Consider the following 69,615-nt stretch of genomic DNA (forward strand, 5'->3'; position numbering starts at 1 on the left):
GTCTGCAATCCAATTGTCATTCACCAAAACTCTATCCAAGTTTTTGCAAATCAACTCTTCATCCCTTTTGTTTGCACCACGTAAAGCATGGACCATGAAATTGCATATCACTCAATGAACAATATCTCACCAGATCTTGAAAGTCTCTCATACCAGTTGGTATAGTCGGGTTTACCTCATAGAGTGAGTGTTCCTCTCCTTCTAGAATTTCGTTGAAATCTCCATATAACATCCATGGTTTGTTTCGAAATAGAGGGGAATGTTTCGTCACCTATAGACTTGATTATTATCCATTCTGATGATTTAGAATCCATCTTATAGACGGTGTAAACGCATCTAGCCTCTGGAGATGAATCCACTTTACCACCTACAATGATCAAAACTTCTCCAGACCCAGAAAACCGCTTTGTCTATTCTAATATAATATGGCTTCCATAAGAGTCATTGATCCTCTTAAACTTCATGCACCGTTCATCCATTGTTTCGAGAGACGGAAGAGGAATACTCTCTCGAGTAAAAAGATTCAAAAGATGAAAATCAGTTCTATGGTCTAACATAAGGAACCAACTACCGGAACTCGCTAAACAACGACTCTTAGGCCTTAGCCATATCTAACCCGTAGGCCGTATCTCTGATTATGTAGGTTTTGTTTTCGTGAAGATCGAATAACTTACATGAAACATTGTTGTTGTTTTCCACATGTTTGTTTGGAAAGAGGATGATCCATGGAGTTGTTGGATTTGTTACTCCGGTTACTGATTTCGAAGCAATATACCATGTTGAAGAAACGCATCTCGCTCGATGAAAATCAACAAAGCTCAAGCGTTCTAAGATCAATCTAACTAGGTCCACGACAATTATTGGCTGCTTTGGATTGTCATAGCATGTCTTTTCCTCGGAATCATTCATCTCCTTCTTTGGCAAACTTTTGTCACAAGATAAGTTAAGAGGTCATTGGGCCATTATGTAAAACAAGCCCATGTAGAAATGGATTTCGTAGTGTTAGAAACACTAATTTAAGTTAGTAGGGTAATAATGGTAGTAGTATAAATATGTAATGAATCGATGTATGAGAGAATATTAATGAGAAAATGGTTATGGCTAAACCTAGAAAATCCAACAAATTATTATTTAGATTTTTTTTTCAACAACTTTATTAGATTGGTTCAAATAAGCCAATTATAAGGAAAATTGTTTACATACGTGATAGAATGCGGTTGGTTACGAACAGTTCGTGCCAATTTATCCGCTTTAAAATTTGCAATTCGAGAAACTAAAGATAAGGAAAAAAATTCAAACTCTTTCTTGTCACTCTGAATCTCTTCTAAATATGTTGCGAACGTTGGCTACTCTTGCGTGGAAGACACCATCTTCACCAAGTCGGAGCAGTCTGTGAGGAAAACTACTTCTCTCTTATCTTGGCCGATCATACATCTCATCGTCCAAATTAAGGCTTCGATCTCTGTAGCAACGAATTATAGAATTTTATCTATTCATATTTAGTTAAAAATATTATTTCCTTTAATAAATTTTTTTATTTATTATTATTAATAGATTTTTCTAAAAGGCATAAAGCTGTAGTCGGGTATAAAATTCACAGTTACAAAATAAAAAGTAAATTAGAGTTTTAGGAACATTAAACGGGATCTTATCCTAACAGCGAATAGTTGCAGAAATTCTGACGAAGGTCATCAGATTAAGCTCATTGAATGGAGTATTCAGTTCTACACTCCGATTTATTACCGTAAAATGGCTAATCGTACGTAATAAATCGGCCTACTGTGGAAGAGATTGAACCACGAGAACCTCATTCACTCCGAACACCTGAATACTCTATCCAATAGTTGATTTATTAAAATTTTGCATGAAAAATGTAAAACGACATTTATTCTAAACCAAAATTTAGATTATAAACGGCAATTAAATTTAAACACAGGAGTATTTGCCATTTGGTATAATATTTATAAATTTATCCTTTAATAAATAAAAATAAAGTATTTGAAGACATAAAAAAACTAAAAAAAAATCATAAACATCATGTGTTAATTATAAATCATAACATGAATAAGAGAAATAAAATACCCTGGAACTGAAAAAAGAAATTCACGCCGGTAAAAAGAAAAAAGAAAAAAAAAAAACCTTCGCCGTCGTTTGCTACTCTTCGTCGCTCTATCTCAAAACTCGATCAAATATCTTCGATTCTCCTCTTTCACCATTACTGATTCCAAGGTACGAGTCGATCCCGTTCTATTGTAGAATCTTTAAACCTTTTCAGGATTTAATCGGAATTAGTCAGGATCTATATCGTTGCTTCGAAGTTGATTCCGGTGATTTAGAACCCTAATTTTTGGTCATGAATCTGCAAATCAATTGATTTTCCGATGATAGTTCTGTTTGCCTATGAATAAGTTTGATTTGAACGGAAAAAAAAAAAAAGAGAGCTTGATTTGACTGTTTCTAGAGTTACCTGCATTGATTTTGCAGATTGATGTGAATGTGTGTCATCTTTATCTTTTTTTCTTATGTTTTTTCACAGTTGATAAGGACTTTGAAGCTTTTGTTTTGATGGAAAGCAAAGGAAGAATCCACCCATCTCATCATCATATGAGGCGTCCTCTTCCAGGTCCCGGTGGTGGTATTGCACATCCCGAGACTTTTGGTAGTCACGCTGCTATACCGCCTTCAGCTGCTCAAGGTGCATATCCTTCTTTCAACATGTTGCCTCCACCTGAAGTTATGGAGCAAAAATTTGCGGCACAACACGGGGAATTGCAGAGACTTGCTATAGAGAATCAGAGACTTGGTGCAACTCATGGTAGTTTAAGACAAGAGCTAGCAGCAGCGCAGCATGAATTGCAGATGTTGCACTCGCAAATTGGGTCGATGAAGTCTGAGAGAGAGCAACGGATGATGGGTCTTGCTGAGAAAGTTGCGAAAATGGAGACTGAGCTTCAGAAGTCTGAGGCTGTGAAGTTGGAGATGCAACAAGCACGTGCTGAGGCACGTAGCTTGGTTGTGGCGAGGGAGGAGCTTATGTCTAAAGTTCATCAGTTGACTCAGGAACTTCAGAAAGCTCGTTCAGATGTGCAGCAAATACCTGCCCTTATGTCAGAACTTGAGAATTTAAGACAGGAGTACCAGCAGTGCAGGTATTTATTTCTGAGTTAATATGGTTGTAGAACTTGAAAAGTGACGCTTAGGATTATAGGAATGGAAGTTTCTGATATCACAGGCTCCCGACACTCTTCTTATAGTTATTGAGTTTATCAGCTTTGGTATCATCCTCTTATGAAGGTTGGGATGAATTTTATTTCATCTGATTCTACAGGGCAACATATGACTATGAGAAGAAATTTTATAACGACCATCTCGAGTCACTTCAGGCAATGGAGAAGAACTACATGACTATGGCTAGGGAAGTTGAAAAACTTCAAGCACAGTTGATGAACAGTGCGAATTCAGACAGAAGAGCCGGTATTAAGCTATTTATCTAGTTTCTGTTCTATTTAGCGCCTTTCGTCCACAAACTTTTTCAGTAATTAAAGAGTTGTATCTGTCAATCAAATGAAGGTGTCCCTTATGGTAGCAACATGAATGCTGAAATTGACGCTTCTGGGCATCAGAGTGGAAATGGTTACTATGAAGATGCTTTTGGTCCCCAGGTTCGTGAGTTTTTCTTTGCAAGCCTTTTCCTATCTCGCCTAATATAGCCACAAATGTGCACTCACTTTCTGAAACCCACATTGGTTCTCCTTATTTATTATTAACGATCGTGAAAGGATCTATACATTTTGGCACAGTATAAATAGAAACGATGAGCTATAAACTTTACTCACTTTCGACTTTCTTAGAATAAGATCTAAATGTGTTTGAGCTATATACGTTTTGTTACTTTTGCAGGGATATATTCCTCAATCAGTTGCTGGTAATGCAGCTGGACCAAATTCAATTGTTGGCGCAGCTCAATACCCTTATCCAGGAGTAACTCAGCCAGGATACTTCCCTCCAAGACCCGGTTACAACTTCCCAAGAGGCCCTCCTGGTTCATATGACCCAACAATAAGGTTACCCACAGGACCTTACGGCGCTCCATTCCCACCTGGACCATCCAACAATACTCCTTACGGGTCAGCTGCAACAGCCAGTGCACGCGGAAACCCTAGTTGTAGATGAGGCTACCAGCTAAGAGTACATATTCCTTCAACTGTGGAAGTGTTACCTGTTTGGTCCCATAATCTTATGGGTTAAGAGAAGTTGGTACAGTGGTGAACGTTGAGTACTAATGTTTATCTGATTTTGTTGGGAGATCAACTTAGATTTGTTATGAGAAGGTTTTCAACAAATTTTGTGATACGAGAGATGTAAAATCGGGAAAGAAAAAACAAAGGGGAAAAATTTATTGTTTGCCCTTCACCATTTTGTCTCTATGTTTCACTCGGTTAAAAATTGTACTATAAATAAATCGAAAGTTGAATTTACCTTCGTAGTAGTTTTTTTTTTTTTTTTTTTTTTGTCGTCTGAATTTTATTAGAAAACCATAGAAGGATACATGATGAAATACATATGTCGGCGGAAAAACGAGATATCACCAGAGACAGAAACCCAAAAGAGGGAAGCAAAAGCCCTAAGTTACAGGAAAACTAATGAAAACGATGAAATAACAATCCACAAAAAGCGAAGTGACAAGCCATGTCTATAAACAAATTCTCTAACAAAATAGACTTATCAAAAGACTTCCCATTATCTCCCAGATGAACAAAGCCAACCACAGCGGATGAAACGAGTCCGTTAGCAGCTAACGAAACCTCCTATAGCGAATCTAAAGTACCTCACAAATAACTTAATCCTAGACTTCATATCCAGTAAGAAAGAAGCAAATCACAGACAAAACGATTCACAAATCTTCTGGAAACGACGTTGTCGAGAACCACGACAATTTGACGCCTCGATAGAAATCTTTGATCTGACCAGACCTCGATCAGGTCTTGAGAGTAGAGACAAGGAGCGAGACAGAACTCCAAACCGATGATGACATACTCACCTTTGTAGTAGTTTCTAATTTTATTTTACTTTTGAAGAGCCATTTAATTTTGCCAGAAAACTTCATAATTTACTATAAAGTATAAACACGTGGTCAGAAAACTATAAATAATTAAAAAAAATTCATATTTTCTTTTAACAAATTTTTTAATAATGTAAAATTGCGTGAGATCGATTAACATGCTATTTAAAAATCACATGATTATTTTTTTTAACAAAATAAGCGTAATAAATTAATCATATTTTGTTATTGTTTTGAATAACAAATCACATCAAAATATTTAAACTAAGATAAATCAATTAAAAATACATACATATTTTTAACTGGTATACAAAATTTTACTAATAATATCACGGATATACATTTCTAAACATAGCGATCATTGTTTGTAAGCAGTTTGGTGAATCACCTCTTTTGTTAAGAATTAGTCTTCGAACTCGTTTCATTTATTCGATAATGAACATGAAAACCTCAGTTGTAAATATATGGTAAACAATATTCTCGCCAATTGTGCAACTCCGAGAGAGTCAATGTTGGTATGGTAATGTTCATTCATCGACTACCATTTTTCTTATCCATCAGAGTCACAATCATATATGGTTTGAAGTGGTAAATTCTCAGTTATAGACTACCACAACATCATAACTCCAACAACTAAAATATATTTCTTCTGCATGGCTTAATAGAATTATAGTTGTAAAAAGTAATCATTGCAAACACATATATCTAAACATAAATATATACTTCGAAGAAACATATTTATACATCTAACAGAAAATTTAATATATTTTAAATTAGAGTTTCCTACATTTCAGCAACTCCGCCAGAAGTTATACAATAGAAAAGTTATTTCGCGGATTTATTGTGATTGAAAGACTTGGCATTTTTATTGTGTTCAAGAAGTGTGCTAAAAATCAATATAACAAATCCGTTCTAATTTTGTAACGTATGTTTTTATAAATTTCTTTGATATATAAACAAACCGTTATACATGTATTTTATTTTATTTTGACGGAAAATTATACATAAATCTAACTGTGGTTTTATGAGATATAAATGTTATATAAAAGTATATTTAATATATATATATATCTTTTAAACTTGAATTGTCATGCAAATCAATAGGAAAAAATGAAACATTTCTTTTAGGGAGATTGACAAAAATAGCACTAAAATAAGTTTTTTTCAAAAAATAGCATTACATTTGAAAAGTTCCACAAATAGCACTATAAACTTTAATTAAATATTAAATATGAATAACTAGTTCAATTTAAATATATAAATAAATAAAATTGGAAATTTTCTGCCAAAATTTATTTTTCCCGCCAAAAATTTCCGCAACTTAAAAATATTTTCCCGCCAAATTTTTTTTAAACATTTTTCCGCAAAAACAAATCCGGTCTAATTTTTCCCGCCAAAAAAATCCACGGAATTCAGGAAAGATATCAAGAAATTCAGGAAGGATTCCTTGAATTTCTAGATATGATTCCTAAAAGGATTGCACGAAATTTAAGAAGGATTCAACGTAATTCATGAAAGATTCCACGTAATTTAGGAATGATTTTATGAATTCATGAATTTCATGAAGGATTCCACGTAATTCAGGAAGGGTTTCACGATTCGTGAAAGCCTTCCTAAATTACATGAAATTATTCTTAAATTTCGTGGAATCTTTCCTGAATTTCTTGGATTCTTTTTTGGCGGGAAAAGTCTGTTGGAATTTTTTTTGGCGGCAAAATTTTGAAGTTTTTTTTTTCAGGAGCGGAAAATATTTTGGCTGGAGACTTTGGCAAAAAAAATTTTTGCGGGAAAATTTTGACGGGACTTTGTTTTGGCGGGAAAATATTAACGATGAATTTGTAATTTTTTATATCTATTTATAATTATTTATTAATTTAAAAAATCAAAATAAAGTGTTATTTTTGTCCAATAAACTTTTGAGTGCTATTTTTGTCCCTAAAACTTGATTTGATATATAAAGGTAGATAATTTTTGAGAAATTGGCAAATATAACCAACAAAAAAACTTTATTTAAGAAAGTAACCAAAAAAAATCCCTTGTGATATAATGTGTGTAATATGTATTAAAGACACAATTACCCCCAAAGCATCTTTATCTTTTCTTTCTTCATTTCTCCACCTCCTCTCTGTTCTTTCTCAGTTTCTTCCTCTCTCCTGGCCTCCTCCATTTTCTCTCCCTCTCACAAGTGCCATGGGGACTCCCATTTGATTGCTTAAGAGCCTAAACCAGAATCTCTCTGATTCGAATCGACAAGATATTGGTAACTGTAAAAACGTGAATTGGGTTTTGGGAAGTGAGGAACAGACAAGTGAATGACCGATATTGTTTCAATGATCTTTTTAACATTTTAGTTTGAAAACTTTAGTCAAGATATCGCCGTTGTTGGGGTCTATCGTTTGATCTGCAAATGAATTTCTCATTAGTTGATTACAAATAGTATAGATTTTTATGTACATAGTATACTATTTTTCCTTAACTGAAATTTACTATTCGACATCTTGATTCTCCATTATTTGATGTTAACTGGAAGCTTGTGATTCTGGAATTGAGTGTTTCTTCTCATCTCCTTACGCTGCAAATTAGCATTGAAGATAAGTAGATAATGATGAACCTATTGGAGTTGAAGTCGCCGCCACCACCGCGACAAGCACCATCAACGCCACATCGTTGCCGCCATACCAACACAATCACCACCACTATCATTAACACCACCACCACTACAACTCACTCCTTACGCGTACGTCCACAAACTGAAACGAAATCATTCGATCCAAATGCAACCACGAGTGTGTTACTCTCCTCTCATTACACGTGCATCTTCATCACTTACAAAATGAAAAGGAGTTTTTCGACTTTTTATCCTCCACTTGTGTTACTTCCTTCATTTGCCTCATTATAGTGCTATATATTTAATAACTTTATCTAGAATGGTTATTCACCTAATTCACCCATAATTTTTTTTTGGACAGAATACGATTTTGTTTTTTAAACACCGGCCGAGTACAAATTTTTCCGTCCAAAAATATTGTTTCAATACATTTGATATTTTTAAATTCCCGCCAGACTCCCATCTAATTTTCGCTTCTCCTTTAACCTTTTGCTTCCATTGTTACTGACCTGAGAAAGAACGGGAACAGAGATTGAAGCAATCAAAGTGAAAATCGCAGCTAATTCGTACCAATTAGACCAGGTAATTCTGCCCGAATTAAGAAATTGCAATTTCTAGGGTTTCGCTGTTCGATTTCTGTAAAAGGTTTTTGATTTCTCAATTCAATTACTGAAATTTGGTCTAATTAGCTCGATTCTAGTTTAGGGTTTAGCGATTATGATTTATGACCCATTTGATACGAAAGATGTAAGCTTTTCCCAATATTTTGATCCTCTCGGCGATATTGGGGTTTTAATCGCACAGTGTGATTTAGAAGAAATTGTTGCATCCCCAAATTACGTTTTCATGTGGCTATGATATTTGTAGGTATGGAAAATGTGGTTGCAACTGTGAGTGGTTATCATGGGTCTGATAGGTTCAAGCTCATCAAGCTTATTTCTCATTCTGGAGCAAGTTATGTTGGGGCAATGTCAAGATCTATTACACATTTGGTTTGTGTAGATTGTTCTGTTTTGTTTATGCGATTCACTATTGTGGAGAAATGAAGTCATACCCTTTTGATTTATTGGTTATGTGTGTAGGTGTGTTGGAAATTCGAGGGTAAAAAGTATGATCTTGCGAAGAAGTTTGGTACAGTAGTAGTGAATCATCAATGGGTTGAAGAATGTGTTAGGGAAGGGAGGCGAGTTTCTGAGACGCCTTATATGTTTGAGAGGTTTGCTTACTGTTGCCGGTCTTTGTTTTTGAAATGTGTAGGATAGCTTCTCGGTTTTCTAAATGATGATTGATAACGCCTTAAGAGTAATTTTTCAGTGGGGAAGAGGTTGGACCGTTGATGGTTGAACTTCCCGCGGTTTCTGGGGAAGCTAAGGTTACTAAGAAAGTGAATAAGGCTGCTGAAACTTTTGAGAAATACTTTAGTAAAGGTGAAGAAAACCGGAGTGGCTCCACTTCTGAGCTTGCCACTTGGATGGACTCTGTCTTGTTGAAGGAGGTAATTCTTGTTCTCTTATTACCTATTTGCTTAGATACAATCTGAATCTGGAAAGCCTACAGCTTTATAATTCTGTTTCATCTATTAGTTTAGTTTTTATGGAGTTAAAGAAATAGTACAAACATTTTGTGTTGTTTAGTCATATATTGCCTGAAGATCAGAATCGTCTTATCATTCTGCATAGTTTCTGTATGATTTAAAGACTGATGTGGTAATAGCATATCCTCATCAGGTTTAGTTTATATATCGTGATGTAGCTACCAAGATTAGCTATAGGTGATCACTGTGGACATTTGAGTCAGCACGAATAAAAAAAAGCTTTCGTGCATCAATGCTCTGTGTATGGTATAGTAAGTTATGTTTTTTTTTTCTGTCTCTGAACTCCGTTGTTGCTCTTCAGAAAAATGTAGAAGCAAACAGACACTCAGTGCGATTAAGAACAAAGAGGCCGAGTAATATTTTTGAAGACAAGGAAAACACTGGCGTGGCAAAATCCTCGCGGAAGGGAAAGAGGCAGTTAGTAAAGCAACGCTCTTGCAGAAACCTTATTGACCTAGAATCTGATGAGGAATCTGATAATAACCGTCATGAAAACTCTGATGAGAACCGAAATGAGACTCAGGATCCTAGAGAGCCTGCTGATGAAAATGAGAGGGGTTGTGTTTTCGAACAAGGAGAAACATCAGCTCTTCGACATCCTGGAGACTCTGCAACACAAAACTGGGATGTAGATGAAATAGAAGAGTCTGAGAATTGGAGTCATTCAGCTGTTTTTAAACGTCCAAGATCAATTAGTCCAGAGATAAAACCGCAAGATGATGGGTCAAACTACAACAAACCCGAATCAACAAGAGACGAGACAGAAGCAACTCAGAAGGCTACTGCACAGGTTTCTTGTATCATATGCTGGACCGAGTTCAGTTCCAGTAGAGGCATTCTCCCTTGCGGCCACAGGTTTTGTTATTCGTGCATCCAAAAATGGGCAGACCGTTTGGTGAGTCTATCTTCGCCTTTCAAACAACACTCCTAAAATCCGGATACTGTAATGATGCAACTACCATATTATATCTGCAGGTTTCCGAAAGAAAGAAAACAACATGTCCATTGTGCAAGTCCAATTTCATCACCATCACAAAGATAGAAGACGCTGATTCTTCCGATCAAAAGATATATTCACAAACCGTCCCTGACTTATCTTCAACAAATAACACCCTTGTAGTACTCCCTGAAGAAGAACAAAGACAAACTTTTAATCCACTAGTAAGCCGAGAGTATTGAGTTGCTACGCGATCTTGTTCTTGATAGCAACAACATTCTTATTGTGTTTTGTTTTTTCCCTGCAGACTCGAGCTTCAGGTTGCAGCAGATGCTACTTGACTGAGCCAGAGGAGCTTCTCATAAGATGTCACCTCTGCAATTTCCGGCGAATCCACTCGTATTGTTTAGACCCTTATCTACTTCCTTGGACCTGCAACCATTGCAATGATCTTCAGATGATGTACCAGCGTCGTCACTACTAAATGTTTGATATTTGAAATGATGGACATTAACAATATCTCCCATTGTTATATTTGAAATGATGGACATTAATAATATCCCCCATTGTTTATGGTTTTTAAACTCGTTATGAAATTATCCTCTTTCTGTTAAATAGAAATAATCTGAAGAAAAAAAAGATGTTCTTCAAAAAAAAAAAAAAAAGAGGAGATGTTCACAAAAACAATTTAGAAGCATTTCCACATCAATCCAAGTTCTGCATATTATTTGCTTTTACCATAGACTGAATAAACTTGAACCAAATTCTATAACTCAACTCAACTAATAAAACATGATCAATATCAGATACCTTGAACCAGGGCCGGCCCTGCCTATCAAAAAAAAATTGATCAAAAGATTTACAAAATTTGGGGACCTAAAAATTATTTTGTTATAAGAAAAATAAAAATAAAAAATAGGGACCTTAAACCCAAGTTTCATCCTGCTCGGTCCATAGCCGACCCTGCTTAGAACCGACCGAATACCCACATATATACATGTATAAAAACCGTCAGGTATATTGGCATTTGGCAATAATCGAAACCGAACCAGATATTTCGGGTCGATTCTAGTTTAGGTAATTCGGTTCTCGTTTTTATGTTCAGACCTAAAAAAACAAACTAAAACAATGAGTCAAGTGTAACCAAACCAAACCAAATCAAAATTTATTGATAATTGGTTTAAATGAAATGAACTTTGAACTAATATATATTTAATAAATTTCTATTTTTTTTGGTTAAAAATTAATATAATATTTAATTATACAGATGGAACCATATCAAATTAAAACTAAAAAAGTTGGGTGTCAAAATCCAACGGAATCGAACTGGCTAACCAAAAGTCCCTTTTAAACAATAAAGACCAGAAAAAGCAAAAAATTTAGAAAATTAAAATTAAAAGAAAGCTCTCTTTCAGTAAGATGCCGTTGATTTTCACATCCCGCCATGACCCCACCACCAAATATTATTCATTATTTATTTTAGTGAAAAAAACAGAAGAAAAAAAAAAAAAACCCTCAAGTCGTCGTCTCTCTCATTTTCTTCTTCTCCTCTAATAACCAGATCGCCTCCTCCAAATCTTCTTCTTCCTCCTCGCAGATCCACCGTCTTCATACCTTTTCTTCATCCCGGAGAACCTAAATCGGTATACAGATCTTCTATTTCGCTTCATTGATCGTTTTCTTTCCTTCAATTTCTAATCATCTCTGTTAATATCTATTGCTTGATTCATATCTTTTGCTGCAAAATTCGATATGATTCCTGATTCTCTAGCTTTGATTCTGGTGATTTGTTCGATGTTTTCACTTATAGTAACGGTTATTTTCGCATATGCCAAGAGATATTTGTGGTGGTTTTGCGATGTAATGTTGGATCTATATTTTGTGTAATGTAGTTGGATCAAAATGTTATTGAATTATCTCAGGAATTTTGTTAGATTCGTCACTATAACGATTTGATGTTTAATCTCTTTACTATGTATCTACCAGTGTAGCTCTTGAATTATGGACTATCTTCCTGTGGAAGTTATTGGAAACATACTATCACGTCTCGGAGGAGCTCGGGATGTTGTGATAGCTTCTGCAACATGTAGGAAATGGCGAGAAGCTTGTCGCAAACATCTTCAGACACTTTCTTTCAATTCCGCTGATTGGCCGTTTTATCGAGATCTTACAACGAATCGTTTAGAGATCCTTATAACTCAAACCATTTTCCAAATCACGGGACTGCAAGGTCTTTCTATTATGATGGATGATGCGAATAAGTTTTCGGCTGCCACGGTTATTGCTTGGCTTATGTATACGAGGGATACTTTGCGCCGGTTGTCTTATAATGTTCGTACTACTCCTAATGTTAACATTCTTGAAATCTGTGGGAGGCAGAAGCTTGAAGCTTTGGTTTTGGCTCATAATTCTATTACTGGAGTTGAACCAAGTTTTCAGAGATTCCCTTGTTTGAAATCGCTTTCGTTGAGTTATGTTAGCATTTCAGCTTTGGATTTGAATCTTTTGCTTAGTGCTTGTCCGATGATTGAGAGTTTGGAACTTGTGAGTTTGGAGATTGCAATGTCGGATGCGCAAGTGACGATTGAACTGAGCAGCCCGACGCTGAAGAGTGTTTATTTCGATGGGATTAGTTTGGATAAATTCATCTTGGAGGCTGATAGTATCGAGTTCTTGCACATGAAAGACTGTGTTCTCGAGCTCTTTGAGCTTATAGGAAACGGAACTTTGAAGCATTTTAAGCTCGACGATGTCAGTGTTATACATCTTGATATCATGGAGACATCTGAAAGCCTTGAAGTAGTTGATGTCAATCACTTCACAATGGTATGGCCAAAGTTCTACCAGATGATCTCAAGATCTCAGAAACTAAAGAAACTCCGTCTATGGGATGTGGTATTTGATGATGACGATGAAATCATCGATGTTGAGTCCATTGCTGCTGGTTTCTCTCACCTGACCCATCTTTCATTAAGCTACGATCTTAAAGATGGAGCTGCTCATTACAGTTTGCAAGGGACCACTCAGTTGGAGAACGTGACTGTATTGGAGCTCGGATGGACCGTGATCAACGATGTTTTCTCAATCTGGGTCGAGGAGTTGCTGAGAAGATGTCCGAATCTGAAGAAGTTGATCATTTATGGGGTTGTCTCAGAAACCAAAACACAAGGAGATTGTCAAATTCTGGCGACATTCACATGGTCCATTGTTCAACTCATGAGGAAATACATTCATGTTGAGGTACAATTCGAATACGAGTAAATGATTCGTCTTCTCGATGTTGTTGAAAACAAGTTTAAAGATTGTGTAAAGATTTGAATTTTGGATTAGTGAAGTTGTTCTGAGCTTAATGTGAATATATCTTCATTGTCAATTCCTTGCTTGTCTCCTTCACTCTTGTAGATTTGGTGCATGATGAAAAAGAAAAACTAAAAATTCTTATACACAAACCGGAATTAAACCGGACTTGGTTTTTGATTAACAGTTTCACCAAGTTTCGCAATGGGAATGCAAATCACAAAATTAATATCTAATTGCATTTTTCCATTAAATGTTTTTTTTGGGATCTTTTTTCCATATTTTGTTTTGAAGTACATTTTAGATAGAACGTTTTGTTTTCTAAACTATTTACAAAGAATGTCATTGATTTCATGTATCCAAACATTGGTACACTTAATTTTTTACTATCCATATAACCAAACACATTTAAAAGATTTTAATATTAACTATAAAATAAGAAATATCCATATATTGTATAGTATTTCAAAATGAATAATATAGATATTTAAAATATTTTTTTAAGATTTAAAATTATGATTCTCCTATTATTTTTACTAGAGTTAGAGATTTGAAATTGGCACCTGGATCAATGAAGTTCAGTACAAAATGATTGATTGTCTGCAAGTTTTGGGCAGCCATGGTGAATTGGTAATGTTAGATCTCTCAAAGGAGAAGAGAAGATAAAAAAAAAAAACCCAAATTCACAGAGAAGCTACGTAGACGATGAAGAACGATGAAGAAGCTTCTCTGTGAATTTGGGTTTTGTTTACGTTCTCTTTAACTACCATATACCTTATGGTGCACTTTTTGTTCAGCGTAGGCCCAAACCACAACATTTATTATCCAATTTTGTAGTGTTAAACATAGTTTATGTTGAAAGACTCGTTTCTAGCCGCTTAAGGTTCTTTACTTCTTACTTTCCTTAATTGTTTTCTTACAACAACACAACCCTTATATAGTACTTGCACTTAACCTAATTAGAGTCTTATTAATAACCAAAACTCACACTTAGTTGGGCCTTGTTCACTTCTGGCCCACTGGTTTTTTTCTCTCTTTTCCTTCACGATTCTTCTTCTTCGTTCTTCTACACGAGCCTCTTCTTCTTCCTTAGACACACATCTCTCTGCACTTCATCTTCTTCTCACCTTTCTCTTCTGATTTCACTTGTACACGATTAAGCAAAGAATCAACTTCGAACAGTTTAGAACATGTGAAATCAATGGATTTTTAAAAAATCTTTCTAAATATAGTTTGATTGAACTTAAATTACTTAAAATCACTCAAAACAACTCAAAATTTCTTGTTATTCAATCAATAACTTATTATAAATCATATAAAATTGGGGAATATTCAAAATTCGCAATTCGTATAGAATATAAAAGGATTTTGTGAGACTTCATATACATTTTTAGCTAAAAAGATTAACAAATAACTCACACCTATTAAACACGGAATTTGGAAAGATTTTAAAGAAAAAAACTATCCTTCTTAAAATAAAAAATGTTATAAAATCACCTAAAAATCTTTGAAATTCACTAAAACCACATCCAATCTAAAATATTTTAACCTACTTATTTTTATTTTTCTTCATCTAAACATTAGAATTTTCTTTGATGAAAATATTTTACTTTTTGGTGAGTAAAAATTTCTCATTTCAACAAAAAAAAAAACAAATCTTTTAGTAATAATTTATATATGGAAGGTTTCTTCGGCTAGTTTGTAAAGCAGAAATATTTACAGCGTTTCATCTTTTCTTCTTTCTGATTATTTATAAATGTTCCAAAACGACAAATACATGATGAGACGTACATAAACGTTGTTTGAGCTTTCACTTAGGGCATCAATCTATATATATATATAATGAGAGAGTTTTCTTTACATCTAACATATCCACATCAGCATCCACATCACCGTCCACCTAAGCGTTTAACTAAATAGAATTTATAAAATATAATTTATTTAAAATGTTCATTCAATACATGCTTAATTATGTTTATTGCTTAATTATATTTATTGATAAGAAATAAGTTAAGAGTAGAATTTATGGAGGATTTAATGCAATAGAAAACCTTTTTTTTTAGTTTTGCTAATTTTTTATTTAAATAATGTAAAATGACACATGTTATTTGCTTGTGTGATGATGTGGCACTCATATGAAGAGAATTGACCAACTTTTATATATATGATTTTGTTTTGTTATTCAAAAGTAAAAATAATCATCACTCCAAAAATTCTATCAGACTAAATTGCATGATAAATATATTTTAGTTCAAAATAATTAGATGGTACCAAGCTAAAATAAGAAATATGACTCAATTATGCTAATTAGACCGAGGACGACCGACTCAATTGACACATCTATCTCTCCCTCTCACAAAACTTGTGGATTATATGACCAACATATCATGTGAACAATATTTAGCTAGATCATATCATTGAGTGTTCATTTTCATGTGCCTAGAATTTTCTTATTTCTTCTTAAGTCCTATTATATATATAAATTTGTTGTCTTCTCACCAATTGTAGAGCTTGCATTGGTTCTGTTGGATGCATCTAAGGTGGAGTAAATGGTAAGATTTTGTCCTCACACTGTGTTTGTTTTTGTCATAAATAAAGGTTAATTGTCCTCACACTGTTGGATCTTAGTGTTGTGTAGTATTATTCTCCATTTTCTTGTCCTTTTATACAGTCGGGGACCTATCTCCATGCCTTCTTCCATTCCTAGAGCTTCTTATATACTATTAAATACATAGTTATATATATATATATATATATATATATATATATATATAATTTGGGAACTGCTACTGAAAATAAGGGTACGAATTGATAGTTTGAATTATATGAATCTGAAATCTGTTTTTGTAATGAAATGCAACTATTTGGTAATATATTCAACTAAACACATATAGAAAGTGGTAACTACTATTGAAATTAAGATTGTACAACAGTACAAGGATTGACGGTTTAACACACATCCTATTTGAATCCCATTCAAGAAAATGGTATCGACGTTATCATCACTCTATATATATATTTCGTATTTTTAATTGTAACGTTAATAATTAAATAGAGAGAGGATTTGGTATGTAAAATTTGGTTTGTAGTAATGTATAGGCATGGGCATGCACGTCTCTTCACCTACTTAAGAAACCTCTATTATGTCTCAACCTCTTTTTTAGGTTATGTAGAGTCAATTACATAACGACACCATTGTCAAATCGTTTAAGATTACATCAACCTTTTTCATAAAACGAAAAAGAACTTCGTAATTGTTAACTTTATTTCTCTTCAATTACAGCCACACGTCATACACTAAACCACACCTCATTATTTATTTTATATATAATAGATTTCTATGAACTTAATCTTCTATCTTTATTCCATTTGTAGAGTAATAGATTCAAAAAGTGTACCCAAAAAAAAAAGATTCAAGAAGTGTATCCTCCGTTTTCGTGTTTTTTCAATGCTGAACTTTTGTTGATGTTTTTATCGATCTATCACATGTATTAATATGTATTATTAAAACTGATATTGGATGGAGAAAGATTTATAGATCAACGACCCTTAATAATATATTTCTAAACACTTGCGTTTTGTATGTCAATTAATTAATATATTTTGACTATTCTTTTTTTTTTTCGTCGAATATATTTTTACTATTCTTTTGAAGTTAATTTTGTTAGCAAAATGTACTGACAATGGAAAACAAGACTTCGATAAATCTGTTTTTTTCTTCCTTTTTTTTTTGTCGGTAATAAATCTGTTTCTAGATTGTGATATATTACCAAATAAATAGAGGAATTGTGACATCAAAATTTCACAGTGTTGGTTGAACAACACATCATAAATATGTTTGATCTAATCGTTTAAATTAAATAAGGGTTTTTTTTCCTCCAACTCCAAGTCTTCGTGAGTTCTAAGACACGATGCTACGTTGGGAAAATATTTTTGTCTATTAAAAGATATAGAGAATGTTAATGAACCAAATAATAAAAGAGCAAGTGAATTTTATTATTCTGAAAGCATTTTAAAGATGTGTCCTTTTTTCTGTTTATGGTTCTGAAAGGTCAATGACCCCACTAAGTTGTTTCTCTACAAAATTCTGATTTGAAGTCTCATAGTTATCTCCCAAATAAAATGAGAAACGCAACTTGGCTGAAAAGTTTATTTCAACAATAAAGGAATTTCTTTCCAAAATAACTGGTTGTTTGGTAATCTCATACCGATGCGGTGTGGGATGTACCGTTTTTATTGTAATCAATCATAAAAAGATATCAAAACATTTTAAAAAATACTTTTAGTTTTCTTTTGTACCGTTTTTTCTACACGCTACTTCGTACCACTTTTAACTATTTGTGTACTATATATTAACTATTCATTTTACCCGTTAAAATATTTTTACCCCTTTGTATTATCTTTTTTGGGGTAAAAATAGGGTAAAATATCAGTGTGAGATTAGGGTATAGATTTAGCGGGTACCTTTTTTTTAGGGTATATGGTAACCTTGTAAATGTAAGAATTTTCTATGAAACTTTAATTCCAAACTCTTGAATGCCGTGATTTAAAAAAAAATTAGTAAAACCGTTACATAGTTTTCTTTTGGATGCAATTAAAAGCAAAATTTTAACTATTAATATTGCTGTATATATATTCACCTAATTATCCTTTAGCCAAGATAAGACTCATCACATCACACATATAACCTTTGATACATACATACACGTACAATGATTTTGACGGATATGTATAAACAGATGCGTACACGCAAATCCGTATGTGTGAATATGTATTGGATGTTAAAAGATGAAATCAGAAAGCATAAGTTCTTGAAGTGGGAGAGTCAGCAATTTGAAGGGTTTCTTTAATAATTTTATGTGCCTTTCTGCTTCTCAACTCAAATCTCATACTCTCACTCTTTTCTATCTTCTCATACGACGATGATGATGATGATGAAGATGAAGATGATGATGATGATAATGATGATCTCTTCCGCATCCTTAGACCAGTCTTTATCTTCGACTTCAAGCCTTCCACAATCTTACCTAATCTCATCCTCACCACCATCTAATATATGTAGAAGAAGTGAAGAACTGAAGAAAAAAAAAAAAACGAATTAGATCCCAGTTGGAGATTAACATTATAACTTAATACAAGAATATTGTATCTACACTTAAGAGATAAATCCCAACAAAAAGTTTACTTGTAATTAATCTGCAAGATAAAAAGATTGAACTAGATATATATACATGTAAAGGAGAAAAATCAAAGAGACAGAGAGAGAGTATAAGAAATATTGAACCTCAAAAGTGTGGCTTGTAGATATGAGAGAAGATGAAAATGGAGAATATAGAATGTAGGAGAATAATAGATATGTGAAGATCATATTTATATTGTGTGTGTGGTGGAGGCTGATGTCAAAGGTTGTGACTTGTGACTATGTGAGTCTCGTGACCTTATTTTTCAAACTTTTAGCTCATATTATTATTTTTAAGAAAATGAGCTAGTACGTACTATTGTTTAGTTAGTCAAAGATTCAGATTTTCAGGCATCACCAAATCATGTTTCTTGGGGAATTTTGATTTCTTTTACTTATTTGTTTCAGACATTATGTATCTTCTCAGTAAAGTTCTGTTGAGTACTCACCTGAATATTAAAAATGAATTCCAAATAGAGAAATCTGAATAAGATGGAAAATCTTGTGTGGTACTTATCAAAAGGATTATTACATGTAGTTTGTTTTGCTTTCTCCACTTGAAAACTATATTATTTTTTCTTCATTACTTGATAGCTAGAGCTAGATGTTATCAAGAACATGTGTTCAGGTTGTGTGAAAATATACAAATTGAACTTGTACATTTGTACATCACATACGGTTTATTGGGTTCGAATAGAGCCAAAATGATGTAGCAAGATATTTGGAAATATTCTAAATATCATTTATTATTATACTTTATTTAGTTAACTAATTTTATTCTATGTTTTAGGGTTTTGAGCTTTTATTATAAATAGCCGTCTTAGGCTTCTTGTATTACTTGGTTGTTTTTGATTAATAAAATTAAAGAGCTTTTGATAAACACTGAGAAGAGTATTCTCAAACGAAGTCTTTGAAGTCTTTGTTTATCGTGAATCCATTGATCTCCGATAACAATAGAATTCCGAGCTACGATTGTCCTGCTTGAGATCCATTGATACTCAAGATTACTTTCGTAATCTATCCCTAGAAGCTTCCGCTACGTCAGTTGGTATCAGAGCCGAATCGGTTCTTTGTTTATCATGTCGCTTGGGTGTCTCTATCACACGGATGAATATCCGTTTACTTTTACAGAAGACTTGTATGAAGAGTACAAGGAAATTATTGGTGATCCAATTTTCGACGTATACAATGATGAAGATCTAATTCACGAAGATAAAGATCTAACTCATGATGTATACGATGCATATATTGAAGAACTCATCTACGTTCAAAGGATGAAGGTGATGAGACGTGTTGTTAATCAAATTATCTTCACATCCATGAAAGATCCCCATTTAATTCATCAAGCCGATGACATGGACGTGGAGAAGCATACAAGGGTTTGGGCTTCTTTTGTTAAAGCAGTCCCAATAAAAATACCTCCTCATGACGTGAGGGAGCCTATGATTCGAGACCATCAACGACTCAACATAGCACTCATGGCATATTTCGGTTGGAAAATTAATGATTTTGGCGAGAGGCAAAATTATATATTCACGTTTGAAGGATTTTATCAATGGAGAAAAAGAAAGAAAAGATGGAAGCAACAAAGGGTGTTAAGATTCGAGGACGAATCTTTCTCTACCCCGAGTGACCTGATGTAGCAAGATATTTGGAAATATTCTAAATATCATTTATTATTATACTTTATTTAGTTAACTAATTTTATTCTATGTTTTAGGGTTTTGAGCTTTTATTATAAATAGCCGTCTTAGGCTTCTTGTATTACTTGGTTGTTTTTGATTAATAAAATTAAAGAGCTTTTGATAAGCACTGAGAAGAGTATTCACAAACGAAATATTTGAAGTCTTTGTTTATCGTGAATCCATTGATCTCCGATAACAATAGAATTCCGAGCTACGATTGTCCTGCTTGAGATCCATTGATACTCAAGATTACTTTCGTAATCTATCCCTAGAAGCTTCCGCTACGTCACAAAATATGTGTACTTAATATCTAGTTAATCTTAATGGTTGTAAACATTTGAAAAATCTTAATAACCCTTATAATAAATATGAAAAGACAACTTAGAACACCTAACTTTTTCTTCTTTTAGGAGACATGGAAGATTAGCTAATTTCATCTCTGAATAATTATATTTTTTCATATTTAGTATTAAAATAGTACTTTAAATCGTTACAAAGACTATTATTAAAATCTTTATAATCACTACTGCAATATAAATTATAAAAGTAATGTTCCAATTAAATTCATCCAAATCATATTTTTAGTTAGTTTGTTTAGTTTCTTAAATTTTCTTTATTTAAATATTAGTAAATCTAAGAGAAATTAGCAAGGAAAACTTTTCAAAGATTTTATTCAACACAAGTTAAAAGTTTTAAGAAAAATGATTTTAATTTAATAAAAAATATCTGTCATGATCCCGACCAATGACTAGTAGTTTTGTGAGGACATAAAAGGAGAACAGTGTGGACAGGAAATGAAAAAGAAAAAGAATATAGAAGCTGAAAATTGTGTGTAATCTTGAAAATATCGTTTACGACCCGACTTATGGACTAATGATTTTATATTGTTTAAAGTATTTAACTTGAATAACTAGTTTTTTTTTTCCGCCAAACACCACTTGAATAACTAGTTAGAACTTAGAAGCATGAAACATGTGTAGTTGTGTACATCATTATGCAAACAGCTATCTCATGCATTTTTTTTTTTCTTTTGGTTACAGATATCTTTAAAAAAAAATCGAATATCAATGAAGTTGGTTAGTTTTCTATACATCAATTCAACGGGAAAATTCGCAATTGAAACAATACCAGTCCATTTTAACCCAAAATTTTTTATAATTAGTCTGTCGCTGAGAGATTTTTAATTTGGTAGAGGCTTTGAATTTAAAGAAGCAGAGAGTCATAAGCTGAATGCTTTGAAGGTAAGTCCTCGGACATAAACCAAGCACATGGAGGAAAAAAAATCAACATTCAAGTTCTTAATGAAATTATTAGGTTAATTAAAGTCTAAAAAAATTTAGAATTGTATATATAATTTGTTGTTTAAGACATGTTTCATTCTTGTTATAATATGCATAATAAGTTTCAATCCAGAGAAAAGCAAATGATCTATCAAAATTTCTCGTAAAACTGTTTTTCAGTCCTAAGACTCCTATTGGCTATTGATGCTATCATTGTTTAAGCTTTTCGTCTTTTAAATAAATACGGTTGGTCAAAATTAATATACGAACTTAACTTATTAATCATCGTAGGGTCTACTAATCGACTAGTAAATGGATTGGCTAAACCTTTGACTTCTATGCATTCCATTAATTGGTTAGATTTTCCATGTTAGTATATGATTTACGAAACTTCAATATGTACTTCCAAGTTTCAAAACAAGTTTACATTGGTCAAATAATTCGTGTTTGATTTGGGCCTTATAATTGTTACAATGGTTCTTAATATTCATTTGTAGGTCCATTATAATTAAGAGACTATAGCAACAGGAGTTAATGGTAGTACGATTTCATTTTCATTCTTTTACGAGTTTTACCTCTTCGTATTTAGATTATATCTTTTAAATTGGATATAATTATAATATTTTCTCCAATATCTATCTTACTCCGCTTCAAAATCTCATATATTCAGAGATTTATATTTGATTCTTGAGATATAACCCGATTACATAAATGTGTTGTTTCGAGATGACTAGTAGTACCATCTAAATAATGGATTAGGTACTTTGTTAAGCACCCGCTTCAACCAAAAGTGGTGATTCAGCCCTACATCGGAGGCAATATTATTTTTATCTTTATTTTTTATTACCTAGATCTTCGATGGAAACGATCTTCTCGATCGTGCTCATCACCCGGAGAGTTCCATCCCACTAAAAGGAAAAACTAAATCCATTTTCCTTTTTCTCAAAAAATCTCAACTCTCCAAGACTCCAACCAGTCACGTTGTATGACTTGAACGTAGAAAAACCTTTGAAGGACAAAAAATTATTGTCTTTGCGAAACCATCTTGACCATGTTTTTGTCTTGAAAAACGGCATCAAAATGGAAAGACCCGAACAAGAGCACCAAGTGGAGAGTCTAGAGATGAAGAGAGTATGACGTCCATCAGAGGATGTGTACACGTAAAAGAAGGTCAAATTCCACAATACCTAAACATTGACCGAGTCTCTTCGACTTGGTCTTTGCTTTTTCCTTATAATTTTTGCATTCGTACGTTAATAATGGAAGAATTAGTCTCCTAATTCCCAGTTTCTTGTTTTATAGGTTTAACATTTGTTTTCTCCAAAAAAAAAAATACTCACTGCCGTCACTGGCCTAAGATCTTGCAGCGATCTGAGGTCAAACATATGGCGGCCACAAGCGCCCCCATCACCATGAAGGAGGTTCTAGCGGTTAGTTCTGCTTTTTCAGACACCATTTGAAAGTTACACTCTAATATTTGCGAATATATATGTAGATTCTTTTTGTTCTCTCGTTCATCTATACTGGGGTTGTTTGTTTATCAGCAGCCATTACCAAAAAAAAAAAAAAAGATACACAAAACTGTGGATTCCAAAACTGATACAGAATAAATGAAAGTATCCTTAGTTTTTTCTGCTAGAGAGAGATATGAATGCCAAAGACTTCGGAGTAGTTGGGTTTCAACGAATGAGAGAATGCTTTTTCATTTTTGAGTGTTTGACTTTCTGTAAATTTTCTTGTTAGTTGTTTTTATCGATTAAAAATTCAATTCAATATATTTATTTTTAGCAGAATTTCGGTTATATGTCAGGTAAAAAGTATATCAATAATATTTAATTATTCATGTTTTGAAAATCGATTACTTTAACATACACACAAAACAGATAATTTGTATTTTAAGTTTTTAGTATATTATAGTCTTACTTTGTATGAAACTCATAAAACAAATTAGTTTACGCACATTCTAGTATTATAAATTTATAACATACAAATAAGAATTTTTGTAGTTTTTCTTAATATTTGATTTCTTAGTTGTTGTTGTTGAAATGATATATTATAGTTGATGCATGTAGGCATATTTTCGAAAAAGAAAAGCCATTCATCAATGATACATTTTACATTTTTTGTCAAGCATTTTGAGGAGTTATTTGCTCAAACCAAGTACAAGGAGGCTGCTGAGCTTGCTGCTGACTCTCCTCGAGGCATTCTCCGGACACCTGATACAATTGCCAAATTTCGGGTCAATATTTATTTCATAAATTATCCATTAGTTCCGTTTTAACATGTTTTTCTATGACTAACTATAGATGATTCTGTAAACTACAATATATATAATTTTGTAGAATGTTCATGTACAAGCTGGACAAAATCATCCATTGTTACAATATTTTGCGACTCTATTGACAAAAGGAAAGCTCAATGCATTTGAATCATTGGAACTATCTTCGCTTGTTGTGAATCAAGGCAAGAAGAACCTCTTGGAAAACTGGTTGGCGGATGACAAGTTGGAATGTACCGAAGAACTTGGAGACCTTGTTAAGGTATAATCAAACTAAATTAACTAATTTTATTTAGAATGTTTATGTCTTTTTTTTATCTGCTATAATGGTAATCTATTTGTTTTAGACTGTGGATAATGATCTTGCTCTTAAAATATACACTAAAGCTCGGACCACCCCAAAAGTCATTGGCAAAATACCAATCTACTCAAAACAGGTAAACTACAAGATCAAAGTTTGTCCTGCTTTATAATGGCTTATTGCTTAGGTCATCCCTCAATGTTCAAGAGTTGCGTGAAGCCAACTCATAGGTTTTTGACCTTAGTTGAACTACCACAATCAAGGGGGTATATATATATCCAATTTTTCTTAAACAAATGTTTTAAGTAGGGGAATCCATACTATCTGCATGGACTCTGATGAGGGCTGGTCCAGTGAATTGTATGGCCCGTAGCGGGTTTAAACTATTGACCAAAATCACTTGGCTTTGTCTCAATTATGATCCTGTCTATTAGATGTGCAAAATAACCCTTGCTTTACTTTACTTCTTGTGTAACCATATAAATGAACCGCAAGGATGCTCCGCCGCAACATCAAGTTTTTATTAATTTTCGAGGAGAACAGCTGCGCCAAAACTTTGTTAGCCATCTCGTGGAAGCCCTTAGGAGAAATGCGATCAATGTGTTTATAGACAATCAAGAGCTTAGAGGTGAAGATATCAGCATTCTTTTGAAGAGGATCGAGGATTCTAGAATCGCCATTGTTGTGTTCTCGAGCAGGTACACAGAATCAAGGTGGTGCTTGAGAGAGGCTGTGAAGATCAAAGAATGTGTGGAGCAAGACATGCTAAAGGTGAGATGATGATCATCATGTATATTTCTATGCATGCATAGTTTTAGGCTAAAACTTTTAGCTAAAGAAAGATATTTGAGTAGAGGAGTGTTGTGTATTAATAAGCTCTATGTAATCACTAGGTGCTTCCCATCTTCTACAAGGTGACTACAACCGGTGTGAAACAACTCAAAGGAGAGTTTGGTGACCATTTCAGAGATCGAGAGTGGGAATATCGGTTTGACAAACCGAGAATTGAGAGATGGAAAGAGGCGTTGGCCTTTCTTTCTGGTAAGCTTGGCCTCACGTTTGATGAGAAAAGGTATTGCAATCTTTTCTTGAGATCCATACTTCACTAGTAAGTAGTATATATAAAAGATCTTTTTGAGGGAAATATCTAAGTCGGATAAATTAATTTTGCATAGTTTTATGGTGTCGTACGTTATAGTTTGACATATCAACGTAATGTTTAGAATTCCATATTCAAATGGTTCATGCATAGGACCGCTCCATGCCTAGTTTTTATGTACGGTAATTACTGATTAGCTAGGAATGACACACGTCTACATTAATTTCGTGGTATGTGCATCCAATGGTTATGTAAAACATAAATTACATTGTCTTTGTATACCAAGAAATAAATAAAATTACATCATCTTGTTATTTTTCTTTTTACAGCTCGGAGAGTGATTTCATTGAATCAATCGTTAAGGAAGTCTTGAGATTGCTAGCAAGTATTCCGTCGACTGTGTAAACTGTGAATTCTTAAATCTCTATATCGAAGATAACTTAGAGAGAAAAATGTTTATATTTAGGATCAAATATACAATGAACCGTCAAAGTCTGAATATGTATATATAAACCTGTGAAATTTAATATGTTTGGCGGATAAATTTTTCTCTAAATTCTCGATATTTTCTCTCTCGACATTTCACTAGAAAATAGCTCTGAAATAGCCGATTATGCTCGACATTTTCTTCTTCTTAGACCTGATATAATTTTACCTTAATTTCCTTTCTCAGTTGGCACAACCCATAAATCAGGTTTGAATATGAAAGCAATGCCAATGATCATTGTCATGTTACTCAACTATTAGAAGAAGATCAAATGTCAATACCTTAATTGGTAAAGACTCTCAAGCAAAGCCTAGAAATTGTCGGTTCGAATGGCGTTTGGAAAGAGACCATATAAAATTCTCTGGTCTCTGGTCGGATGTACAGGCATAAGCCCAGAATCTCTTACTTAAATATTAGAGGAGGAGCTAATTAATAAAAGTTGAATATAACATTTCACCAAAAAAAAAATTAATGAGACGGTGAATTTTTTACAAATACTATTATCACATAGCACATTTCAATTTTTCAATTTTAGTTTATTTATAAAAAGTTAGATAGGAATTTGTAGAAGAAAAAAAAAATAAAACATGCAATTTTCTTTTTAACTGATCAAAAATATCAAAACATGAACTTGTTTTTTTTTTTTTTTTTTTTGTAGACTCTTTTAACAAGCCTCTCTTTCTCTATATTGTATGTTTCAAATTTTGATATTTGTTTCTGTTAATAAAAAAGTCTAAGAGCTTTAATAATAACAAAAAAAGGAAAATAAAGCTGGGTGGGTTTTATAATAGTTACGGTGAACTTGGTCGCATTGGATAATTTTGTGATTGTTCTTCTTGGGCGGACCAATAAAAGCCTCTCTTTTGAATCACCCACAGATCTATCGCCTCTCTTCACTCGTGCCTCCCAGAATTTTGTTTCCCGTTGATAAAGGTTAAACCTTTCTTCTTCTCTCTGGTTTCCTTCTTCTTCTTCTTCTTCTAATTTCGATTTCAAGTTCTTCTCTTTCGTGAGCTTCGGTGCCGTTTCATATTCCCTTCGATTTCAAGTTCTTCTTTTTGGCCAAGGGTTTTGAAGTGAAACACTTTTGATTCTTGTTGCTTCAAGTTTCCATTTTTTTCAATTGGGTTTTGGAGAAAACACTATGAGCTTGTAATTGAATTGACTAGCTCGAAGAATCTTGTTTTTGTTTACACTGAGAATTGGGTTCTTGATAGAATTGGATTCTGAATGTTGTGTAGAGTTTTTGGAATTGCTCATTGGTGTTTGCTTTTGTTATGTAGGGTTTATCATTGGTGGATGATTAGTGAAACTTTTTAAGGAGATAATAGTTTACTAGATTTAGTTAAAAATGGCAGCTTCAAGCGGCTCTGGTTTGGAAGGTCAGAAACATGACCTCAATCCTTTTGTTGATATGTATTCTTTGTGTTTACTGATTTAGGAAGTTTTATCGAGTTTCCATTTCTTTATTTCGGTTTCTTAGAGGTCTTGTTTGTGAGACTCATCCAATTTAGAGAGAGCTTTATAGGGTTCATCGGTTTCCAATAGAGGGGAAAAAGCTTTGAGCTTTGTTTATTGGCTATGCTGAGGGATTTTCTTTGTATGCTTTGATCTGAATAAAGAAGAGCTTTTGTGATTTGTTCTGTTTTTTTTTTTTTTTTTTAATTCTTGACTTTATCAGCTGAAGAGGGGGAAATAAGTATAGACATGGAGGAAGACATGGATCTAACAGAAGATGATTTCAGAAATGTGTCTGGCCAGTTTTCAGGGGAAGCATCGATAGTGGAGGTTCGGGATGCTGTCAATGTCAGTGTTGAAACCGTTAAAGTGGATGTTAGCTGTATCCTCCTTATTCTTCTTCTTATGTTGGAGGTTGCTAATGTTTGTGTTACTCAAACACATCAGCTTGGAGTATAGTTAATTCAAAAACACTTTAGGATTGACATGGAATTTGAACACTTTAGTTAATCATTTGCTTTGAGATTATGTTCTCTTTCTTTCTTTTCCATAACTCCATGTGTCAGCTAAATCTGGTGTTAAAAGACCTAGAACAATCTCTCTGGAACAGCAACCTTCGGTCCATGTTACTTATAAACACTTAACAAGGTTAGATGAAAAGAAGACTCTTAACTCGATAACATGAAAGTTTTAACATTTGAATGCTCAAACATTGCTATCATTATATGATTTTTGGTGTTCTACTTTTTTAAATTCTTATTGTCCTGGATCTTTCAGAAATAGTAAGCAGAAGCTGGAAAGTTTATTACAGCAATGGTCAGAATGGGAGGCAGAACAAAATTCCTTCTCTGAGGTAGCTATGGTTTGATGTCTTCTGAAGTGCTTTTAATTGCCAATACAGTGAATTCTTTTGTTTTGCAATATTCGATCAGTTTCAAGTTGTGATTGAAAGAATAATTGTAAATGAAATTTAGCAATTCTGCACAAATGATAAGGATACTTGTTTGCTGACTATTTCATGTTATTACCTAAGCTAGAAATTTTTTGTTTGCAATATGAGCAGGATCAAGAACAAGTACTAGAATCTGGTGATGAGACATACTTTCCTGCTTTACGTGTGGGATTGCAGAAGACATCATCTGTAGTGAGTGAAACTGTTTTTTCAAGCATATAAATCTTGAAGTTTTCAGGTTTTTCGTAATCCTTACTGATAGATACATTCTTTCTTGTGCAGTCATTTTGGTTTGACTACCAAACTGGTCACAGTTCTTCGAAGAAGTCTGTTCCAGTGGAAAGTAGCACTACTCCTCTTTATAATCGTGGATTTACAATTGGTTTAGATTCAGCTGGTGGTTCAAATAACATGGAAGGGTAAACAATCTAGTTTTATCCTTCAATCTGATTTCGTTTACCTTGTGACAGTGGATATGTTACTGATACTTTATTATCTGCCTTGTGCATTCTTTTGATTTGTTTTGTCTTTGTTGTTCCAGAGGCTTGGAGATTATTGATGATCCTCCACGTTGCTTCAATTGTGGTGCATACAGTCATTCCATTAGAGAATGTCCAAAGCCTTTTGATCGATCAGCAGTTAGTAATGCTCGGAGGGAACATAAAAGCAAAAGAAACCAGACTTCTGGATCCCGTCTACCGTCCCGATATTATCAAAGCCCTCAAGGTGGAAAATATGATGGCTTGAAGCCTGGCTCACTTGATGCAGAGACGCGTAAACTTCTTGGTCTAAAGGTAATTTTCAACCTTCTTCTGCAGTATTGGAATTAGACCAGAGAAAATGCGTTTCCTGATTAAGCGGTTTTTGTCTTGTGTAGGAACTCGATCCTCCTCCATGGCTTAACAGAATGCGAGAGATTGGATATCCACCAGGATATTTGGGTTAGCTTTCCTGCCCTCTCTTGTTATCCTTCATTAGAGTGGTGTTAAAATGGATCATTTATTTCCAACCCGACCCATTACCCTTTTAAAATTGATGGATAAAATGGTTGTCATCATCACACAATCATCATCATCATATTAAAGGCATCTTTGTTCATGACTTGGTTGCATCTACTTTTTTGTTTATATCACTTAGGTGTAGAAGACAACGATGATCTCTCGGGAATCACTATATTTGGTGAGGAAGAGACTAAAGAAGAGGAAGAAGTTAAGACTGAGGAAGGTGAAATCTTGGAAGAAAAAGCAAGCCCTCAAGAGCCAAGAAGGATAATGACAGTTGGGTTTCCCGGGATTAACGCACCCATACCAGAAAACGCAGATTCATGGCTATGGGAACAGAGGAATAACACAGGGCATACTTATTATCATGATCACCTTCGACCACAAAATTATGGATATGAGATGGGCCCTCTAGGTATTCAACTGTCTTCGAGCTTTCCTCCAAGGTATGGCATTAGATATGATCATGGGTTCGGTTTATGACCAATAAGCCCGGGATCCGAAAGAGTTAAGATCCATTTAGTTTTAGCAGCAGAAGGTGAATTCATTAGTGAGTGTGGGATGTATAATAACGTTATTAAGTTGTTTTAGATCTAGCATCGGTATCCAAGTTTTGCTCGAAGCGCCCGATTAATCTAGTGGTCAGCAGATCCATTAGTTAAAGAGTTACCCCCTAAGCCAATTACTGTTATAACATTCAAGCTTAAGCCAAGTGGTCTATGCTCAGTTTTTGTTCAATCGGAATCGAACCTTAACGTCCTTAGCCTTAAAACTTGTAACATGTCCGTCCATCAATGTACAAGATTTTTTGTTTTTGTTTGGTGATTGTCTCTACTAAAATTAATATATCTCAGTGAATCTAGTTCGTCCCGACACTCATTAACGATAAAATCATATATATGAAAACTTTCTATTATCGCATAAGAAATGTCATTTTGCATTAATTAAATAAAAAATTAACAAAATTAAGCGAAGAAAAATAAAAAAATCTTAAATTGTATTAAATCTTCCATCAATACCGCTTTTAATTGATTTTTTCAAAATAAAATCAAAAATAAAAAATCATATTAATGCATTAAACACTATTTATTTGTTTTTTTATCAATGGTAATTATTCAATAATGACAAATTTTACAGTTTAGCTGTTTGCTACCAAACCTCTTCTTAATTTAGTATTTTACCTTGATATTTTTATTATTATTATGTTTTGTAGTTCATATACGATTATATGATATTATTTCTTTTCATTTTTGTGTCTTTTGCTAAGTTGATAACATTGACAATGATATGCAAGTTTTTTCAAGAAATGAACCTTTGAGACCTTAGCCATTCTAAGAAATTTAAGATGCGATAATTCTCTCCTATATATATGCAAATACAAGGAGAGAGATCTAAAAATGTTGACTTAAATGACTCTTCAATTTTTTTGTTTTTTTTTTCTTCTTTTCATATGAAAACTCTCGAAACAAATGAATAGTTAGTTATAAATATGTTGTTCAAAATATGTCAATTATGAGCCTATTATGATGTGCGTGGTTGGATTATTAGATCACGAGAGATTACATAGAACAAGGAATTGTTTGTTTATAATCAAGTTAGACAAGTTTCAAACTATATAAATAACACTAGGTAAGAACTCGTACCATGCACGGATAAATCTTATGTTATTTAATTTTATAATAGAACGATTTAAAAAAAACTCAAAGTTTTATATTGAATCATGAGATGTCAAATCTAATTTTTGTAAATACGTTAAATAAAACTGCAAATTAAATTTTAAATATTTTCATGATTTATATTATAGGTTGACAAAAAAATGATTTATATTATATAAATAAAGTTGCATTTACGTCATTCATAAATTTAGACTTATAGATTCGCAGTTTCAATTTTTTTAATAATATATAAAAGAATTTGTTGGTGATAAAATGCATATACTATATGTTTACATTATTTATATTTTCAATTTAAAAACACAATGTATTTAATATAAAATTATTTCTATAGAAATTTTCTTATATGAAAGTTCGAGATATTTAATTTTGCTAAGTTTAGTTAATAAGAGTATGTAGTATGTGGAATTAAAATTGTTTGGCAAGATGGATAGTAGAATTAAAGAATATAAAAAGATGAGATAATTGTAGGTTTGACACAAAGGCACCAAAAAACCGTCTTTTAATATATAGAGGATAATTACTTACCATTGTATTAATATATCATATATTGTTGTTTTATGTATTTATGATATATAGTGTAAAAAATTAGAATTTTAGGTATATAGATAATTAGATTTCTATATGAAAAAGGTATAACTGATTTTGAGTCAAAACTGAATCCAACCATCAAAATTGTAACTACATAAATTAGCAACAAAGAACCGTCAATTTAATTTATTTTTAACAATTCTCAGAACAACAGCCCACGCATAGCGTGAGTATTCACCTAGTAGTAATGAAATTCGCTTAATGATTAATAATGCTACACTATTACACGAGCCACAAATCATAATGCGGGAAAAAAGTTCATGTATTTTTGTGAAAATCGAAAAATATATAGTTGGTGTATTTTCATAGAATTTTCTCATATATCAAATATAATTACATGATACGGATTGGTAACATATGTCCCTAAACTGCAATCTTGTCTCTCCATGTTTTCATATCCACCATTTGGTACGGAGATTTACTACTACCATGTTCTTTTAATAGTCGTGCGATTCATACCTGCTACTGAATTTTGTAAACTTTTTTTTTTTGACATGTGAGTTTTATAGTTATTAAAATTTTAAAGAGTATATCTATATATATATAGTAAATTTCCAAGAAAAGGCCAACTTTTATGCGGGAGACGAAGATCAGATTTTACAGATTTGCAAATCTCTAAATTAGCAATTCGACTTTTAAAATCTAGCGACTGTTGCTGCTTTTAAATTAAAGCTTGAGTCATGTCGCTATTTTTCCCAGCGATTTTGAAATATTCAAACTAAAGTCGCTGCTACAGAATTTAAATGGAGATGAAGATAAATTTAAATGGAGAGGTAAATAAATTTTTTTGATCGTAAGCAGTTGTCGCTGCGACTCTCTCACGATCAGGGCATGTACATAATTCAAATTCTGGACCATGAATCTCTCACTCGAGCTCCATTAATGTTTCACACCATACCCGATTTCGCGAAACCGATTATATTCTTACCATAACTCCATATTACCCACACAATACTTCTATTCAATTATGCCCGCGATAAGTTTATGGTAATATATTAAAACACTTTGTATCCACTAAATAAACCTAAAACAAATAATTTGGAAAAAACTATTGGTAACTTCAGTCAAACTTATCAAAAGTATTTATCACAATTCTTATCTATAAATTAAGTTTCCATAGATTTTTAAGTTTTATTTTCTATTACAAATAACGAAACATTTGTTTTATAAATACCGCGCAATTTCGTGTCCTAGCGGTAAACTAAATAAAAAAAATTAAAATCAATAGATAAAAATTAAAAAATAAATTAAAACTCCTATAGTGTAAAAAAGGCTTTTTTTTTTTAATAAACCTTACAAAGAAAAGGCCTGAATAATACATAACTACAGAAAAAAATTGTTATAAATCCAAAATAAATCTAAATTTGGTCTTTGTGGGGGAGAGACTTTCTCTCTCTTTTCTCTCTCAATCCTTCAGAGAGAGTAAGTCTTCTCCGATGCTCAAATTTGGCTCCGGCAATGGCCAGCTTCTTCAGTGATGTTGGTCGGTTTCCGTCTGGCGTCGTTGGCTCCCTTAGCAACGTCGGCTAGCTTTTCTCTGGCATCGGTGGCTCTGTTTAGCACCGTTGGTCGGCAAAATTCCAGCACCAGTTGGCTTCTTCCTCAACGGTGGATGGCTACGTCTCCATCGATTCGTCCTTTGATGATTCGGATGGCTTTTGTACCGGTTTTGTCCGGATTTATTTTTCGTTTGTTCTTTCGTTCTCTTAAGCTTCGGTTACTTTGTTTGATTTCTTTGACTCTATCCTTAGATCTAGGTGTGTAATTCTTTGTTCATCCCTTGCTTAGGGGGCTTATTTCGTTCTTCTAGCTTATTGGTTTTTTAATCAATTAAGATAGGATTGAAGTTGCAGAGCGAAGTTGCGTTTGGTGTCTTTGTTTTTTTTTTTTTTTGATTGAATTTGATGAAAGCAAGTCTATATTAGGTGAACTACAAAATTTCTTTGAAGAGTGAAAGCTGTTGATTGAAGAAGAAGATGATGAAGATTTTCAGATTTGCATTAAGTGGAGTCATATTCTCATCAAAGCTAAAATTGGAATTTCGCTTGTTTCTTTGAGCGAAGATTGAGATATGCCGATTGAATAAGTTTTCCGGCGAATTTGGCTAGAGTTGAAGCTTTCGGACATCACAACGATCTGCCAGTGATCGGAGACTCCTACATCTTCGACTTCCCACGTGCCTTCCAACCTGTTTCCCATTTGCCACGTGTCTTATATGCTGCTGTGTTCAAGTTTATCCTTCAGTTTAGGGTTCTCTTAAATGGGCTTTTATTTTTTTTATTGGGTTTGTTTGTTTTAGTCTTTGTTGGTATGTTATATTTGGCTCTGTATTATGAATAAAACACACTTGTGACAAAAAGAAAAAAAAAAAAAAAAAAAAAATCTAAAATATATCCTAAATTTTGACGATAAAAGAAAATCTCGGAAGCCCTAATTAAGGTAACAACACAGAGCAACGAAGTCAGAGGCTTTTCTCTTTCAACTATCTTTCTTTTGTCTGACGCAGAAGAAGAATAAAGGTTCCACCTTTCTTCTTCCTCTCTGCTTCTTCTTTACTCGATTAGGGTTTTGGTTTTGGGTTCTTCTTCGAACAATTTGTGATATTGTCTTTATGATCGGGTGTTGAATTGTAGCTGACGTAGCTAATTAGGGTTTTTGTCGTGCCTCGCTTGTCGATTATCATCACGTAATTATGGTTTTTGAGGAGAGTGTTGCATCAATTTTGGCGATTTCGTTGGAAAAACGAAAACTTTTAAATTTTTGGAGGACTTTAATTAAAGGTTATGTTTTTTTGGAGATCGCAGAGTGTTTAATAAGCTTAATCTGTGAAATCGAGTGTTAATTTGATTGATTTGTTGATTTTGATATGTAAGACTCTTAATCCAACAATTAGTATATAACTTGGGCAACAAGCATGTTACTCTGTTGCAAGTTTTAAACTTTATTGACAATTTTTAATTCCTTCGAATTCGGTGTCTTTCTAATAGCTCTCTGTTTTGAATTGTGCAGGGAACATAGTCTGATGGCGCCACCGCGTAAAAGGCCATGGAACTTGATGCCTATTTATCTTAACACTAAGCCTGATGAATCAGGAGATTTCGATGAGTTCAATCAGCGGTTGAACAATCTACCTGCGGAGTCGAATGTTACATCTGATGAAGACGCACAGTTTCGTAGATCGAGATCGAGAAAATCTCAGTCGAAAGTTAATCGTCGAAACGGAATGTCAAGAGAGCTAGACAATGGTTATTATCCATCAAAGCGGAGGCAAAAGGAAGCACCTTGTTGTCCTTGGAATGATTTATCTACAATCCCTCCTCTTGAGCCATATCCGAGTCCCGAGTCGATTAGCTCTGCTAAGTTCATTGTGGAGAAGAAGTGTTTGATTCCAGTGCCAAGTTTTAAGGAGGTTGCTGCTAATGCTAGAAGATGTTTAAATACATCCCCAATGCCGGTTAGTAGCGAGTCTGCTTCCAACACAAACAGCGGTTCTGACATAACGAAGGAAGATATGAAGAACAATTCTCCTTTGGATAGTAAGGATGTTCAGGGTCCTAGTACTAGCAACGATATAAAATCAGAAAAACCGAAGATAATCAAGGTTTATTCTTTCGCGGATCTGATTACTACGACAAACCGAGGAAACATTCAAACAAAGGAAAGGTCTTTAAACCATGAGAAGAAACTTGGAATTGGTGTGGATATTGTTGAGCCGATGAAATGTAATGAAGTGACCAAGTGTGAGGTTAATGCTGACACAATGTCTCTGCAAAAACGTAACAAGAGAGGTGTCTCTTTGGTCGAACGTTTCACAGAAGAAGAGATTAAGCTGCATATAATGAGTCTTACGAAGCCAAGTATTCAGGTAACTTATTTGGCCTTGTCATTGCTTTTTTGTTTTTTGTTTGTCTTTTAATTTGTTTGGTTATTAATCCTTTTGTTGTTACACAGAGCGCAACCAGAGAAATGTGTGACCACAAGGAGGAGGAGGAGGAGGAGGAAGCATGTCAATTGTGTGTTAATGGCAGACTCTTGTATCCACCACCCCCTTTATACTGCTCATTATGCAGCCGCCGCATCGATGACGAATCTTTCTATTACACCCCCGGGGAAGAAGAACTAACCGATGCAAAACATCAGATCTGCAGTCCTTGTCACACTAAATGTAAAACCAAGTTCACTTTATGTGGAATCTTTATCGACAAAAACAAAATGCTTAGAAGGAATAACGTTGACAACGCAAATACAGAGGAGGTAAACTTCATCCCTTTCTCTCTCTCTCTGTCTTTCTCTCTGTCTTAATCTCTCATTTCATGAAATCTTACTAACTACATAAGCTACTTTTATGGAGCAGTGGGTTCAATGTGAATCTTGCCAAAAATGGCAACATCAGATATGTGGTCTCTACAATAAGCATAAAGATCAAGACTACACCGCAGACTATTTTTGTCCTGAATGTTTATTAGAGGAGCTTAAAAGCATCAACAACAAGCGACTCGATGACAATACCGATTCGGGAGCAAAAGATTTGCCTGAAACCATCCTCAGCTACTTCCTAGAGCAAAGGCTATTCAGGCGCCTAAAGGAAGAAAGATACCAAACCGCAAAGGCTAGTGGGAAGAGCATCGATGATGTAAGACTATGATGTGGTTTCTTTTCATTTTGAGATTCTGTTTGAGTTTCCGTTTCTTTATACTGAACTTAATACTTTTTTCTTTCCAGGTATCTGAACCAGAAGGTCTTACCCTCAGAGTCGTGTTTTCGGCTGATAAAACCCTAACCGTCAACAAACAATTTGCCAATTTGCTTCACAGAGAAAACTTTCCTAGTGAATTCCCTTACAGATCAAAGGTGAGAATCAGTAGTACCACAATTGAATATTTGAATTTTTGATCCAGTTATGTATTTCAAAACTTACTTAGTTATTGTTAATTTTTGATGTTTCAGGTTATTCTTCTATTCCAGAAAGTCGACGGAGTTGATATATGCATCTTTGCCTTGTTTGTCCAAGAGTTTGGATCAGAATGTGGCCAACCAAATCAACGCAGCACATACATCGTATATCTAGATTCCGTCAAGTACTTTAGACCTGAGAGAGTAACATTCGGAGGAGAAGCTCTACGAACATTCGTTTATCATGAAATATTGGTAAATATTCATTACTCTTTTTCATCATCGTGCTTAAATGCCAATTAAAACCTAATTATCATTGACATTGACATGTTTCTATGTTTTATCTCTGATAGATTGGATATCTTGAGTATTGTAAGCTTCGGGGTTTCATGACGAGTTATATATGGGCGTGTCCACCTAAGAAAGGACAAGACTACATTATGTATTCTCATCCTAAGACTCAGCAAACCCCCCAAACTAAGAAGCTTCGCCAATGGTATGTATTTTCTTCCTTTTTTTCCACTTGATCCCGGCTTTATCCTTTGGTCATTGTTCTTGTGAAGAAATTGGATTTGACATTAACAACGTGTTGTTAATACAGGTATATGTCATTGCTTAAAAAAGCAGCAGAGCGGAGGATAGTGATGAATGTTACAAACTTGTATGATCGGTTCTTCGTTTCAACAGAGGAATATATGACAGCTGCGCGGTTGCCTTACTTTGAAGGATCTTTCTGGTGCACTAGGGCTGAGATTATGACTCAAGAGATTGAGAAAGAAGGCAATAATGAGTTGCAGAAGAAGGTTAAATTGCTTTCTAGAAGAAAACTAAAGACTATGAGCTACAAAACTACGGCTGGTGTTGATGTTGATGATGTAAAAAACATTCTCGTAATGGAAAAGGTAATCATTTACATTTTGGATGTACTTAGAATTCAAATATGGATCTTTCTTCTCTTTTTTGGTAACTTTTGAGGGTGTTTAATCTTTAACAATTCTGTTTTGTTTAGCTCGCGAAAGAGGTATTCCCAAGTAAGGAGGATTTCATGGTGGTGGATTTGAATTATTCATGCACACGCTGTTCGAAAGCCATATTATCGGGATTGAGATGGTTTTGCGAGAAGTGCAAGAATCTTCAACTGTGTGAAAGCTGCTATGATGCAGAACAAGAGCTTCCTGGGGAACACATATACAAGAGGAAGGACAAAGAGAAGCATCAGCTCTCTAAGGTTATTAGCTTTCTTGATCATAATGATTTTCTTGTTTAGGAAATTGATTCAACGCATTTTACTAAACTGGGTTTGGTTTTACTTCCACAGGTTCAGGTGAACGGCGTACTGTCTTCTACAACAGAGGATAATGATATCATTCAAGAAAACGATATGTTCGAAAGCAGACAAGCGTTCTTAGCTTTTTCTCAAAAGCATAACTACAACTTTCACACGCTTCGACATGCCAAGCATTCTTCGATGATGATACTTCACCATCTTCACACCTCAAACAAGCAACATCACTCTCAAAACTCTAGCAGTCTCACCTGCACGGCCTGCAAAAAAGATGTGTCGACCACGATTTACTTCCCTTGTTTGCTCTGTCCGGATTACCGAGCTTGCACTGGATGCTATACCAAAAACACAACCCTTCGTCATCTTCATATTTTCCCCACACTCCCTTCAGCTAATGGAGCGCCGCCTAGAACAGTAGTGGTAAGTATACTTATATGTTTCTTTCTTTTCTTTGGTTTTATTTTTTACCAGCTCACTAAATTAAGCAACTTAATACTCTCTTAGGTTCTTGAGATATTGAACGCAATATCGCATGCGTTTCGGTGCCAAGCCACGACCACTAACTCATGCTCATACCCGAAATGCCATGAAGTTAAAGTATTGTTCAGTCACAATGCACAATGCAAAATGAGAGAGAAGGGAGCTCGTTGTAACATTTGCAACAGATTGTGGCAGACAATAAGGATTCACGCGTACCATTGCCAAGATCTCAATTGCCCTGTACCGCACTGCAGGTAAATTTCCATTCCTCTATATATGATTTTAATGATCTCTGCAACTTTAGCTTTTTTTTAACTTTGATATCTCTTATATTCTCAGAGATAGGAAGGAAGTCTTGATTAGGAAGGTGTAAAGGCACTAACAGAGGAGGATTCAGAAGGACTAATGTGTACATTGCTTAGGTGCTCTGATAGTATTTGACTTTATAGAAGACACTGTACAGAAGCTAAAACCTTCTCTTACATCAATAATTATTCTGTTTTTCAAACTGTCAAGAGTGATGGACTCAGATGTTGTTTCAAATTTTCTTTTCTTTGTCAAGTGTTGTTCAATAGATAGAAAATAAGTTTGCTTCTTGATGTTTTTTCCAAATTGGTGTAACATAAATATAAAAAAATTTATGTCAGTATATCATTCCTTTTTGTGCAACTTATATTATTCTTTTGTTATTTTAAGATTGTTTTTTTTTTTTTTTTCCAAGGTGTTCCGTTTTATATATAACAAGCCAACTTACAAGAGCATCCATTAATGGATCAACCATTATGGAGAGTCAAGGACTTAGTACAAGAGCCTAAATAAAGCAGACCTAAGATATATTACAATGATTATTAAAAGTTGAAAGATACGATTAAAAAGTAACATAACAACTAGAACTTTGCTCTGTTACTAGATCTTTAGAAACAGCAGAGCAACACCTGCAGCATTCAAAAAGTAATAACATCCCCATCTTGATCTTTATCAAACTCAGAGAAACAAAGTCCAATCATTTTGAGGGAATGAGCTTCCATAGAAATTCATGGGGGAAGTTGAGTAACAGGGTAAAACTTCACTCCACTCCATTCCTCTGCCTATTATGTTGGTTGTTTCGGGATGGCTCTTTGTTTACTTGTTTACCTTTCCTGCGTTTAGAGCATTCACAGAAGCAAAGACTCTGCCACCAAAAGAGACTGTACCAGTAAAATTACCTACCAATAGCAAATCTCTTTTCCTGCTCAAAAAAACCTTTAAGCCAAATAGGATATCCCCTAGCTACATGCGAAGATAATCTTAAATCAGAGGTCACACTATTTGCTATCATGGAGGTCCCAACATTGCAATTCTGAGCTTCATAGAGAAGAAACCATATCTCTTATCTTTACTTATCAGTAAGAAAGGAGAGATATGACTTACAATGGCTGGCCATTCATTAGGCTTATGCATAGCTTTAATGATGTCCATCGTCGTTGTCGCAAAGATCACTTTCTGAAAATGCAAACTCTGCATACTTTCTATGGCCCATTCCCAACTTTTGATTTGAGCTGCAAATTGAGAATCCACTGCAGCATAAGATCGCCGACTGTGAAGTAAAACACTGCCAGCAGAATCTCTTAAAACCCAAGAAACTCCAGCAAGGGAATTTCGTTAGACCAGGAGAAGCCAATATTACATTTGACTTCATCATCCAAGGGAGGTAACAAAACTGAATCAGATGAAACTGAAACTTCCTTGTGTTGCAAAACTCCCATCTGACTCTCCATCCATTCTTTAGAATCATCAATGGCATTTTCAACTAAAATTTTGGCCTGAAAATGTAACCCCTCAAACAGAGACTTATTCCTATTTTTCCATAACCGCCATAAAATCCATGGAAATGACAACTTAGCATCAGCAGATAAAAAACCAGACTTAAGGACATGCATAAGGTGATGCAAATTCTCAAATTCAGAAGGACCAAAACCATTCTGAGGAGATGGTATGTTAGATAAAGCCCAGACTTGTCTTGCAAACGGACAAGACAAGTATAGTTACAGTCTATACTTGTCTATTATTACAGTCTGTAAATATAAGGTTGAAATTTTGTGCATCCAAGTATACTATTTGTATGCTATTTGTATCATTCCCAAAATAAACAAAAACACGTGAAAATGGATCAAATCATTAAATGCACACACTTTGTGGTTACAAGGAGATCACTCTCATAAAATAAATAAATCATCATCTAAAACATACCAAAAGAATTGAGAATTCTTGAAGATTCTCTTAAACAAGATATCAACTAAGTGGTAGAAAGCTAGAAAGAAAACACTACATTGTGGTGAAAAATATCCAAACGAAATTAACACAAGCCTCCTAAGTAGCTAATGATCAAGAAGCAAAACACTAATATTGTCAACAGAAGAAGGTTAGTTCTTCATCATCATAGGCCAAACTACATTCTCTGATGGGCTACGTCGTCAAGAAAGTCCAAAGCTTCTTACCAATGGAGACTTTCCCGGGATGTTCTGCATCCGATTCATCGTCTTCACCATCCGAGTCAGCCCTTTGGGGTGTTTTGTTCACATCTTCACTCATTGCCTCACTCTCACCTGTTCTTTTGGGCGAACCAGCATCAGTATCCTGAGAGTCTACCGTGGCTTCATGCTATTGAAACAGACAATTAAAAGAAACAGATTTGTCAAGCGAGAGAAATCAAAAGAAGAGGGAAAAAAAAACAAAAATCCAGCTAAGTTAGTAAGTTGTGAGAGCTGCATTCTACCTGCACCACATTTGTGTTTACTCCATTATCACTAACAGCAACACCTACTGATGCTGTGGCGGTGGCTTGAGCACAGTGAACCTCCTCGTCTTGCTGCACTCCACCAATCTCTTCATTCTTCTTACTAAGTGCGGTTTCTCCAGTTACCCTAATAACCCAAAAGTGAAACATTTATTAAACAGCCTGAATAAAAAAACAATAAACAGTTCAAACGCATTATCCTCAGGGACTGTGTTTGTAAGTAAATGGGATTTGAAGTAACCTTCTAGGTCGCCGGAGATTATATCTTTGTCCTACCACTTCTCCTTGTTGTTCTGATGCTACCTTTTGGCGCCTCTTCCGCTGATGTGCTCCTCCGGTGACACTATCTGACTTTCCATCGCTCTCGTTACCATCCTGCTCAGTAGTACAAGTTCTCAAAGAACCCACACGCCCACGTTTCCGTCCATTCTTTGAAATTGCTTTATCAGAACGAACAGGTTCACCCGTGCTTGCTTTAGTAGAGTCGTCAACATTTTCTGTTGAATCATTGGGTTCATATAGGTCTATAGATTCTCCATATATAGCTTTAGCATCTTCAACAACATCTTTGACAGAGCGTGTTCTTCTGGTTCTGGCTTTCCCTTTCCCTTTCCCTTTCAAGGGTGATTGACCATCGACGTCTAGATTGGACAAAGAATCTGCAGCAACTTCTTGAGCCTTGCTGTTGATGTTGCTTTGATCACCGTCTGAATTTACATTGGTGACTTCGACTTCTTTTGTGCCAGTTTCAGATTCAGCCTTCTGAACATCAAAGGAATAGGTCGTCGCTGCCTGAAGCGTAGTTGATGGCCCACAGTTCACGTTAGCTTGCTCAGTAGATTGCAGTTCTTGATCAGCCATATTCCAAGTAACAGAGGGTTCCGACATTTTTATTGGGGACAACTTAAGAATCTTTGAAGTACATTTCCGTAACCATGACACCGTCCCACCAGTAACTGGCAATCCTAAGCTAGCAGCAGTTGGGGATACATCCCTCATCTCCTGCCTTGGTGCTTCGTTATCAAGACTGTTGACCAGTTTTGACATATTAGGCATTTCCAGGTTATCAATTTCAGGAAGTACGAGCTCAGAAAGTAGTTCACCGCACGGATTGCAGTTCCTATCACTTTCCATGGAAGAAAGGAAACGGTTTCTCTCACTAATGAATTGTTCCCGCTGTTCCTTCAGTTTCTTGGTTAAGGCAACAAGGTCATCAACATCTTTCCGGATTTCTGTCTGCTGCTCTTCAAGATGATTTTTACTAGTATCAACTTCTAGCTTTTCTTTCTCTATTCTGAGTCGTTCATTCTGCATGTCCGCCATTTCTCTTCTGGCTACGTCTCTTAGGTAATTAATATTGCTCAATTCCTTCTCTCTCTCTTCCTCAAATACCTTCTCTTTCGTTTGCAACTCCCTTTCTTTTTCTTCCAGAATAGTCTGCATATCAGACTCGAGTTTCATTTTACGCATTTCAATATCATGAAGCAGTTGACTTCTCTCGCTCTCAGCTTTTCTAGAGAGCATTGAACGCTCATGCTCCATAGTCTCTGCAAATGAAGCTTTTGCCACTTCAAGAGCTTCGAGCTCCCTTTGCAAGTTTTCAGTTGCTGCCTGCTTTTCTTTGTTCAGCCTTTCTTCTTCCAAGTGATTGTGTCTCTCTAGTTTTTCCTTCTGATCAGTTATATTCTTTAGTTCGTTCTCGATCTTAGCTTTCCTCTCATCAAGTTCTTCCCATTCTTTCTCAAAACTTTCCCTTTGGGCCTTCAGATCCTCAGCCTCTTTCAGAAGAAGCTCCTGTTGAGACCTGCACTTTTCTATTTGCTCCTTTAATTCGGTTTGCAGACGAAGATACTCAGACCTCTCTTCCTCAGTAACTCTAAGCTCCTCCTTCTCTTTGTGAATTTCTGCTAGCTGTACTTGATTTTCAGCACTTATTTTCTCGACTAAATCTTTAAGATTGAGAATACTCTCCTTATCCTCGAGCAGTTTTTTCTTCTCAGCTTCCACTGCCTTCTCCTCGCTTTTCAAGGCTTTCTCTCTGCCACTTATGCCTTTCAGTCTTAGCTCAAAATCGTTTTCTTTTTCTTTATGCTTCTCCAGTTTCCTATCTAATGCCTGTTCACGTTTAGCAACTTTTTCCTCCATGTGCTTCCACTCGGTCTCCCTCTTTTCCACTTCTGCAACCTTGCTCTTCAAGCTGTCATCAATAGATTTTCTTTTCTGCTCCATTTCCAACTCAAACTCACGCTGTGTTGCATCCAATTTAGCTTGGTGTTCATCAATTAGTTGCTGAACTGCCATCTGTCAATTAGCCAACATTAAAAAGTTAACACCCCGAATGCACACATGTAATAATCAAAATGACATGGAAACGTGATATCAACCTTGTCAAGAACATGATTACTCGTTTACTAATACAGATAAAGGAATACTGCATAATACTGAGTCATGACAATGCAAACGAAAAATGAAACAATCACAAATAAACAAAATCGAGATGGAAATTGAAAACTTGTCCTGCCCAGAGAACTTGCTGCAGACAGCAAGCAATTTCATCAACTAAATATCAAACTGAATTACTTAGTATCAGATTTATCCACAGAAGAAATACATAATTGTATAGGGAGAGATTGAGAGAGAGAGGGCTTGCCTTTTCTCTGGCTTCCAGTTTCTCTTGCAGAGCTTGTAGCTCTCGCGCTTTTGTCTCTATGGATTTCTTCAACACTTCAGTTTCCTGCATCCAGAGGAAGTATGTAAGTTGAAAAGATTCAACCACTTTAAATAAAAACAATACTAAAAGAAAAATTGAGCTGCTTACTTGTTCCCTTAAAGCAAGATCTTTTATCCTCGAACTGACATCGTCTTCTAGTTTCTTCACAGCAAGGTTAGCAGCATCAATCTTCTTTTGTGCCTCTTCCAGTTCTTTTCCCTTTTGCTTGATAATCTTATCGCTTTCATTTGCCCTATCCTCTCTCTGTTTTACAATCATTTGAGATTTAGCAACTCTTTCTTCTACTTCTTGCAACTTTCTTTCCCATTCACGCAAGTCCTCCCTCTGCTTTGACAAAGTTGCCTCGTCTGCTTCTCGTCTGAGGAAAAAAAAAACAAAAGAAATCGAGTCATTCCCCAATAAGGAGCAAGGAAGCGAGACAAAGATAAACTATTCAACATACAAAAAAGATAAAAGGCAATAAGCGCAATACGTACTCAGCAATGTAGGCAAATCGCTCCCTTTGAAGAGAACTTTCTCGAGCTTCCACTTCCTTTGCCTTCCTTTCCACCTCTGAACTCTTTCTACTAACTTCAGCAAGTCTAGCATCAACAGCACGCAGCTTTGCCTCAACTTCAAGAGATTTTTCTTCCACACTTCTAACCAATGCATTTGCCTCAGTCAACTTCGAATCAGCTGTAAATTTAATCTCTGCGTTTTCAGCGCGTAGTTCCCGCAGAGCCTTCTCTAGCTGCAACAGTTTAAGAGTGTCATAAAGCTTATATTAAGAATTGAAAAACATAAAGAAGAGTTTCGAAACTTGAAAAATTAGGAATCTTACATCAAGTGCACATTGCTTCTCAATCCCTAAAGCTTTCCTCAACCCCTCTTCTCGCTTCTCAACATCAGCTATAGCACTCAGATGCGCATTACGTTCCCGCTTAAGACACTCATTCGCCTCCTCGAAGTCCCGTTGAAGCTCTTCATACTGGGAACTCCACTCCTTTTTCTCAATCAGAAGAAGACCCATATTGTGTTGGTACTCGAAAAGCTGTTACATCAGATCAACAAATCAGTAATTGCTCAAACAAAACCACAAAACATAGAAGAGCCATAACATTCTTAAAGATTCTTCAACTATAATAACAAATCTTGAAAGAGTAAAGATGATTAATTTACAAGCGACAAAGTAAATTAGAGGAAACAAAAAAGATAAAACGAACCTCTTTTTCAAGCTCTGAAATTTTCTCAGGCAATAGTCTTGGATCATCAAACTGGATCTCACTGACCCGACCCGAAACTGGGGTCACCATGTCTAAACCCTTTCCGTGACTAGACCCATTCGAATCTGGATTCGTCGCTTTCGTTGGTGTAGACCAACGTTGCCACACCTTCAAAGGCGTGGTCATCTCTCACAATTCGCAGAGATCTATCTCTGAGTCAAACAAAACAAAAACCCTAACTTTCTTCCCTAATTCGGAAATTGAACACTTGAAATCAAAAACCCAGAAGCCAAAAACCGAAACCCAACAATAAATTCTGACTTTTTCGACTTCAGTCTCTCTGAGAATTTCTCTCCAAATTAATGGATAAAGTTGAAAGCTTTATCTTTTAGATTGGCTCCGGATTTGAACGGAGTTCCTAAATTCCGGTACCGAAACTGGTTTCAAGTCCGACAACGTCTCTTAAGCAATCTCTCTCTCTCTCTCTCTTCTCTGTGCTGGAACCTTTTTGTGTGGCTCGCGCGGATCGTTCACGTTCTTGTTCCTTTTTTTACATATTATAAAAGTGGACCCTAAGTTTTTACTTTATTTACATTTATTGCCGCCGTCTTAAAGATTTGCTCGAAGGTTCCAAGGGTAGAATTGGAATTTCGATGGAATTACAACGGTTATGCGTTGTGCAAGTGTGGAAACTTTTTAGGACGAAAATACCCCAAAAAGGTAATGCTTGCTGATTAGTGTTTAATTAATACTAGGATTTGACTGGTTTAAGATGTAAATATAAATACGGAATTTTATAGAATCAGACTTTTGGGGATGTGCCTTTAGTTTTAACCACTTGACTCCGTCTTCCCGATCGGAGTTCGACTCTACTAAATCGCATTACCCCGCGTAGTAGGGATTAGCTATGGATCAGGCCTTGTCGATCCAAAAATGTCAAAAAAGAAAGAATCAGACTTTTGTGATTTTTATATATGACTAAACATCATATATATTGAAACAGAGGGAGTAGCAAACAAATGATTAAAATCGATGCGTTTGCGAAAATTTTATAGTTGTTTGACATTCATTATATTAAAATAACAGTTTAACCTAAAACCTACCATAAATACATGTGATAATATTTATTATTGAATTTGTATAGTTAGAAACGAGTGTATTTGTGAAACAATTTTAATCCCTAAATTTCGAAAGGAACATATTTTGGTAAGTGCAAGAAACTAAAGCATTTTTTATGATATAAGTTTTAGATTTTTTCATAATTTTTGCTCTTAAAATTATATCATAAAATAGGAAATTATATATTTTATAATAATTTTTCATGCAACTTTTACTTTGAAAATCAATTATGGGGTGATAATAAAGGACAGGTACAATTTATAATATACCAGATAAGGATCCGTCCGATGGACGGGTTTAATTTTTTTAAAATTAAAATCAAATTTAACAAAAAAAATATTAAACAACATTGTAAGTGAAATTTTCTTTCAAAAGTAAAAGAAATATTTATTTTTTTATTGTTGCATTGTTTCTTTAACCATTAAAATTATGAATTCAAAATTATTTTAAATGAAAGATATATCACATAGCAATAACTCATAGTATGAAGAACTAAAATTAACTTATATGAAAAACTAAAATTAAAAACATTCATCATAAAGTTGGCGAATGAAACCAAAGTAGTTTTTAGTTAGACACATTAAAAACATAGAGATGATAAATCGACTAAACCTCTTAGCTTTCCAAGCTAACGTTGCGGGTTCGATTTCTATATACTCAATTGCAATAATTTTATGATCAATCAATAAAAATTTATAAATTCAAAAAATTATAAGCCCGATGATATATGAATCTTATATAATTCAAATGTGAACATAGAAATTTAAATAAAAATTTTTGAAATAGAATATTAAATTCAAAATTTCAAAAACAAAGAAGAAGCATATATCGTTCTTACATATTTAAGAATATCAAATAAACAATATAAAACTTTACTTAAAATCAGCACATATTTCTAATTAGAAAATAACATTGATATAAATAATAGACATTTGTAATTTAAATCATGACACATGTCGCTATCTAAAATCATTAGAACTATGATATATTATAAATCTTATATAATTTTAACTGAACGTAGAAACTAAAATAAATAATTTAAAGATACAACAGTTAAAACTAAAATTTAAAAAATTATAAACACGATGATATATGAATCTTTGATAATTTAAATATGAAAAGAGAAATTGAAATAAACAATCTAACAATAGTGCAATCATTATTGATCTCTCATATTTCTATTTGAAAAAATAAACTCAAATAAATAATATAAGGATTAGTTTAATTAAATCATCACATATTTCTAATTGGAAAGGAAATTGAGATAAATAATATCAAATTTTAAATTTAATCTCGACACATGATAAAATCTTTGACTGATAACGGTTTATGATAGTATTAATTACTAACTTTGGGAAACAAAAATATATCATATTAGTTATATAATAGAGAAATTGTTAAAAATGCCCCTTTTTCAATACCCCTTTTAAAAAATGCCCCCTTTGAGAGTCCATTTTTAAGTTTGCCCTCTCTTAATTTTTAATGACCATTTTACCCTTATTTGAAACAAAATTAGGTCCACAAAATACAAAATATTTTTTGGCGAGAAAAGTGATCCCGCAATTTTCCCGCCAAAACACTTGTAAAAACTTTAAAATACCTTGTAAAATTTTCCCGTAAAAAATTTTCTCGCCAAAAAATTTTCCCGCCAAAAAATTATTTTTTGCGGGAAAAGTGATCACGCAATTTTTTTGGCAAAATTTTTTTGGCGGAAAAAATTTACAAAGTATTTTAAAGGTTTTACAGAGTATTTACAAGTGTTTTGTAAGGTTTTACAATGTATTTTAAAAGGTTTTACAAGGCACTTATAAGGTTTTATAAAGTATTTATAACTTGTAAAACCTTATAAAACACTTGTAAAACCTTATAAAATAGCTTGTAAAATCTTATAATATCTTATAAAAACCTTATAAATACGTTGTAAAACCTTTTAAAATATATTGTAAAATCTTATAAATACCCTGTAAAAAAACTTTAAAATACCTTGTAAATTTTTGCCGTCAAAAAATTTCCCGCCAAAAATTTAACGCCAAAAAAATTGCGGAATCACTTTTCCCGCAAAAAAAATTTTTTGGCAGGAAAAATTTTTACGAGAAAATTTTACAAGGTATTTTAAAGGTTTTACAAGTTTTTACAAAATCAAATTTGTAATTTTGATGTGTGCACATTCTCATGTTTTCCTTATATATTTGTGATATCTTTTATTAAAAGAAGGGTAATTTAGTCATTTTGTATATAAAAATGGTATTTTTAAAAATGGACAGCCAAATGGGACATTTTTGAAAAGGGGTATTGAAAATGAGGCATTTTTGTGAGTCTCCCATAATAACATATGTTTCCTTTTTAATAAATTTGCCTGGTTTTTTTGTTTAATTGAAACGTATAATTTACTTATTATTATCTTTTGATATTTTAATAGAAATATCAATTATTTACAATTATCCTTATAATTATCTTTTAGGTGTTTAAAATTATTTAATATTATAAATACTCACAATTATCTTTTTTTTTATCTTAAAAAAGAAATTTTTGTTTTACCCGTGTCAGAATCTAAGATCGATAGATTTGTTACGTGTCACGATCTTATGAGTTACTAAAAAACCATACTTTATATAATAAGATGTTTATAAAAGAACATGTACATTTTGGCAAATGGATAATATGAAGAAAAAGGAATAAAGTAACTAAAAGAAAAAAGAAAGCCAAGGTGGCTAAGAGCTGTGCATATGGCTGCTGTAGTGTTTGGATGCAAACATATGTTCTGTCTCCATGTGGCTCCCATCATTGTGCTCTTAACTCTGTCTTGTTTTTTTTTTTCAGATTAATTTTTGGCTTCCTAGTATTAATGATAGTATTTTAAAAGAATATTTGCAGTAGTAGACACAAAAGACATTTAATTAAGAAAATGGTATTGTTTTAATTTTATATCCAAAAAAAACACAATACATTTAGTTTAGATGGTTTTATTTCTTATCTTTTAATTATTGCAAGATATTTGAATATCTTATGTAATATTTTTAGTAGAAATTTAATCTATCAAGTTAATGTTATGGTTTTACTATTATTCTTTATTTATTACGGAATGCATAATTTTTGGTATCATTTTTATACGAAAATCTTGGATATATATCGGTACATACACGTATTAATAATTATTTAAATATGAAATATTATCATTTAGCTTGTTATGTATTGGTATAGCCTAAATATTATCTATGGATATATATATCGGTATAGCCTGTAAATCTTGCAGCAGATTGACATGTTCAGCTAGTTTGGATTTCATTTTTTTAAATAATAATTTTTTCAATCACACATACTATATTAGATAACTGATACGGTAATCCAAGCATATGGAAGTCTTATTTGCGGAAACCATACGTCTAAGACACCTATTCTGGCATCTCTCCTTCGAATTCCTCTTAATTACTATTTGCTCTGTTTCACAAAGAGTGTCGTTTTAAGGTTTTAATCTCGTTTCATAAAGAGTATCGTTTTGTGTTTTCAATGCAGTTTTAAAAACTAATTCTCTTTTTTAAACTCACTATTTCAGCTTATTAATTAGAGAGATGGTATTATTTAATGTATTAATAACGGGTAGAAATGAAATTTGTTTACTTTTCTTAATTTGTGTGAAAAATGCTATAATGACACTCTTTGTGAAACAGAGGGAGTATCATTGTGTTTTAAAAGTATAAAAATATTACTTATAATGCTTTTTATATTTAATAAAATAATACTGATTCAGTAGAATATAGTTAATTTCCAATAAATAAAAATTACTTAACTAAGTGAATTTTAAAATTGTACATTTTTTTTTTGCTAAATGAGTAATTATCATATAGAATGAAAATAGTTTAGGATTTACATTGTTGGGTTACCTAGAGACTTAGTTCCTTGGCAAAAATTGTACATCTTTTTAATAACTAATATTTATTTAGTTTAATTAAAGTATCATGTTTATGGATCGGTCTATTACTTGTGTGGATTCAACCTTTTGTATTGGACTAGCAAAAAATTTAGCTTTCTGGACATTTATAATTATAACCCTAATCCGTTCCAGTGCCGGCTCAAATAGGGGACGAGCGGTGCGACGGCCAGGGGTCCAGTTCCGTGTTCCAATAATTAAGGGGCCCATTTTAATTTTTTTTTTATAAAAGTATTAAAATTTTAAATTACAACATAAAAATAAAATTTAGAAGGGCCCATAAATTTTTTTATTATTGTTTTTAGTTTTAATAATTAACTTTTTAATAAAAATATCATACAATTTTTTTATATAACACAAAGAACACAAAAAAAAAAAATTCTAAGGGCCTAAAATTTTTTATCCTAAGGCCTATAATACTGTTGAGCCGGCACTGATCCGTTCCATGACAAAATGACTAGTCTAAAATGCCGGTTTATTGTCCTAATTGGCACATCTACGTTTAACAAAGAAAAACACTTTTCAAACTCTATTTCCTTCGGTTAATTATATGGATCGTAAATAATGTAAAATATCTCTAGAAATTTCATTCTGCTGGTGTAACAAAGAAAGTAATTCAACGGGTTAATTTGATGTTGCTAATCCACAAACTTGAAAATTTTGATAAAGTGGATCGTTGGCTGCCGCCGTCTTTCTACCATATTAATTAGACTCGCAGCTCCAATTACATTTAATAATAATTATACACATCTTAAGAAAATTTTGCAATAGATATAACACTTGATGATCATTTTATGTCTAGATTCTAGAAGATGACCACAACAAACGTAAACAAAAGTGATATGCATAATCTTGAGCATTTTTACATATTTTTCGATGAATTCCAACGGATTTACAAATAGTTTTTAAAATAACATATAACTTTATGTTTTTTTTTATTAGAAAGAAAGACAGATGAAATGAATGATGGAACAGAAAAAAGAGGTTCAATTTTGGTGACAGAAATTAATAAAAGAATAATGATAAGAAGAAGTGATGAAGGAGTAATGGAGTGTTAGTGGGCCTACGTGAGAAGAACGTTATAGGGAGGGCCTCCCAATATGCAAATCGTGTTTGTGACCGTTGCTAATATTCTTTTCTTTTTTATTTAAAGAATAATGTTTTTCGTTGGGAATCAATTTTTATATATATATAGAAAAAGATGTAAGCAAAAAGCATCTTTGAAATGAGAAATTAATAAATCAAATATTGGGCGTGACTGGGATTCCAATCTGTCAGCTGAAGAAACATGTTTCCTTGTCTTTTCCTCTAAGAAATCAATCACCTGTTGAGTTTAGAAGAATTTTCCTCCAAGTTATTCCCGTAAAAGTATAGTCGTTGTTGTCAAACTCACTCCAAATGGTAAATATGAGAAAATATTTTAATGTAACATAAAAGTTAGTTGAATGTATTTTCATTTCAATCGTTTTTTTTTTAGACATATACTCAAAACAAATTAAAAAATATTGTTTTCATTATTCTTGATTTCTTCCGTTCCGTTCTTTTTAATTCCTCTAGATTCCTCTCAACTTCATAGATTTACTTAAGGAACTAAATGGTAAGCATGAGAAAAATTAGTGGAATAAACACAAATGTAACGAAAGTGAATGAAACAAAGATGATACAAGAATAACTTCGCTACACCAAATTCCATTTGGATATAGTAGAAGAAGAGAAAGATGTTCATAATTTAGTTTTTCTTTTCAAGCGGGATCGGTGTATCGCAGCCATAAGTTTTACTACTTTGTAAAATCCATAATTTGTTAACCAGTATGAAGAGTAAGACCGACGAAACTTGTTAAGACGGATGATACGTGAAAGGTTAATTGATCTATAGTTTCGAAAACTATAATTTGATTGTTCATTCATAGTTATCTCATCTGATTTCAAACTTAAGAGAGAATATAAGTCTACGGTTGAAATAAGTTCATACACGATCTCACTCGAGTGTTCAAAAGGTAAAGACATAACAACCAATTAAACCACCCATGAGGGAGCCTTACATGAAACTTGGGTAAACCGGTCCCTTTGAGATGCCAAGACGAACTTCCATCCCGTGGTGGAAGTCTACCGGCTTGAATGTCTCGGAATCACGAGGATCTGCAAGGGATAAAGATACTAGATTCAGATAACCGATATCCAATTTTAAACGAACAACACGTTTACACCCCTATCAATTTAATCTGACTAATTGTTGTCAACAACAGCATACTTGCTCTAAAAAGCTTAGAGCTATAAAAAAGGAACTATAGAAATACTAACAAGATGATGATTTGAGGAAAATTAAGCATTGCAAAAGACTTGATCTATTGCTTCTTGCGAGCATCAAAGAAACTAAAGTGTGAATTTTCATCAAATAGTTTGCTGCTAGTGCATATTGATATACCATCAAATTGGTGTCCACTGATCTAAAGAAGTGAATATAGCATTGAGACACTTGCAATTGGAGTAAAGGACATTTACCATTCAAGTAATCCTCAAAACCAAAGTCATCCACAGCTCCTGTGTAGACTTCTAAACCGAGCATTGACGACGGAATTGGTCCAGGAGGTCTCTGAAACCTAAATACCAGAGAAAAAGGATAAATTCAGAACTATGCAACTTATTTTTCAGAGTGCTATTAACAACCAGCAGATATGCAGCAAACAGTTTAGACCCTAAGCTCCATGATGCACACATACATAGTTTTAAGTTTCAATCAAGCACAAACAATGAACTTAAATACTAGCAAACACATAGTTACCTCTGATGCACACAATCATCATACTGCGAATGAAAACATAAATAAACGGGACCTATAACTGTGTGCATACTCAAACATTAAACATAAATAAACACTAGCTTTCCCATGCGTTGATTCGAACATAATTCACGTACAGACCAGTAATTTACGATATTACAAGTTATGAACAGAAATCTGATGATCTTAGCAGTGTTCCGGTACCAATAAGTATTAGAAGATTCCGTGAAACTAAGTTACAGTATTAGAATTACAACAAGATCGAAGCATACCGTGAGAGAATTTGCCTATCCATATCCATCTTCAACGGAAGTGCAGTCCCGTAGGCATGCGCAATGACCGTCCTCTTCAACTCCTCTTTCGATTTCTTTTCCTGAAACCGAAAAAAAAACAAAGGTAACTGATGAATCAACATAGATTCAAGATCTACAGAGTAAGAACAAAACCCTAAAATTAAGCCAATATAGAACCCTAGTAAGATTGAAACACCAATTTCTACTCAAGAAATTCAAATTTAACCCAAAAATTAGCGAATTTCAAAATAAAGTAATCAACTAATTAAGCGATAGAAGAGATTAAGGATCCTAATCAAACGCACTTAAGTTCCTTTCTTAAGCTAACAGAATCAATTTCAAACTAAGAAACAAAGAAAAAAACAAATCGAGGAGGATGGTTTTACAGATTCGTAAGAGGATTCGAGTGGGTGAGATCCGATGATGTCGCTTTTAACGCCGTGGAGACCAAATCGGAGAGCGTCATTCTTCACACCACCGATCTCATGCGCTATTTTCTTCTGAGACTCCATTGTTCTACTTCTTCTTCTCTTTGTCCTTGTGTGTTTTCGCTTGTTCTTGTAGCTTCCTCTGCGACTTTCGGGACAAGCAAAGCAAGAAGAGACGAAGTGTAATAATGGGCTTACATAAGTAACCCCCAAATTTAAGGCCCATTAAGATTGTATTTGGGCCCAGATGAATTTGTTAAATTGTCTAATTAAATTTTCAAATTTATATAAAAGCAATGTTTTTTTTTGGTTGGTCATAATTTTATTATATTCAAAGATTAATAATTATGAATTTTTTGAAGTTAGAAAATGACTGTAATGTGAATTTTCATATTTTAAAACTGAAAAGAGAAAATTATTTTCAAGGTGTTCTTTTTTTTTTTTTCCCACTAAGGTGTTCATTCTTTTATTTTTTTTAAAGATTTGCTGTAAATATTTTTCTTTAATTTATATCTAATAACTAATTTTGTAAATCAGTAAATTTATGGTAAGCAACGACACCCTTAAAGATTGGATGCAGTGAAGTTTCAGTCAAAGACTAAGAAATAATTAAAGAAATGGTACTACAAAAGTATGTTGAAAAGATGTTATGTGAATATTAAAATTAGCTATTTCGGCGAGTTAATTTCATAGGATCTGACAAATGAATTTTTTTATAATAAATTTACTATCACTTTGCAACAAAATCTTTGAAGGTAATCACTTTCCAGTCATTTTGTTAATTAAATATTGTAGATTATTCATAGGTACTTAACTAATCCAACGACCTAGGCAAAGTCTAGATATTAATGTCAGTACACGCTCTTAAGAAACAACAAAAAATGAAATGAAACAAATAAATATGATGTAAAAGTTCGAGACTGCCAAAAATTTAATATTCTCAATCGAGGTGGTCACTAAAACAAACTTAAATCGAACGTTATTTGACTCGAACATTATCGGAAAAATATGTTTTTTCCTAATGAACTAACAGTCACTTTTAGCAAGCTTAATGTTGCATTGAGCTTATTCACATAAATTACTTTGTTCACATGACTTAACATGAAGTAAAACTAGTGTCGCCTTACATATATATGTACTTTGTACATTCACGATACACAATTTTTGACAAAGAGACTTTCTGTTTCACACCATATTCCAACAGTTTGTTAATAAAAACTGTTATTTTATGAGTTTTTCAATCATGTTTAATTTATTCGTTTCACTATCAATTGTTTTCAACTAAAGTATGGTTAAAATTAGTTTTGTCATATTTTTCAAACATGTTAATGCAATTTTTGATTTTTATAGTTTATGATTTCCTTGGTTATTTCCTCATTTTATGAGATTAGGAATTTACAGGGAAATTTGTTTTTCACATAAAACAGCTTAAAAAAAAAACTACATATGGATATATAAAGCTTTTAACACCATACTTGTAAGTACTGAATCTTACCATTTCCGTATGTGTGGTTCAAACTTAGTGAAAGCTAAAGTCCCTATTGAGATTGGATTCCTTCCAAAGTTAAATTCACATTGTTCATCATTATCTTGACTTCTCCAACTTGAATGCTCAACCTTATAATTAATTAGTCTAATTTTCTGTGCTTTGACCTTAACCATTGGTATGATAATCTAATGAAAACTGTCAAGCTATTTTAGGCATATTCTGTAGCATTCTTGTAGTTAAATTTAAAAATGATTAGTAAAAATAGAATTAGTCAAATCTTGTACCACTCTCTTAACACAGTGTCCCCAACTACTAAAAACAGTTTTTAAAAAGTGAGATATCTTGATCTTAAACACGTTTTGGTCAGATTCCGGCTAATTTCTAAATTAAATTAAGACTCTAAAATCTTATATTGGTGGATATTAAGTTTCATAAGCGAATTCATTTGCTAATCTCCTTTATATATAGATTTATTTTGGGTCAGATAGGAACAACTATATATACGGTTTTTTTGGCAAAAAAAAAAAACTATATATACGGGTTTTATTGATCGTTCTTGTCAGCGTGTTTGGAGTTTGGACTATCATAGCTATTCAGTTTTGAGGATTTCTAATTCAAAACAAATTGGTAGTGACTGAATTGATCCATGTATCTGATTTACTATATAAGTGAATAGTACGTAATATATAAGCTACTATACTTATATCATTTCAAAGCATTGAGTTTTCTCTTGTTGACTATTAAAATCAAATTAAAATGTGTTGACATCTCTAGCTAGTCAAAGGAGTTTAACCTAAGAAGCCTTAAACAAATCTTACTCGAAAATGTAAGTAGCAATCATCTTTTCCAAAAACCCAAACTTCAAAACCCAAAAAACCCAACTAACATTTGGCTTCAAAAATCATCATTGCAAAATATCCTCCGTGTAAGAGGATATATACACAAATATATATGTATTTATATCTTATAGCCAATAATACGAAAGTAGGATATATATTCTCCTCATACCTGGATGGCCAAATCACAACCAAAGACTCAAATAGACATAACCTCCACGTTCTACGTACACACTAATTCTCAGTTTAATTCACTTCAATTTGCAATGTAAATTAATCAAACATTACTCAAAAAAAAAAAAGTACTAATTAACTAACCTATACATGTTTTATAGACAATAATATAAAAGGTAAAAAGATCCATCCTCCTCATATTTGGATGGCCAAATCAAAACCGAAGACTCAAATAGACACACCAAGACAGGGATGTCTCCACAGTACATAGACTAAAGCTCAGTTTCACTTCAATTTGCAAAGTACTATATCATACAATACACGTGTGTACATTTATACATGATCCTCAACATTTATCATCATGATCATGCATATTTGTTTTAATATGAAATTTAGGGTTTGAGGTACACATTCTAATATGGATCAGCTCTATCTTAAACATCAAACAAAATATGGCTTACTCTGAAAGATTCTTGTGTGTATTGTGCATACTCAAAGTATGAATCTTGGATTGGACTAGGATCACCACATATATAAATCATGTCCCATCATTTATTCATCTTCAAAATACTTTACAGGTTACAAACTTACAATACCATATGAAAATTGTAGCTAATTAAGACATTTAAAGGTACACACATTGAATCTTTTAAAAAAGAAATTTTTATCAATGGCACAAAAGATCAAGCAACATAAATATGCTAAAAAGAACACATATAACTACAGATTTAGTATACATTCAAGAGGAGTAAAGGATGGCTTACATGTTTTAATTTGATGCCTAGTCAGCCGCCTAGTCCTTCGAAAATACTAAGATTTATGGGAACCCTGCCAAAAAAAGAAAAAAAAAATCAAGAGAAAGAAACATATATCATCGAATGCAAAGACATACATAATTTAGACTATCCAAATGTACCTCTAGGGAAATTCGTGTCGGTGACTGCACAAAAGCTTTGGTCAACAAAAGGGTTTTGATCATAGTTATAATCCAAAATTTGAGGCAGATCAATGGCATTGTAGTTGCTGGTAGAACCTTGATCTATCAACATAAATGTCCCGTTACATTGATTGTAACTTTCACCCATATTCGCCGGTAGATTGAACCTTCTCGTGGTTAAGATAGATTCTTGAATATCAAACTCTTCGATTGCTTCATTGTAGAAAGAATGTGTCATGCCTTCTCCTTCATTAAAGATTATAGACCTATTGAATGGGTCCATGATTTCAGATTGTGTGATATCTGAGACGGTTTCCGGATGGTCATAGGCCATCTCCTTTGCTTTTCCTCTAGCTTTGGCTCTTGATCCCTCTGATGACATGTTGCTCACTTCACTCTTCTTCTTTCTCTTCTCTGCCTTCTTGACCTCACATACCAGTTTTTCTCCGCAGGAATCGGGGCTTGAACCATACAAAAAACTCTTATCGCCATCTTCCTCCTCCTCCTCCTCTTCTTCCACATCGCCTCCATTGTTTCCAAAATCTTCATCATCATTGTTGAGATTTTTTTCTTGTACGACCTCTTTGATGGCTTTTCTTGATTTATTGAGCAGCCATTCTAACGTTTTACTGGCTTTATCAAACCCCAACATATCCTGAAGATCGAAGAATTGGCGAGCAATCCCAATAGAAAGCCTAACCCTCCTGTCTCTAAGCCCTTGTGCCGTGTGAATCTTGCTATGTCGGTCCTTCTTCACCACCTTCTTGATTTCCTTGGACACCTCAGGAAACTCAAAGCCTTGATGATTCACAACATTGTTTGAGTTAAACGCCATGTAATCGATCAGAGATTCAGGAACTGCTGATACCATATGGCCCGGAGATGCTTTTAACTGATGGTTGTATGGATTATGAATGATGTCTTGATGGCCAGAGAGTGAAGAAAGGTAAAGAGAGAGAGGGTACGCTCCATTGTTATTACCATCATTGTTGGAAGAAGACATCACCGAACTTAAGAAGCTTCAAGAACCAAGAACCAAGAATCAAGAATCAAGAATAAAAAATATGCCTTTTTTTAAGAAACAAAAACCAAAACTTTCACATCATCAAAAAGAGAGAATCTAGTAGAAAAAGAGAGAGAGAGTGTAAGCCTCACACCAAGCAAAAGAAAAAAAAAAGCTATGAGATATTAATATTAACGGTGAATCCAGAAGAGAGATGTGTAACAAGAAAATGGTTAAGTGTACAGTAATGAAGACATGATTTTGTGTCTGTAATTGAAGATCTGCTCGCAAAAGATGATTTTGGGTCTGATTTAGACAAATCTTTTCTTCTCCTTCCTCACTCAATTACAGGTTAATATTTAACTAGGGTTTACAACTTTTTATCTAGGGTTTCCAATTCCAGATCTAATATCTGGTGATGAACTTTATATATTTGGGGATTAACCTCAAACTCAACTATTTTTAGTATCTTCTTAAGATTTACTTTTACTGCGTATACACATATACAAGTAGGTAACGTACCTTTCGTATGAGTGCTCCACAAAAGCAACATCTAATTAGCATGGCCCATATAGTCCAAAAATAATAATTCAACAATAGAAGACGACATATGAAGGAATTTGTTTCCATTTCAATGATAAAAATCACGCTTTTAAGAGTCAGGATCATTGAAGGAGATCGATGTTCTTGAATATAATGTATAGTATTTCACTGTTTTTATTTTTTGTCGGATCTCATACAAGATCTACTTTTCTTTCCTTTTTGATACAAAAAACTTCTTCTATTTTTTTTAGTATCTTCTATTCTTTTGTCCAGCGGTTTTCTTATTTACCTAGTGGTTTCTAGTTCTTCCTATATGCCATGGAAATGGAAATTCAGATTTTTTTTGGTGGGTGAATTAGTATTGACCGGTTAACGAAACTATAGATACGGAATAAATGTGTAGTGTACATATATATATAACAACATAACATAAACATTATCCCTTTCTTTAGGGTTTTTGTCAAAGGAGAAAAGAGGCTTTAATGTGACCTGAGTTGGTTTCCCGTACGATTGAAGATTGTGAAAAGATTTGTCGTTTTCAAATTTCCTTTTGACGTCTCTAGCTAGTAGTCAAGGGTTGTTTTTATTTACAGTGGGCGCAACACAATATAATGCATTAATGCACCCCAACTATTTATATGCAAAAAAACAATAGAAAATAGGAATAATTGGCCAGAAAATATAGTATTTTTTCAGATTAGTAATTTTAAAAGTATAATTAGAAATACGATGGTTTTAAAGGATAAAGCTGAGAAATCATTTTTTTCTTCTTAAATCAACGCAAAATTATAGCCGTTCGCCAGGATTCTACGTAGAGAGGAAAATGTCGTCAGGTCGTGGATCATTGACAGTGTCCGTCAAGAACATGAAGAAGGAAGTGTCGTCTGTCGTGAATCTACTAAGAGTCGGAAAAAATTGTCTGTTGTACAATCGTCTATGTAATATTTCTCATAATTTGCAATAAATAATAAATCCAGACGATAAAAAAAAATAATCAACGCAAAAATAAATAAGTGGAATCATTACAAAATAAAGGAACTAGATATTTCAAAATGTTTTCAAAGTTAAAATTTAGGGTTGAGGAGAAATTAGGGTTTAGATTTTAGTTTTTGGATTTAGTGTTTAGTTTTTTTGAGTTTGGAGTTTACAATTTAAAGTTTATAGTTTAGATTTTAGTTTATTCTGTTAATTTATACAAATCTACGTTATTTTCTACCCTAAATGTTTTAACTCTAGTGATTTATGTTTTGGTACCTTGAGTTTATTGAAAAACTTTATTTCCCCAAAAATTATCTACAATTTTGGGGAGAGCTTTTTTGAATTTTGACAGATATCTATACCCTATTTTTTTAATTGATTAATTTATGTTATGATTCTGGTTTTTGCAACATTTGGTTGCGATTTAGAGGTTTCTTCTACCTTAGGATTGAAGCTAGGGAAGGGAATATGGTTCGACTATCAAATCCAGAAAGCTATGGAATGAAATAGTAAAGTCACCCAAATATGGGTTGGGCTTTTAAATCACTCAACAATGGTGTAAATTTCGGACACTTGTTGGAGACAAGAGAGCCTGATCAATGGAGAGGGGTTTCGGTTTTTTTTTTCTTTGTCTTTTTTATTTTATTTAAATAGGAAATTATCATACTTATAAAATTTGACTATAAAGTCTCTTCAAATTTCTTTTTAAAATATTTGGGTATGTTTATATATTAAATAGATGTATCTAAATTCTCGTAAATCTTCGTTTGATCGGCTTCTCAGAGACATATATGGGTTCCTTCCACCCAAAATCTATAGCCCTTTATATATAGATATATTTTTGCAAAGCAATCATCTTGAAGCTTTTAATATTGGTAACAAATTTACATCCCTAAGAACACCCAAAATCTACATCTCGCTGGATGTTGGAATATTCTCATCATCTCCATTTTTGAATGATTAATACGTTATAGGCCTACATTCGTACATTTTCTCAGGCCAAGGACCATATCATTTTTCTTTCGATAGTTCTTCTTCTAATGCTAAACTATTAAGACAAAATTTACTTATGGTCAACTAAAAATAAAATATTTTACAAATAGTCAGCAAACATGCAAAGCAATGAAATATTTGGTGTAATATTTTACGAGGACTATTTGACGCTCAATTAAGTAAATGTAATATGAATAAAAGGGTCAAAGTATTATTTTGGTCAAGAGATAGCTCAAAATATATTGAATACAAGGAACTAGGCATGCCGAACGAGCATGCCCTTTTATGGTCAGCCAAAATTCAAAAAATTTGTTTATTTTAAAATTTAAATATATTCAAGCCTAATTAATTAGTTTTGGCTTATACTTAAGATCATGATCCAGTTCAAACATCATAATAAGGTAGTTTCAAATTTTTTCTTTATGAAAAAAAATTGATCTGTTAGTAATTAATACTAATATGTTTCGGATAAGTCGTCTACATTTAGTCAAATGTAAAACATATTTATTTGTATAGTTTTTTTTTCGGTAGGCAAATTATTTGTATAGTTTTTCAACATATAAAATGTAATAAAGTATTTTTTTTGGTAGGATAAAATGTAATAAAGTATTGAAGTAGGAATTTTTTTTATCATAAATTTGTTTATAGATTTCTATAAACGTAATCGTTATTGAAATTTTCTAGGGTTCATATTTTCTAAACTTTAAAGAAGTTTTACCACTATGTAGAATTATATAATTATTTCTGTAATTCAAAAATAATAATCGGTATCAATTTTAGATTTAAAAATGGCTTAAAAGGAGAAATGAAACAATAGAAGATGGGCTGTGTGGGTACAATGATGGGCTACTGAAAAGCTCTGAGTAGTAAATTTGTGATCACTTTGAATGACCCAATAACGAATATTTTGCGATCTAATTCCCACAATGAGAAGTAGGAGTGGACAAATTATTTGGAAGATCCACCCAGATTTTAGATCTCTCTCGATTTTTTAAATGTCCATGTTGGTGAATACTTGTTATAATAAGCAAGCATCTTGAGGTACATGTACAATATATGTATGGGTAATGATTATTTTAGTTTGATTATTCGAATCTGGCCTGAAAACATATAATATCATTAATTTTTATACAATGATAAAACCATACTGTGTAAAATCACGTTTTGAAGTCCATGCTTTCCTGGGAGATCCTAAATATAAATGATAATTCTCAATGTATGATTCGAAGTATCCGACTTAGTAATATCTAAATACGCTCTTAATTTATTCGATCTAAGTAAAGTTTAGGTATTTATTGTATACGCTCAAAATATATAATTTGTACTAGTATAAATTTTTGTGATAGTAATTATATGAATTATATATCTAGTATTTTTGCAGTCATTTTTGAGTCGGGTGAGTAAAATTGTTCTCGGATACTTTGGATATCCGACCCGTTTATAAATTTTGGTCATAAAAAGTTTGTTGGGTCGAGTTGTATTTAACCCTACTCATACACCGGATATTCCATATTTAATAATTTAGATACTAAGAAGATTTGATTAAAATTTAGAATTATAGTTATCCTATCATCTTTGTTTGATTTGTTTTTAACTGTTTTGATTCATAATATAATATATAAAGTAAAAAAAAAAAATCAAAAGGTTTTTCTGCATATACTGTGATTCGAAATTTTAAAATTTGACATATATTATCCAATTGACGAAAAATATGTGTCAACATTCCACATCGACTAAAATATTTTGACAGTGATTGAGAATCATATCATAAATAAGATCAATGTTAATAAAATAAATGGCTTTCTAGGCGGGACGGGTTTGGCGGGACAGGTTTCTGAATCAACAATAATAAAAAAAAATTAAAATATCATTAATCTGCCGTTTCAATACGGATTGAATCCTTAATTTTTTTAATACCACCAATATTAGACATATCAAAGCAGTCTCATTTAGAAAAGATTGTATAAAACCAAAAATTGTCCCGTGGTATAATGTTACTTAATAACAATTGTAAACCATAAAATATAAATGTCTTAGAGAATAATACAATTTGCAAACTTTTATATATAATAAATAAGCGTTAAATTTTAAAATTACTACTTTTTGAAAACAAATCACGGGACGGATTAAAAAATTACAGGAGGGGTTATATTTCGGAACAGGATTATATGGTGGACGAGTTTGAATCAATATTTATAAAATTTTAAAATATCATTGCCGCTTTAATGCATATTAAATCCTCAGATTATTAAAATATAAATGTCGTAAAAAATGATACAATTTGTAAATTTTTATAGTATATAATAAATAATCATTAAATTTTAAAATCACTACTTTTAGAAAATAAATCACGGGACGGGTTAAAAAATTACCGGATGGATTATATTTTGGAACGGATTTATATGGCAGACATGTTTAAATCAATATTTATAAAATTTTAAAATATCTTTAACATGCCGCTTTAATATGGGTTAAATCCTCAATTTATTAACAATTGTCCCGTAGACTCATAGTCTACCGTGACTTAATAACAATTATAAACAAAAGGAGATACAATTTACAAAATTTTATATATACTAACTTTAAAAATAAATTATTACCGCGGGTTAAAATCTAGTATATATATATTATATTATCTATCTGATATGTACCTGTTATTACTTGATCATATATCAAAATGCTCATGCCATGCTTAACGAGGAGATGACGAAGTTGTTGTTTGTTTTTTCCCCTAAATTGTAAAGCTTATATAGATGAATAATCAGGTTTACATATTTTCAATCCTAAATACAATATAATTGACTCCATGGCAAAAAGAATAAAAACAAGGGGTCAATAAAATGTGCGAATTCATGTAAAATTTACCGCAGCCACGCCAATTCGAGGTTGCCAAAATGACATCTGTGTTTCGGAAGGTGATGATGTTCTTGATCTCTCGATCGATTTTTTTGAAGATATTCTGCATTGAAAGCGCTTGCAAATTGTGCAAGACATTGTTCCTCTGCTTCCTCAAATTCATCAACAATTATCCTCTTCACCGTATTTTCAATCGTTTATGTTAATGATCCTTTTAATTAAAAGTGTTTTATAGAAATTTCTTCATAAAACTTTTTGTTTTCAACAGCCTAGAATTAGAACTAAAAAAATATCAAGTTGTATAAAATATCTAATCGTAGTAAAATATCTAATCGTAGTAAAATTTAAACCACCGGCCCGAAAGAGATTCTAATAATTGTTCTTAGTTCCAAAATCTAATGGTGTTTATTTGAGTCCTATTGAAAACGCAAACTGGAGATGATGTGGCGATCCGATCTGATGGTATGTGGGTCTCAGGACATTGGCCTTTGCCCGTGGGCAGACATAAAAGCTGTCATCAGTAAGAGTATCCTTTGGCACGTTCTCATTGGTCATGCTTCAATATCTTGTCAGATTTTCTGAATTTTGAAGTAATGCATTATTTCATTACATATCACCCAAACTAGGTAATAAAGACACAAGTCAAAACAGTAATGGCTAATGACTCTTTTTTTTTTTTTTTTCCTTTCTATACAAATCAAGACTTGTTATTTTCATGAAATGGCTTTTTCTAATTCTGTCAATGATATGTGGTTATTTTTTTTTGTAGGAAATATATATGAATATGCAAATGCAAACAGTGGTTTTTAATGATTTTGCTATAGAATTTAAGTCACTGGGTCCAAACAAACACATGTGCTTGAAGGTTTTAAAATAGGATCAAGATATGAAAAAGTTTGATCTGATTGATAGCGAATTTCTTTCATATTCGTAAATGCCAAATTAAATTCTATTCAAAATTTGGTAATTTACATATATTTTAATATCGAAATGGTTATTGAATATCAGTTAAAATCTACGAGTATGTGGTAATTGCTTGCTAAAAAATATATTTTAATATTGTATATTTCAAAATTTTAATATATTTCAAAAGTTGGTAATTTACATATATTTTAATATCGAAATGGTTGTCGAATATCAGTTGAAATCTACGTGTATGGGGGTACCTGCTAAACACTACATTTCTTTCTAAAATGTGTTAGAGCATTGTTTAATGAAATTACATGGATTATTGATTATTGTTCTTATAGTTTTTAGTTGGAACCTTTATGTTTATTATTGTTAAATTCCATAACAACAAGGAAGACTTGGATTAGAGACAAGGAAATTCAACTAACAACTATTCTCTGTGTGCATATACAAACTAACCTTATTTCTTCTCCTTATTCTATGTCATACACTAACATTAAAGAAGATTCTACATATAAGTTTTCTTACTAACTCAAAAATTATTCTCTTAACCCATACGTGAGTAAAAACTCGGAGACATCACGATATGAATGGTTAAAACCCCTTATATCTCCATCTTGCGAATTCCGCTCACATCGCAAATCGCCACAACCACAAAGATCCGATCCCTTTCTTCAATTAAACCGTTGTACTACAACATAGATATTGTCTATATGCATGTGCACATATACATATGCATGTATATATAACTTAACACATGTAAGTTGCAACTTAGTCATGCCAACAAATGAGCATGACCACACATCTTCTGATGATGTAAAGCCTTCCCTTTTGCTCTTTCAAGTATCCTCCAAGCTTTTTGCTGCATGGCGTCTTCTTCTTGGTGTCTTTCATAATAAAAATCTCTAGGAGAGAGGGAGAGAGAAATAGAGAGAGTCTTTGTGTGAGAGAGGGAGAGAAAGAGATGCCTTAGCACATAGAGATGTTGTGCAAAGTGAGAAAGACTTAACTTATATATACTCACATACATGCATCTATATACTATGTAGTTAGGCAAATATATATGCATATGCATCATAGCCATTATAGATGAAAAGTGATATAAATTATAAATAAGTAACAAGAAGACTGTATCCCATACTTCCTCTCATCATGCATTAAATATTTTTATTTTTTAATTAAAAATGAACTTGAGATTTAAATTCGAAATTTAAGAAGGTTTTTCGTAATTAAGGGTATGCCATATCAACATTTCTAAGAAGTAACAAGATTACAAAGGAATCTAAGCAACCCCACGCGCATTATGTTGTTTTCTCTTGTAATTGATACTTTGGAAGCTGTCATTGTCATCGTGTGTTGATCCATTATGAATGATCAAAGATTAATAAAATAGCAACATTTGGTTCAGTAAATAGACTTACTTGCCAATACAATAAATTTACAATCCGGTAAACTTATTAATATGTTTTCAACCAGCTATCAAATACTTTTCTTGGCCAGTAGCGGTAAATCTGAACATTTTGTATTTATATATTGAACAACATATTACATAGAGAAAGAATTACCTATATATATTGAAAAATAAAGAAAGCTCTCACACATATATACAAACGAAGAGACACAGAGACCCCATTTTGTGGGCTGGACGATGTTCATTTGAAAAGGCTGATTTAATTAGGATTGGACAAATTATCACAAACTTTCTATCATTTTGATATCTACTTCATCTATCTTGAATTATAGGATACAAAAAATCTCATCTTTGAATAAGGAAAATGACTTAATAATACTCATGATATTATTTTTGATATTGATATATATCTCCAATCCAAAATATCGTTTCACATATTTTTTTAGTTATATTAGTTATACGTATTATTCGTGTTTTTCAATTATAGGTTTTAAGCATCTTAAAGATTAATGTTTACAAAAGAAAAACTATGCTCTGTAGAAATACATTTTGATACAGATTGTTATTTAAAAGAGTTCGATCGAGTTTTGTGGATGTTTATTGTGTTTTAACACTCAAAAGATAGATATCAAAAATATTCCTTTAATTAATACAAATAGAGTAAAGTGAATAACCCGTTGGGTTTAAGAATGTGTAATAATAATTTGGAAATAGATTAGATACGATGCACGTGATTAGTTACACTTGCACACGAAGCCTAGCGGGCCAAGACAATTTCAAAAGATTCTCAAGTTGATTATCTTTAATTAAACCTCTGCATAGTGCTGATTAGTGAACATTTCTTAATTAAAAAAGTTACGTACTTTATCTTGTCACTTTCAACTTATTAACCGGTTTGCTGTTGCTAATTAGAGACTTCAAGTCAGCTTATTATTAGTATGTTAATTCTAAAAAACTTACCTAATTATTTAATGTTTATGTGTGCAGGCTTGGAATTGTATTCCTTGCAATCTTTGCTCCATAAAATAAAACAAATATAATACAATAATATGGTTTATAGTTATTATTTCATGTTTTCAACCCCAAAAAAAAGTTATTATTTCATGAATGAAAAACTTAATTAATCAGCTAAAGTAAAGTACAAGATATATGCTCTGGAAAATGAGAAAACTGTGAAGAGGTATATTCTGTTAACGTCAATGTACTGTTTTTTTAGTTACTCTTTGTGTATAAAAATAATTCAAATTTAATTAATTGGAATAAATATATATCTCAAATTGACAATAGAAATGGCGTCTTTTATCAAAAGAATTTCAGATTTTTTTTTAAAAAATTCTTCCTTTCTCGCATAATTAAATTTCGTATACATACCATTGATATAGAAAAATATATGAAAAAGGATTAGAAATGTAAGATTTATTTAAAAATAAATAATTTGGGTTGTAACCATGTTATGTGGGGACATTAAAACCCCCAATGATATGATAAACAGGAGACAATGCCATTAAACTTATCGCACTACCTCGAACCCTCGGATCCAGACAAAAGTATACGAAGCTTTCTTGTCTCTTTACGTGTTCATTTTATTGTAGGGTCAATAGGTTATTCAAAGGGTTAAAGTAATCGTTTAATTAGTTACTAGAAAATAAACTTATGTGTTACACAGCATAAAGTTTAATAAAAACATGTAATGTACGGAAGAAGACCGGTCGACATGTGATAATCCCGTGAAGGCTATGCTCTTTGCCTCTTCTAAGGTGGACAATGGACTTTATATTTCTTGTTATATAAATTTTTTTAATTATTATAAATAATTGAGTCACAACGAGTTGTTGGGAGCGAGTCTGATTATTTGTGATACATGTTCCTACGCCAATCATTATTATTTCAAGTTAATTACATTACCTAGAAAAATCAAAACTAGGGTTTTGTGTATTTTAAAACGAGTGTAAGTAGAAAATAAAACGAATCGGGTCGAACTTTTTTAAAATGGATTGGATTTGAATTTCTTATAAATAAAAGTAACAGGTTAATTATCTCGGGTAGTCTGACTTATCCATGTATGTATAAGACGATTTAGAATGACTTCTTTCTACAAGTGAGATCAATTAGAGGCTTAGAGAGGATGGGTGATTTAGAATGATGACTTCCTTCTACTATGAAATTTCTGATATTTAAACTCCTACAAAAAAAAAAAACTACTTGGATGGATTCGTAGAAATTTGCTAAAATGAATAAAAATAATAATATAGATTACAAAGATTCATCTATTATATTTTCTTACATTTTCAACTTTCTAGTGGGTAACCGGATATAATCGTAAAATTCGTTATACTCTCCTTAATAATTTAAAAAGATAATTTTCAAAACAAAAATCTTAAATTCTCACATGCTTCTTCAAAGTTTAGATCGTTGAGCGAGAACTTATGCACGGTAGTACTTCACAACCAATAACTTTTGAAACATATATGCATATAAAAGCAACTCAAAGAATACGTATATAACAAAAAAAAATAAAGCAGCTAATCTTGTCAACAATGATATAATCAAGAATTTGAAAGGCCAAAATTAACTTATGTGACATGCATTTTAAATATATTTGTTTAAAATACATGTAACCTAAATAAAATTGGCCCTTCAAGTCCTTTGATAATAATATTATTTTACAATATTTGCAACTGTATCCTTTGCAATATCCGCATGCTTTGAGTTTTTTACGTATTTCTCTATGCATACATATTTTCAAACTTACGCATTGCGAAGTACTACCGGGCAGAAGCTATCTCTCATGGAGATAAACATTTGAGAAAAACACATAAGCTCAGATATAAAAATTTAGGAGAAAAATTTAGGAACTCAAAAAAAAATATAGAGAAAGCAAAAGTTAGAACAGTGAGGAATTTAGTTGTCTTTCTGATCTTAAATAATCGGTGAAGAAGTCAAAAGAAGGGAAAAAAATATAAATTGGTAATATTTATAATTTGTAGAAACATTTATTTTAAAGATTTGTTTGAATTATTTACAATAATATTGTACTAGTCAGATAAATTTTTTTTTTTTTTCCATTTTATTCTATTGTACAAGTTTCTAGTCAAACATATTCTTATGTTTGACTGAAAAATTGGTAAAATGAGAAAGATAATAAGTGTTTTAGTTGACTAGAATAATATTATGGTAAAATAATTTTAAAAAACCTTTTGACTATGAAAAAATCTTTTGACTAGTATAATATGGTAGTAGAATAAATTAAAACGAATCTTTTGAATTTGGGGGAAATTATGCTTATTTCTATAAAATTTTGTTTTTGGTCAAACCATGTAAAACTTCATAATTAGTAATACTTTGTAATTATATGAAATAATTTTAAAGAACAACTAGATTGGGTACGGAGTATCAAGATCTCAGATATGTAGAAATTGGCATAAATTATTAAAGTAATAATATTAATTACAAAAACAAATTGTAAAATAAATTTCATTTAAAATTTTAATTTATTTTTAAAACAATTATTAGGGTTATTCAAAAAACACCACAGATTTTTTCTAAGACATCGAAAAATATTTTTAATATTTATATTTATCATACATATATTCAAATAAAATTATATTTGGAAGTAGATCCAAATCAAATTTCGATATCTTAATCTTAAAATTAATTTTTTTTGGATCCATACGGAGAACTTATATACGGAGAAATCTTTTTTTTAATACCTTTCAGATTGGATTGGACGAGGTATCAAACAGATTATTCTCCCACTCCTAAAGATGATAGATTTATAGATTAACAATTTTTCTTCGAAATAATTTTATATAAAGAATGATTAAACAAAACATAAAGATCAAACAATCAAACAAAAGAAAAGAAAACAAACATACAAACAAATTAACAAGAAGTAACTAAGAGATAATCAGAGAATATTCATTGATAAAAATAACCAAAATTTTATGAAAATATTTGAAAACTTATAATGAAATCAAATGAATGTATAAAAAAAAACGTTGTATTATTAGCATATACCTTTCACAAATAGTTTAATCGAATATGAATTCTCTTCATTGACACAATTGAAATTTCACACAAACTTGCTTAA

General features: G+C 32.8%; 10 protein-coding genes across 14 annotated transcripts; 6 read left to right on the forward strand and 4 right to left on the reverse strand.

The window, feature by feature from the left end:
- Positions 1–2,093: 2,093 nt before the first annotated feature.
- Positions 2,094–4,489, forward strand: LOC9324644 (protein FLX-like 2). The gene is made up of 5 exons (XM_021036025.1): positions 2,094–2,229; positions 2,537–3,149; positions 3,329–3,474; positions 3,571–3,662; positions 3,901–4,489. Exons 2-5 carry the CDS (start codon positions 2,566–2,568, stop codon positions 4,171–4,173), a joined length of 1,095 nt encoding a protein of 364 aa, XP_020891684.1. The 5' UTR covers positions 2,094–2,229; positions 2,537–2,565; the 3' UTR covers positions 4,174–4,489.
- Positions 4,490–8,060: 3,571 nt separating this feature from the next.
- On the forward strand, positions 8,061–10,840 carry LOC9323173. The gene is made up of 7 exons (XM_002887062.2): positions 8,061–8,252; positions 8,538–8,662; positions 8,753–8,886; positions 8,985–9,165; positions 9,566–10,159; positions 10,240–10,425; positions 10,509–10,840. Exons 2-7 carry the CDS (start codon positions 8,540–8,542, stop codon positions 10,683–10,685), a joined length of 1,395 nt encoding a protein of 464 aa, XP_002887108.1. The 5' UTR covers positions 8,061–8,252; positions 8,538–8,539; the 3' UTR covers positions 10,686–10,840.
- An 868-nt stretch (positions 10,841–11,708) lies between these two features.
- LOC9323174 (F-box/LRR-repeat protein At1g67190) lies at positions 11,709–13,574 on the forward strand. Of its 2 annotated transcripts, none has more exons than XM_021036064.1 (2): positions 11,709–11,844; positions 12,188–13,574. In XM_021036064.1, the coding sequence occupies exon 2, from the start codon at positions 12,203–12,205 to the stop codon at positions 13,460–13,462; it is 1,260 nt and encodes a 419-aa protein (XP_020891723.1). In that variant the 5' UTR covers positions 11,709–11,844; positions 12,188–12,202; the 3' UTR covers positions 13,463–13,574. The 2 variants fall into 2 exon arrangements, with proteins under 2 accessions (XP_020891723.1, XP_020891724.1); XM_021036065.1 differs by having other exon boundaries at positions 12,193–13,574.
- An 8,700-nt stretch (positions 13,575–22,274) lies between these two features.
- LOC9324645 lies at positions 22,275–25,964 on the forward strand. Its single transcript, XM_021035875.1, has 8 exons — positions 22,275–22,812; positions 22,945–23,072; positions 23,774–23,881; positions 23,985–24,182; positions 24,268–24,357; positions 24,717–24,992; positions 25,115–25,293; positions 25,650–25,964. Exons 1-8 carry the CDS (start codon positions 22,776–22,778, stop codon positions 25,723–25,725), a joined length of 1,092 nt encoding a protein of 363 aa, XP_020891534.1. The 5' UTR covers positions 22,275–22,775; the 3' UTR covers positions 25,726–25,964.
- A 586-nt stretch (positions 25,965–26,550) lies between these two features.
- LOC9323176 (zinc finger CCHC domain-containing protein 8) lies at positions 26,551–30,038 on the forward strand. 2 transcript variants are annotated; one of them, XM_021009996.1, is made up of 10 exons: positions 26,551–26,740; positions 27,091–27,189; positions 27,489–27,647; positions 27,832–27,913; positions 28,043–28,118; positions 28,329–28,409; positions 28,500–28,636; positions 28,759–29,011; positions 29,095–29,158; positions 29,355–30,038. In XM_021009996.1, the coding sequence occupies exons 2-10, from the start codon at positions 27,159–27,161 to the stop codon at positions 29,699–29,701; spliced, it is 1,230 nt and encodes a 409-aa protein (XP_020865655.1). In that variant the 5' UTR covers positions 26,551–26,740; positions 27,091–27,158; the 3' UTR covers positions 29,702–30,038. The 2 variants fall into 2 exon arrangements, with proteins under 2 accessions (XP_020865655.1, XP_020865656.1); XM_021009997.1 differs by lacking the exon at positions 27,091–27,189.
- Positions 30,039–32,826: 2,788 nt separating this feature from the next.
- Positions 32,827–38,723, forward strand: LOC9323177 (histone acetyltransferase HAC2). 3 transcript variants are annotated; one of them, XM_021036044.1, is made up of 12 exons: positions 32,827–33,921; positions 34,492–35,347; positions 35,434–35,736; positions 35,837–36,115; positions 36,205–36,333; positions 36,430–36,630; positions 36,729–36,871; positions 36,977–37,277; positions 37,385–37,603; positions 37,694–38,080; positions 38,165–38,394; positions 38,480–38,723. In XM_021036044.1, exons 2-12 carry the CDS (start codon positions 34,505–34,507, stop codon positions 38,511–38,513), a joined length of 3,069 nt encoding a protein of 1,022 aa, XP_020891703.1. In that variant the 5' UTR covers positions 32,827–33,921; positions 34,492–34,504; the 3' UTR covers positions 38,514–38,723. The 3 variants fall into 3 exon arrangements, with proteins under 3 accessions (XP_020891703.1, XP_002887112.1, XP_020891701.1); XM_002887066.2 differs by having other exon boundaries at positions 33,915–34,001; XM_021036042.1 differs by lacking the exon at positions 32,827–33,921 and adding an exon at positions 34,011–34,262.
- A 1,550-nt stretch (positions 38,724–40,273) lies between these two features.
- Positions 40,274–45,424, reverse strand: LOC110230794 (protein CROWDED NUCLEI 1). The gene is made up of 8 exons (XM_021034699.1): positions 44,850–45,424; positions 44,468–44,677; positions 44,124–44,377; positions 43,735–44,005; positions 43,567–43,650; positions 41,158–43,217; positions 40,896–41,043; positions 40,274–40,780 (listed from the first exon to the last, which is right to left on the reverse strand). Exons 1-8 carry the CDS (start codon positions 45,033–45,035, stop codon positions 40,586–40,588), a joined length of 3,408 nt encoding a protein of 1,135 aa, XP_020890358.1. The 5' UTR covers positions 45,036–45,424; the 3' UTR covers positions 40,274–40,585.
- Positions 45,425–51,746: 6,322 nt separating this feature from the next.
- LOC9323178 (cyclin-B1-2) lies at positions 51,747–53,557 on the reverse strand. Its single transcript, XM_002888536.2, has 4 exons — positions 53,355–53,557; positions 52,948–53,048; positions 52,399–52,496; positions 51,747–52,035 (listed from the first exon to the last, which is right to left on the reverse strand). Exons 1-4 carry the CDS (start codon positions 53,478–53,480, stop codon positions 51,935–51,937), a joined length of 426 nt encoding a protein of 141 aa, XP_002888582.1. The 5' UTR covers positions 53,481–53,557; the 3' UTR covers positions 51,747–51,934.
- A 1,892-nt stretch (positions 53,558–55,449) lies between these two features.
- LOC9324646 (transcription factor TCP1) lies at positions 55,450–57,943 on the reverse strand. Its single transcript, XM_002888537.2, has 2 exons — positions 56,812–57,943; positions 55,450–56,723 (listed from the first exon to the last, which is right to left on the reverse strand). The coding sequence occupies exons 1-2, from the start codon at positions 57,833–57,835 to the stop codon at positions 56,713–56,715; spliced, it is 1,035 nt and encodes a 344-aa protein (XP_002888583.1). The 5' UTR covers positions 57,836–57,943; the 3' UTR covers positions 55,450–56,712.
- Positions 57,944–64,496: 6,553 nt separating this feature from the next.
- LOC110231064 lies at positions 64,497–65,276 on the reverse strand. The gene has a single exon (XM_021035823.1). The coding sequence runs from the start codon at positions 65,006–65,008 to the stop codon at positions 64,886–64,888; it is 123 nt and encodes a 40-aa protein (XP_020891482.1). The 5' UTR covers positions 65,009–65,276; the 3' UTR covers positions 64,497–64,885.
- Positions 65,277–69,615: the final 4,339 nt, after the last annotated feature.

The sequence above is a fragment of the Arabidopsis lyrata genome (genome assembly GCF_000004255.2).
Source record: "Arabidopsis lyrata subsp. lyrata unplaced genomic scaffold ARALYscaffold_2, whole genome shotgun sequence".
Lineage (NCBI taxonomy): Eukaryota > Viridiplantae > Streptophyta > Magnoliopsida > Brassicales > Brassicaceae > Arabidopsis > Arabidopsis lyrata.

Bases quoted from the DNA above. Each gene is read 5' to 3' on its own strand.
- LOC110230794 (XM_021034699.1), bottom strand. From the start codon at position 45,035: ATGACCACGCCTTTGAAGGTGTGGCAACGTTGGTCTACACCAACGAAA. The intron at 44,678-44,849 runs GTTCGTTTTATC...CTGATGTAACAG, and splicing joins TTTCAGAGCTTGAAAAAGAG to CTTTTCGAGTACCAACACAA. The intron at 41,044-41,157 runs GTTACTTCAAAT...TTGGGTTATTAG, and splicing joins AATCTCCGGCGACCTAGAAG to GGTAACTGGAGAAACCGCAC.
- LOC9323177 (XM_021036044.1), top strand. From the start codon at position 34,505: ATGGCGCCACCGCGTAAAAGGCCATGGAACTTGATGCCTATTTATCTT. The intron at 36,631-36,728 runs GTAAATATTCAT...TATCTCTGATAG, and splicing joins TCGTTTATCATGAAATATTG to ATTGGATATCTTGAGTATTG. The intron at 38,081-38,164 runs GTAAGTATACTT...ATACTCTCTTAG, and splicing joins CGCCGCCTAGAACAGTAGTG to GTTCTTGAGATATTGAACGC.
- LOC9324644 (XM_021036025.1), top strand. From the start codon at position 2,566: ATGGAAAGCAAAGGAAGAATCCACCCATCTCATCATCATATGAGGCGT. The intron at 3,150-3,328 runs GTATTTATTTCT...CTGATTCTACAG, and splicing joins CAGGAGTACCAGCAGTGCAG to GGCAACATATGACTATGAGA. The intron at 3,663-3,900 runs GTTCGTGAGTTT...TTACTTTTGCAG, and splicing joins AAGATGCTTTTGGTCCCCAG to GGATATATTCCTCAATCAGT.
- LOC9324646 (XM_002888537.2), bottom strand. From the start codon at position 57,835: ATGTCTTCTTCCAACAATGATGGTAATAACAATGGAGCGTACCCTCTC.
- LOC9323173 (XM_002887062.2), top strand. From the start codon at position 8,540: ATGGAAAATGTGGTTGCAACTGTGAGTGGTTATCATGGGTCTGATAGG. The intron at 9,166-9,565 runs GTAATTCTTGTT...GTTGCTCTTCAG, and splicing joins ACTCTGTCTTGTTGAAGGAG to AAAAATGTAGAAGCAAACAG. The intron at 10,426-10,508 runs GTAAGCCGAGAG...TTTTCCCTGCAG, and splicing joins GACAAACTTTTAATCCACTA to ACTCGAGCTTCAGGTTGCAG.
- LOC110231064 (XM_021035823.1), bottom strand. From the start codon at position 65,008: ATGAAAGACACCAAGAAGAAGACGCCATGCAGCAAAAAGCTTGGAGGA.
- LOC9323178 (XM_002888536.2), bottom strand. From the start codon at position 53,480: ATGGAGTCTCAGAAGAAAATAGCGCATGAGATCGGTGGTGTGAAGAAT. The intron at 52,497-52,947 runs GTATGCTTCGAT...TCTGGTATTTAG, and splicing joins GATAGGCAAATTCTCTCACG to GTTTCAGAGACCTCCTGGAC. The intron at 52,036-52,398 runs GTAAATGTCCTT...TATCCCTTGCAG, and splicing joins TTTTGAGGATTACTTGAATG to ATCCTCGTGATTCCGAGACA.
- LOC9323176 (XM_021009996.1), top strand. From the start codon at position 27,159: ATGGCAGCTTCAAGCGGCTCTGGTTTGGAAG. The intron at 27,648-27,831 runs GTATCCTCCTTA...TCCATGTGTCAG, and splicing joins CGTTAAAGTGGATGTTAGCT to CTAAATCTGGTGTTAAAAGA. The intron at 28,637-28,758 runs GTAAACAATCTA...TTGTTGTTCCAG, and splicing joins GGTTCAAATAACATGGAAGG to AGGCTTGGAGATTATTGATG.
- LOC9323174 (XM_021036064.1), top strand. From the start codon at position 12,203: ATGGACTATCTTCCTGTGGAAGTTATTGGAAACATACTATCACGTCTC.
- LOC9324645 (XM_021035875.1), top strand. From the start codon at position 22,776: ATGACGTCCATCAGAGGATGTGTACACGTAAAAGAAG. The intron at 23,073-23,773 runs GTTAGTTCTGCT...TTTTTTGTCAAG, and splicing joins CCATGAAGGAGGTTCTAGCG to CATTTTGAGGAGTTATTTGC. The intron at 24,993-25,114 runs GTGAGATGATGA...TGTAATCACTAG, and splicing joins TGGAGCAAGACATGCTAAAG to GTGCTTCCCATCTTCTACAA.